This window comes from Megalops cyprinoides, chromosome 16 (assembly GCF_013368585.1).
Source record: "Megalops cyprinoides isolate fMegCyp1 chromosome 16, fMegCyp1.pri, whole genome shotgun sequence".
NCBI lineage: Eukaryota > Metazoa > Chordata > Actinopteri > Elopiformes > Megalopidae > Megalops > Megalops cyprinoides.
In genome coordinates this window covers 3239585-3300532 of record NC_050598.1, presented here as the reverse complement: position 1 = coordinate 3300532, position 60948 = coordinate 3239585, and the positions used below count along the sequence as shown (strand labels likewise).

Sequence of the window (60948 nt, the reverse complement as noted above, 5' to 3'; positions counted from 1 at the left end):
TCAAATTCATCGGGAGTGGAGCCATGGATCACGGGCTGTAGGAGGAGGGTTACTGGTCTCAGTGTCAGCAGAGACAAGTGGATCACTCCCCGACCACCTCACCTGCACAGGTATAGGACAACAGATCTACAGCAGGAACAACTGGCCTAATGTTTTTTTTTAATGAAATATAAAAATCTGTCTATCTATCTATTGATCTATCTATCTATCTATCTACCTATCTATCTATCTGTCTATGGACTGCTTCTTTATTACAGATCAATCCCTATCTCTTCATACAGTCACTGTCACTCCACATGTCTGTCACTCTGTCAGTCTTTCAGTCTCTCTGTCTCCTTCTGAGTGTTTATATTTACATGCTATGTGTGCCTTAAAAGCATGTCTTTGCTGTATCCTCTCTCTGGATTTGTGCAGTTGCAGCCGCAGGTATGTGGTGCTCAGTGGCTGCGGTGGCGGAGGTGAAACAAGGTAATCATCTCACAAACGTAAGGTAAATGTTGTGATGATGAAAATACTGAAACAGCTCAGGACTGAGAATCTGTGTGGTTGTGAAACTGGAGCCCAACCAAGAGAGGCATCTGTAAAGAAATGACTTCACCACTGTGCATCTAGCATCAAGGCCTGATTGGAAGGCAGATAACCAGTGGGCATGTCAGGCAGAAACTCCTCACAAACTTTTCAGAAATCATACTGGTCTGTTCTGTGAGCATGAGCTCATGGTGTGTTTTGTGTGTGTGTTGTGGGCTGTGTGTGTGTTTTGTGTGTGTGTGTGGTTCTTGTGTGTGTGTCTTGGGTGGTGTGTTAGAAGTGACAAAGAGGCTGCCCTCGTCTGTCCGCCTCAGCTCACCAGCTGACCCTGAGGAGCTCAGCGTGTTCACCAAGACCTGTGGGTCCCTACACTTCCACCTCTCCCTCCAGGTGCATCTCGACCCCCTATCGTGCCCGGGGTGGTGGGTGAACTCCGAGTTCAGCCTCTGGCACCCCACACAAACACAGCTTTCTCAGCTGCATCTGTTATCCATTGTTAAAAACAGCACCAGGGGTTGTTCTCTTAAAAATGATCAGTACCTTCACTTTCTTGATTTCACACACACGTCTAGGTTGAGCTTGGAGTGTCAATTTTGTGTTCTCTAACAAAAGTCACATTTGCTTAAAGGTTAAAGCCGTAACTACTTCTCTCCAGGTAGACTCACTCACTCATTCGCTCATTCACTCACTCTCCCTGTGCTCTAAGTTTGCTGGCTGGGTGTGACTGCGCTCTCTGTTGGCTGTGTGTGACTGTGTTAGCTGTGCTTTTATAGCTGTGTGCCTCTCCCTGCCAGCTGCGCATGGAGAGACAGCCCACGAAAGCAAGCTTCTTAAGGACAGAGCAATTCTTACACAGACTCAGCTTGGTCCATGCACAGGTAGGAGCTCACCTGTGCAGCTGAGAAACAGCAAATGTGACCAGCTTTACATTTCCCACATCACATCTAAAGTGACTAATCCAATTAGAAGTTAAAATACAAAGAGCCCAATCAATTGCCTGTTGGCTGGTTAAAAGCGAGGAATGGGAGATTTAGCGCCAGATAATCGTTGGCCTACTGGTAAACTCTACTCTTCAGAAGCTGTACTGCCACAGAGGTTCCCAGCAGATCACTTTGTCCCAAGTTCTGATTAAAAAGGCAAAAATGAGGTCATATAATGTTCATCTGTCATGCTGTCTACAAAAGCTGCCAAATTAAGGTCAGGGGCATAAAATATTCACAACTTTTTCGGCTCAAACGTCTGGGGCAGGTGGGAGTGTTAAGTGGCTGTGCTGGTTAATACCTGAATGCGCTCAAAGGGCTTTCTGCTCTGAGAATGTCCATCTGTTAAATGTACGAAGAATTACCCACATGTATGGTAATGAACTCACTAATTAAGTCAGACACAGTGAGCTGCCCTAGACTGCGTTCATTCAGTAACACAGATACAGCCAACTGCCCTATATTGTATTCACTCGGTAATGCAGATCGAGCTGACTGCCCTAGACCATATTTACTCAGTAAAACAGATGGAGCTGACTTCTTCATTGGCTGAAGTGCAGTGCAGTGTGTTTAATCTTGTGCATCAGTGTCACTTTGTGTTTCGGCAGGTGGAGATTCATTTCATATTAAAGGTTAATGAAACAACGTCCCGGCAGGTCTTCAGGTACTTATTACTGATTCAACCTACATTTTGATTCTTAAGGCCATAATGCTTTCAGATGGAATTAAGTCCTGTGCTTGTATTTAAGTTCCATAACTTTTAACTTTTAAATGCTGTTCCTTTTAAATACAATTCCTCAAGGTCAGGTTTTAGTAGATGGTGGTTTTTAACTTATCTTACAGCAGAATTATATTCTATATATTTTACAGTCTTATAATCAGAATTATAATCTGTTTTGTTTTGATTTATTGGGAATAAAAACTTGCTTATGAAAAATTAGTTTTATTGAATAGAACACATATATAAACATGACACATTCATAAGTAGAATGGCTGCAAAAACAGGCTGCATTCCACAGACAGAACATACACACAAACAGAGCTGGGTGAAGATGCAGACATCTGCTGCTGAATTTCTGCTCTCGTTCCACGTCTCCTCCTCCAGCTGCAGGCCGGACCGCAGGTTCCCCCTGGAAGGTGCTTGTGTGCTGGTGGACAGCACCCCCTGCCTGCGGTGAGTGTATCGCGTCACTGGGCAAGGTGTGACTCCTGCGTGCTGTTCATTGCTGCTCTCGGGGCCTCGGGGGCCCATACTCTGAGGCACAAACGAGCTGGAGCCGGGTGGAGCCAGAATGGGAACTCCACAGTGCCAAGGATCCTCTGGTGTTGTAGCTAATTACTGAAGGGAATCTACTGCTTCTGTAGCCATCTTTAGCCAAGTTCAGGCTCATTTAACCTTCCACGGATTCATCACATTTTTATGAATCATTTCTGTGTGAGTTAGTTCATTTTAAATACAGCTAGATAAAGAATATGGATAGATGGGTTTTTTAACAATAGTTATTGATAGCGCAGTCTGATTTGATACCTGGCTATCAGTTGTATAATATGATAATATTACATGTGTTTATTTCAGTTGGTGCCCTGAGAGTCAGGTGCATAGTCTGAGTTGTATAGTCTGATTGGCTGCCTATCAGGTGTGTATTCTGAGGCGAGGAGTGTGATTGGATGCTTGCTGAGTGTATATTCTTGAGGTGGGCAGTGGTTGATTGCTGGGTGTATTTTCTGAGGTGTGCACTGTGATTGATTGCCTTGCTGTGTATATATTCTGAGTATGATTGGTTGCCTGCCAGGTGTACATTCTGGGCTGTGCAGGGTGATTGGATGGCTGTGTGATTGTGATACTATTGCTGTTCCACAGGTGTCCGATCTCTGTGGGACCACGCCCACAGTGTGGCAGATTACACCCTGTTCTGAGCAGGACAGTGTCCCTCTTGCTGCCCCCTGAGGTGGCGGAGACTGGCCTGTGCGGAGAGACCAGCCTGGTCCCCCTGGCTACCCTCAGCCCCTGTGTGGCCCAGTACCCCAACCAGGCCACCCACCTCACCCGAATCTGCATATCCTTCACCTAGAGTCTGCACCATCATCATTCATCACTGTATCTGATTCTTCTACACCATCATCACTCATCACTATATCTGAGTTCTCATTAATCTGTCTGATCCTCATCAGCACTCAGCCACAATCATACAAATACAAGACAAAATAAAAACATCTTGTTATTTCTGGATTTAAATACAGAACACAACTGACCTGATGATACAGACACTCATTTTGATAATGTGATCTTTTTTCCAGATTGATGTTTGTTCTCCTTAACGCCTCTCAGGTTTTGCTGTATGGTTCCTCCTGCATTCCCCTACTCTGTGACAGCGGAGAAGCTCCCCTAGGTTTCCTGTATGATCTGGCTGCTTCACTGTCCTGGGAACAGTTCGGTCTCTCTGGGGTGCGATGTGCAGAGTCACACACCTTAGAGGGTACAGAAGCTTTTCACTTTGAGGCAAAAAATTTGATTATGTGATTGGATTAAGGAGTGTGTGTGAATGTGTGTGTGTGTGTCACACAGGTTCCCCATATTCTGAGATGGTTCACACTGTATGTGTATGTGCCTGTGTGTGCATATGTGTGAGAGAGGTTCTCCATGCTCTAAGATGGTTCCCACTGTATGTGTGTGTATGTGTGTGTGTGAGACAGGCTGTCTTTGCTCTGAGATGGTGTACATTGTGGATGGGGATCTCCAGCAGAGTCCAGAGACTGTACAGAGAGCAGTCACAGAGCAGACACTTGTCCTGTTCGTCTTCATCCAGCACAGAGACCCCTTCCACTCCCAGCTCTCTGACTTTATAGGTAAGGACCAGTGAATCAATCAAATTACTCATACACTCAGCTGAGATTACCTGGGTTGCTGCTTCTGTTGTAGAGGCTACTCTCATCTTAGTAGCCTCTACAACAGAAGCAGCTACCCAGGTAATCTCAGCTGAGTGTGTGAGTAATTTGATTGAAATGAAAACCAAATAAGACAACCATTCAGGTATCCTCCACAACAGATGGCCACATTGAGTGGAACACAGTGGAAGTGGAGGCACTATGAAAATATACTCATCGAGCTGCTATACCTGTAGCAGCTCGATCATCCTGAATGTAGAGAATGTATTACCAAAGGGATGCACTGATATATCGGCCGTACATCGATATCGGCCGATATTCATCTTAGAACATAAGAACATAAGAACATATTATGATGAGAACAGGCCATTCGGCCCAACTAAGCTCGACATTTCAATTAAAGAGTATCCAAAACTGCATCAAGTCTGGACTTGAACACAGCAAGGGTCTCTGCCTCAACTACATGACCTGGCAACCTATTCCATGAATTGATAACTCTTTGTGTAAAATAATATTTCCTTATATCAGTGCGAGATGTATTCCTAACTAGTTTCCATTTATGTCCTCTTGTTCTACAGACTGAACTCACCCTAAAAATGTATTGTAGTACCTTATTGAGTCCTTTTATGAATTTAAAAACCTCAATTACATCACCCCTAAGCCTCCTCTCGCTAAGTCCAAATAGGTTAAGTAACTTGAGTCTTTCCTCGTAGATTTTATATTTCATGCCAGGAACTAATTTAGTTGCCCTTCTTTGAACTTGTTCAAGAACCTCAATACATTTCTTATAGTGCGGTGCCCAGAACTGCACACAGTAGTCCAAGTGAGGTCTGACTAAAGCATTGTATAATTTCAATATAACCTCCTTAGATTTATACTCAGTACTTTTGGCTATATATCCCAGCATCCTGTTGGCCTTTTTTACTGCTAAAGCACACTGTCTAGATCCTGTTAAGATTGGGTCAACTATTACTCCCAAGCCTTTTTCAAATTGAGCACATTCTAGTTTTTCCCCCCATGAAGTAGTCTTGTCTAAGGTTGTTATTTCCCACATGCAAGACTTTACATTAATCTAAATTGAATGTCATCTGCCAGGTATCTGCCCACTTTTGGATGCTGTTTAGGTCTTCCTGTATTACCTTAGTTGATTCTGTACTGTTGGCTAGACCCCCTAATTTTGTATCATCTGCAAATTTTACTATTTTACTACTAACCTCTGCATCAAGATCATTTATGTATATAAGAAATAGCAAAGGCCCCAACACCGATCCCTGCGGTACTCCACTTCGTACAGGATTCTGCTCTGATACAATTCCTCCCACACTTACAGTCTGCTTTCTACTAGACAACAACTTCGAACCCACCCAGTGATAGCTCCTGTAATTCCTTCAGATTTCATTTTCAGTATGAGCCTCTCATGCGGTACTTTGTCAAATGCCTTTTGAAAGTCCAAATAGATAATATCATAAGCTTGGTTTGAGTCCATGCTGTAGCTTCCTCAAAAAAGTCCAGGAGGTTTGTTAAGCATGACCTCCCTCTGCGAAATCCATGTTGGCTATCATTTAAGATACCATTTTTTTCCAGGAATAATTCCAAATTGTCCCTAATGATGGATTCCAGTAATTTACATGTGATACAAATTAAGCTGACAGGCCTATAATTTCCTGGATCAGTCCGGTCTCCTTTCTTCTAGGTACTACACTGCCATGTTTCCAGTCATCTGGTATTTCTCCAGTTTTAAGGGATTGCTTAAAAATAATTGTCAGAGGCTTGTAAACCATTTCTGCTAGTTCCCTGTGAACTCTTGGATATATTCCATCAGGGCCTGCTGCCTTATTTGTTTTAAGTTTTTGAAGTTTATCTAGTACTTCTGCATCATTTAAATCAATTTCCTCCATAAGTCTCTGAGAACTGACTGCACCTGAAGGCATATGCGAAAACACTTCACTAGTGAAACTCTTCACAAAGTAACTGTTTAGTGTATCAGCAATAACTTTGTTATCATATATCATAACTCCATCCTTATTTTTATACCTCTGATGTCAATCTTAACTATCCTTTTTCGACTGTAATATTGAAAAAGTGTTTGGAGTTGCTCTTTGCGTCTAGTGCAATCTGTCTTTCAAAACACCTTTTAGCTTCCCGTATTTTTTTCTTAACTTGAGCTCACATATTACTGTATTCAATTTTATTACTCTCTGAGTTGTCCAACTTCTATTTTCTAAATAATTTCCTTTTTTGTTTCAAACTGTCCCGAATGGACTTATTCATCCACTGTGGATGCTTCTTTTTCAGCTTCCCTTTTCTCACTCACAGAATGAATTTACGCTGTACATCCATAATAATCGTTTTAAATATGCACATTTCTTTCACAGTTTTACCATCTAGAAGAGGTACCCAGTTTATATTCCTTGTATAATCACGGAGGCTAGAGATACCTCGAAACTAGCCAAGACGGTCGGTGACTGTTAAACTGCTGGCTGACACATGCATTCAGTCAGCTGTCTTTAATGTTGTGTTAAAATGAATCTCTTAAGTTACTCATGTGATCATGTTGGTGGGAATATACTTTGTAGTATGACTGCTACAATGCAAAAAAATTATACCGACATTATAGAAACATGGTAAAGTTATTTAGTAACAATTAGTAACAATTTAGTCGACTACGTTGATTATTCATTGCACCCATAATAAGTAGCATCAGAAAGTGCTGTTGTGTCTTGTAAGCTCCTCAGCAGTCATATTCATAACTCTTGTCTGTCTTGTTTGGGCTGTCAGACAAGTGACTGTTAGTAAAGCAAAAAGTGTGCTGTAAACTACGTATTTGTGTTGCAAAAAATTTTAAGACATGTTAAAATGCACATATTGATATTGAGATTGTCTCAATGACACAGGCCTGTGTTGTGACGTTGCAGCTTGAAGTCCTACATGGAGGTTGAGAAAATACATTTCCCACACATGTAGTGTGCACCACACTTGTTAGGCAGTAACAAATAGCGAGTGCAGTCATCTGATACATTTGCCTGCCATAGTCACTATTTTCCACACTACAAGTCCCACAAAGAAAAACTAATTAAGAACTGTAGGGGGTGTCTGCAGGGAACAAACAGGAGTTCACAGCTCAGCAACAGCATGCTGTACTTATTAAAACTGCATTTATTTTTTGCTTTTTTATTAAAGAATTTGAGCCAGACCTGGCCAGAGGTATATCACACTTCTGCAAGAAAATAGCAGCTGTAAATCTGTCAGTGGAACCTTTCTGACAAACCAGCAAGTGGAAAAGTTGCTTCCCAGTCCATCACAAAAGTGTAATGTGCTGGTCTGCTGTCAGCAGTTCTGCAGTGGCTGAAGGGAGAGCGTCCTACTCTGGCTGAATATTTACCGCTCATGGCTGAGCAGTGGAGCCTGTTAATCAGCCAGGCAGTGCTGAGGTTTCATAGCTGAATTTAAGCTGGCCTCCTGGAATATATCCTAACACCTGCAGCTGAATAACTCAGGCAGCTTTCCATCTTTTTCTGGAGAGGTGTGAAGGAGAGCCTTCAGAACCTCTCCCTTAGAATCCAATTGTTAATTGTCTCACTAATTGTCAAATGTGTAACACTTATTTGTTAATTGGGTGCACATGTTGGCAATTTGTAAGGGAACCAGCTGATTGGATAATGAGCCACACCTTACTGATTGAGGCCTGACTAAATACAGGTGTGGCTGCAGGGCAGGGGGAAAAGGCTCACTTTGTCCCTGTTGTGGGCTTGCATAAGCTGGTTTCTTAGTCTGTTTTGTTTTAAATAGATTATTGGTTTTTAACCTGTTGTTCTTTTCTACTCATTTATGAGAGCAGTATCAGCCAGCTTCTCTACAAGAGGCTATCAACTATCTTGCAGTATCCTGACCATCATCGCGACCACCAACTGTCTCGCAATGTATTGACAATCATCACAATCAATAACTGTCTTTCATTATCTCGACCATCATCATGACCACCAAGTCTCTTCTCTTGCTTTACTGTCTCCTTGTGCAGTGATCAGTAAACTCAAATCAGTAAACTCAACCAAAAAAACGATGTGCCGGGACTGCACTAAACATTCTGAACGCTTGTGAACTGCTTTGGAAGGAGTGTTTGTGTGTCCCAGCACACTGGACGACTAACTCCTGTCTGCAGCTTCAGGATACTCGGCTGCATCTGTTCGCACATGCTCAGTAGTGTCCTGTACTGTCCGTCTTTCAGGCCACTTTATTATGTCCATCTACACCATCACTTTATTAGATGCACTTACTACTCACTCTTTGCTCTAGATAAGTGTGTGTGCCGAAAGACAAATGTAAATATAAATAGGGAGGATGTGAGATGAGCTATGTATGTGTGTATGTTTCAGAGCCTTCCTCTGTCCCAGCAGACCTAAGTATGCTAACATGAAGAGGAGTTCATTATTTTTGAGAACTTAACGCACCTGTTAAGCTGCAGGGCTTCACAATTTGAAGAGAGGGAGCACCTCTTCTGTCAGTGTGGTCTGTATCCTGTAGCCCATCCAGTGATGTCAGTTTTATGGTCACTGTGGTCATATGACATGCATGCCCGAGCCTTGATCCCCTTTTGTAAGTCAGAGCCCCTGAGTAGGCATGCAGAATGCAGTGTCTCTGGTTAATGGCTAATGTGTCCTGCAGCCGGTGAGGAGGTCCTGCAGAGACACCTGGACCAGATCCTGCTGCACAACACAGAGAGAGTGAAGTCTGCTCTGTACTCTGTGCTGGAGTCCACACTCATGGGCCTCCAGAGGAGACAGCAGGCAAGGAGCACAACGTAACACCACACACACACTCAACGCTCTCTGTACACTACAACACCTACACGCACTCAACACGTTCTATACACTACAACACCCACACATACAACGTCTCTATACAACACCCACACACACTCAACACGTTCTATACACTACAACACCCACACATACAACGTCTCTATACAACACCCACACACACTCAACACGTTCTATACACTACAACACCCACACACATTCAACACTTTCTATGCACTACAACCCACACACATATACTCAACAATCTCTATACACTACAACACCCACACACACTCAACGCTCTCAATACAACACCCACACACACAAAAGTCTCTATACAACACTGACACACACTCAACATGTTCTATACACTACAACACCCACACACAGTCAACACTTTCTATGCACTACAACACCTACACACACACACACAGAAACACACAACACACATACACTACAACACACACACACACACACTCAACACTCTCCATACACTACAACACCCCCACACACACAACACTCTCTATACACTACAACACACACATACCACACACACATGTTCTCACACATTCACTCACATGCACATAAACAGACACACCCAACACACTGTCTACACTGTACAACACGCACAAAACACTCTCTATACACTACAACACACATACACACTCAACACTCTCTATGACCTACAAAACACATATAAAGCGGTCTCTATACACTCTACACACCAACACAGGGAGACACGTGTGTATGTATGTCAGCTTCTGTGTACATGTGTGTGCTGCAGGCTCAGAGGAAGCTGTGTTCTGCTCTGCCGGTCATCTTGAGCTCAGTGTGCAGTGTGGTAACCAGCAGCAGCAGCCTGGGCTTCAGAACCACTTGTCTGGACCGCATGATGGTACGTCAAGCCTGCACGGGATAGACAGAAGACTTCTGAGAAATTGAGTCTGACTGCTTAATCTGACCCCAGAATAAGCTGTTCACTAAACACCGGGAGCCTCAGAAATCTTAATGTCAGGGCAGAAAGCTGCTACTCTGTACGGCAGCGGTGGCCAAACCTCTCCTGGAGAGCCACTTGTCCTGCATGTTTTAGATCTCTCCCTGCTCCAACACAGCTGATTCAAATGATCAGTTTGTTATTCAGCAGCTTCGAGGTGATCATTTGAATCAGCTGTGTTGGAGCAGGGAGAGATCTAAAACATGCAGGACAAGTGGCTCTCCAGTAGAGGTTTGGCCACCCCTGCTCTACGGAATGTCGGTGGAACGTTTTCAATCCAGACTTGCATGGCACTGAAGGCTGACTGCGCGTGTGTTGTATGTGTGTGTGTGTGTGTGTGTGTGTGTGTGTGTGTGTTGTCGGGCTGCAGGCACGGGACACACGTGACCTGGCTGCCCGTCTTGACCACTCCCTCCGGAAAGTCACAGAGGGCCGCTTCCTTCCCAGCCGCAAGTGTGACGACAGCACGGTAATGCCTTCACCAATCACAACTCCACAGAAGCTTCACTGTATGAAAACTCCACTACAGGCCAACCGATTCATCTCCCCTGGATGGAGAGCAAACACAGAGGCTCCCCCTAGTGGATGAAATAAGACTGCAGCCCTTTGGCTCTGAGAGAGGCTTGCTACTGCTTGTGTGTTTATTTGCAGTCTGCTCACTCGGAGGCTGAGGACGTCTCTGACCCAGGAGAGGCAAAGACAAAGGCAGATGGGGATTTTGAGAGGATGAGTGCAGAGCTCTCTCATCCCAGACTGGGTGAGTTCCAGACCAAAGTGTGCTCTTTCCTACACCCCCATAACGCCCTGCTTTCAGCTGTGTCCATACAGGGCCATAGGCAGATACTGTATGCTTACAGTTTCACATACCACACACCGCGCTTTCAGATTTTCAGCAAGACTGTCATGGGCCCTGCTTGTTATGGGAGCAGCATCATAACCGAAAGGTTGCTGGTTCAGTTCCCTACTGGGTTGTTGGGATTCCCCCCAGCTGTTGAACCCTTGGGCAAGGTACTTAACCCTCTATTGCCTCAGTAAATGTATAGCTGCATAAATAGATAAAACTGTAACCTATGTGTAAGTTGCTCTGGATAAGAGTGTTAAATTACGATAATGTAGTGGAAGCTGTGCTGATTGGCTGATGAGGGTTGTGGTGGGGAGGTATTTGGCAGCTGTCAGTGGTGCTAAAGACTCCCTCCTGGCGTGTAAGCTGTGTGCAGATGGGACAGAGGCCACTCCCCTTGAACAGCATGACCATGTACACCACCTTCCAGTTTACCTTCAGTTTTCTCAGAAGTATTCATATTTACCAGGTAACAGGTAACAGGATTTTCCTGCCCATTTCATATCTGACACACTGGTGTTGCAGTGCTGAGTACCGCCAGTGGTTTAAAGCGAAATTACATTCAGCCCAGCTGATGCTGTTATCCACAACTTGATATTTACACATTCAGTTCAGGTTAAGTACCTTGCCCAGGGCTACAACAGCAGTAGCCCACTTGGAAATTGAACCTGCAGCCATTTGGTTATGAGCCCTGCTCCTTCCCTGCTCTGGATCTGCACATCGGTGCAGTGTATATTAACAGTGGTAACAAGAATGACACTGTTTAACTGCATGTGCGTCTGTGTCGTGGCCCGGTTCTGGCTCTACTCTGGCCCATGGCTCTGAGTAGAGCATCCAGCCAGGGTGTGCCGTATAGGGAAGAGATTGTGGGTGGAGAAGCAGGACTCAAACCCCACCCCCTCCAAGCAGCAGCACACAAGGAGTCTCAGAAGAGCCATTTGCCCCCTGCGGCCCTCACAGAGGCCTCACAGCTCCTCTGTTCACACTGCACCTCACCCCTGCAGGGAGAACCAGCAGGTACATCAGGGGTTTAATAAACTGCTCTCTATTAAACACACACTCACAGACAGCATTCCCATGCTTGCGAGGCTGTGCTCATTTCTGTCTCGGTTTTGTCTCATTCTGCTCAGGAGGACATGTTCTGGCTGCAGGAGATCTCGAACATGTGCGAGTGGGAATTATGGGGGCCCTAGCTCACGCGTACACTGGGACGTAAACGTTATGTGTTAGCTGAGGGCACGCCTAACTCTAATGGGACATATTTACTCTGACACACTGATCAGAGATCAGGCAGTCAGCAGTGCCCTGCCAGTATTGCATGGATCTATATGGTTCTGTTCATATAAGTATTTACATATCACCAGTTCTTAACTATACACATTCAATGGAATATTTAAATTATATGAAGAAAGTTTTTTTCTCTCTTTTTCTTTCATTGTTACTCGTTGGAATCAATACTTGTAAAATGAATTCTCTAAAGCCAAACAATAAATGTGTTCCCACCCCTGCTCCTGTTGTGTTTTGGAAAAAACCAAGTCTGGTAAATGAGTAAAATGCAGTAAAATTGATGGAGTTACAGAAGAGATTGCAGCACACGTGGAACCGAATTAACAGGCAGCGGGAACATTTGCTGCACTGTCGAGTCTGGAAGGAACCCTGCCTTATTTTCAGCAATCTGAGACACAGAAACATGCAGGTGTCATAATGGAAGCATGATGATTTAAATAAAAACTTTATTACTCTATGACAAGTACTTTGTTTCAAGATAAAAAAAAAAAAAACTGTCGAGATTGTTATGTGCACAGCCGGATCACGTAGTTATCCACTGTGTCGGTTTCGATAATGAAATGATTTCTTTGTTATGTTTGTTTCCTTCTCTTTCTCCCCCCACTCCCCCTGCAGTAAAATGGGTTGGTGTGGGCAAGTCCTGAGAGAAGATGATCAAGCTGTTTTGATTGGACAAGGCAGTCAGGTTCCAGGTCCTGTGGCCCCCCAGCATGGGTTTTTGGGACATGGTATCTGGGGCAGGCCCAGGATGAGAGGCCTGTCCCTGGGTTTTCTGAGTGTATCTGTCTCAGTCAGAAAATTAGCAGAGTAGCTTAACACCGGTTTAACACACAATATTTGGGTAGGAGGGACCCAGTCTGTGGCATCCCAGCCATTTCCTCTATTCAGAATTATAATCAAGAGCCGTTTTCACATATGAACTTAGGACAATGTCCGGAGAATCAGGTCTGCACAATGTCCGGAGTTGCCCTTTCACACATGTAGCACACAACAGGAGCTTGTCCGTGTCAGACGCATTCTCACCTACTGTAAATACTCCGGTTTGGTTTAGGCAAGGTGGGCACCTCTGTAGAGCGTGCAGGAGGCAGGACATGACGCAAAATGTACGCTGCAGAAATCACACTGTCTGTATTTGAAACCGCATACTGTGTACTGCATACTACACAAGTATATACTGTATACTGCATGCTATTTTTCAGTGTAGTACCCAGTATGCGACCATTAATGATTACATTTGTAGTATGTTACATTGTCACGTGAAATCATTGCGAGTTTAGAAACGTCCAGATTTCCTTGCGGTATTTTCCAGTTAGATGCCACTTGCATTCTCACGAGTGAAAAGTATTGACGAGTTCATGAAAAAGTATTCCCGAGTTGAAGTATTTTCAGGTTTTTTCTTTTCAATGTCTTACCTTTCGGTGGTACGGGCACATAATGTGGCACGGAGGGAGGAGAAGGCGAACACAGCTATTGTATTTTTGGGCAGCCTATAGAAAAAATCACACATAGCCATCCAAATGGTGCTACCGGTACACATAAGTCATTATTAATTATACATTTATTATAACAGGAAGGTAAGTTTTTGTTGTTTGCTATGTAATGTTAGGTCACCAGTTCACCTATCTCATTATACCTATCACTGTTACTTAGCTACAGCTTAGCTAGCTACTAACCAGATAATAAACTACTAACCAACGTTATTGATCATTATAAGAGACAAGTTTTGGCAGTATAACTATAGCTAACTATCTCTTTAAAACAGCATGTATTTGGACGTATCCGCAATGTCAACGAAAGAGTGGAAAGCAATATACAGGCAAGCAGAAAAGAGTACGAAGCAGATGTTTGTATTCTTCCGATTTCACGGCAGTCGCATGACAGAAATGTCCACTCACGGTGAATTCTCCGGAACGTTGTCTGCTCTGTTCACACATGGGCTCACTCCGACATTAGACGGACTTTTTACTAGGGAGCTGGCAGAACAAAGTCCGTCACATGTCCAGTCCGACTGATTTGGACACTTGCGTTCTCACATACAGCTTCTCCGGCTAAGGGCCCGATACCCCCCGGCGTCCAGTGCATGTGTGAAAGGGGCTTCAGTGTTTGGCCAAATTAAGACCTTTTTTAATTACATTTGTTTTCCAGTTAGTCAGAGTTTCCGTTTACCCCTAGGACTGATTAACTCTCCAAGTAAATGTAAAATGGTATATGTATAATCCTTTACATTTACACAGAAGTTACAGTTGAATTTGCAGCACACTGGAGTGTCGGCTTACCTTTGGAAGCGCGTTTGTGAGGACCGCGAGAATGGACGAGGCTGTGTGGTTTGCAAAAAAGGGATTGGATTGATTGTATTTTTCTTAAGAGATCAGCCGTAAAAGCATGCAGCTGCAGCTGGCGTGTGCTCTGTACTGCAGGGCCACAGGTCACTGAAGCATTCCTCTTGGCAACCGGGATGGAGCGACCGACCGAATCGACACACTTTCTTTGCACCCTCCCTGGCTGCTAATAAACGTACATTTCCTAAAGCAACCTTGCTGTGTGGTGTACCTTGATCCTCCAGGCCGTGTGCTGCTCAGAGCTGGGTATTTCCAAATGCTGTCTCATCACTCAGGAGAGCCTGAACCGCAGTGTTAGAGCTCTGACAGAACTTGCTGCACCTGCTGTTGAGGAATGTTCATTGCTTTTTATACCCAGTCATTAAACATCCATTTTATAAATATTTGAAAATGCATTCTGAGACATCTTTACTTACTACACAGAATACACAAGTATATCAATTGATAAAATAAATTTTGTTATAGTGCATTTTTACTATTATAATTGTCACAATGTACTCTACATATAGCATACTGCATTTTTGAAAACCCAGGCCAATTGGGGAAAAAATGGAAAATTATTCCCTGACTCTGGGAAAAGGTGTTTGAGAGACTCCTGGAAAACAATAGCTAAAAAGATAACATTGGCATAACACATAAGGCATCAGTTCATCAGAACAGTTCTTTTTCTTAGCCAGTGAGGTGGTGGGATCAAAACGTTGGCCTCAGGCAGGTTATGAGTGGGAACCCTCCTGAGAGTGGATGGTGCAGCAATGATCCGGGTATCATGTTCTTTGTGGCCCGGATAACATGATTCATGAGCAATATGTCAAGAAATTTGTTGATAAATTTGTTTAAATTTGTGGATAGTCATTAATTCCATTCCTATCTGTTTTTGGTTTTGTGCGGGTCCTCCACCATCCAGTTAACACTACTTTTCCACCAGGCATTAAAATGACAAGGCCATCAGTCTACAGCACTACAGTCACAGTCAGCTCTTCAGAAGGAGCCATGTGCAATTTCAGTTATCTTGCACAGTGAAATGAGCTATGTGTGGAAGGTGTGTGCCTTCCTAGAATTCTTTGGGTTGACCCTGTTTGCACACACTAAATCTGCAGCAGGAAGCAGTTGAGCCATCTTTGACACCAGTATTGCCCACTATCGTGCCTGTGGCCTCTTCCCTGTTCATTTCCAGTGGTTTTGGTATTTCAGTTTGTGCACATGGAATAGACATCTCTGTTTTATAACAATGTTCAGTAACTTCACTATAAATAGGCATTTCTCCCCAACATTTGGGCCTTTTGTAGCTCCTCTGACAGATCTCAGAGATTTAATGTGAAGAGTAGGCGATTCACCCACCATCAGTCATCTGGAATTATGACATACAATCTGAAGGATGATTAATTCTGTATATTACTTGTAAAATGAAAGAAAATCTGGAGCCAATCTGGAGTTTTTACACAGATTTACACAGACATTTATAAGATGAGGGCAACATGTTACTGACGCAGATAAGCTCAGTACATATGATCCAAAGAAATAACGGTATAGACCACTGCTGTGCCACACTACTCAGATTCCCTACTTGCATTAATAAGGGATGCTTACAGATGGAATATGACTGCAGGTGGCTATTGACACCAGCTCCTAATCCTGTGGAATTGGGCTGTAGCTTCCCATTGATGCCTACTGCCACCCCTACAGTATACAGCTTCAGCAAACCAATACCTGCCACTGATAACCCTTTACACCACTGTTTTGACAAACAGTGAATGGTCCATACCCTTAAGTTTGGTAATATATAGTTTCCATTTAGTTTTGACTAAATACTGTTGTGCCTTCAAATGCATTTCATTAATGAAATCTCACTGTTCATCGTATGCTAGTAGTACACTATAGTATACTCCTACCCATGGTTGAAAAAATCATGTTTTGGTATAAAAGAATCCATCCACCAATCCTGTATATCAGAACTAATTACCTATATCTGAAGGTTCAAGAAACAGTCAATATTAGGTAAGCAAAGAATCACAAACACAGGTGTAATATCTCATCAAAAATGGCACTCATAAAAAATAATTTTAATAAAGTCAATATTTTTTCCTTGTAAACAGAAATATCTATTGATGTAAACATCTTTACAAAACAATGGACTGAATATACAGTATTTTGTGCTTGTAAAATGTATTTTATGACCCTGCCTTAGTGTAGACTGGATAAAGTTCCTGAGTCCACTTTTTGAGTCCGCTTACCATGCTGCTCTCCCTATAACCTTTGAGCACCACTTGCTGGTACATGTTTTTGAATGTAAAATCTGAACCACTGAATTACTGAAACATACACATACAACATTCACACTTAAAATTATGGCAGACTTGTGCTTAGATGGATTTCGCATTTGTCACTGAACACATTCCCTCCTCATCTTTGTCAGGCAGAACAAGGCGGTACAGCATCACTGCTCCCTTGGCAGAGGGGCACAACTCTGTCCACAAGGAGGCGCTCTCATCCAGTTGCATCACCTCCTTCAATGCAAACACATGCATGCACTGATCATATTGCAAAAATGGGTTATTTGACTTGAAGACACTAATATGGTTTGGGTACTAACTTGTCATCCTAATACATGATTTTAGCCTTAGCAGTACTGCCCAAGTGACCTGTCATTTTTGACAGACTCTCACACAGAAACTAATAACACATGAGCTGAAAGTCCATATATAGCTACAGCAGTAACAAACTACGGCATGGCAAATTCCACACATCCACTGAACAATACCATCAGCAAATAAGGCACATCCTCTGCTCACAAACACTTTAAGAACTGCAACTACCTTGACATGTACAACAGTAAAAAAAAAACTGCAACTACAAAGTGATATGTGATTTGCAATGTCCTCTCCTTACCTCTTGGCTCAGAAAGACGATGTCTGTGGATTCATGGGCCTCCGGTCCCCCCTGCCAGTAGAAGTCCTTCACTTCTTTGGAGGACAGAGAGCAACTGGACAGAAGAAGAACTGAAGAGTCACCACAGTGAAGACTTGCTGGAGACTAGCAGCATCACAGATGAAGAGATTTTTATACGTAAGGTTTGAGGGGACTGCACAATTCTGGTACCTTATGTAGAACTCGGCGCTAGGTCTGCCTGCACTGGTGTGGTTGAGGGCGATTCCCAACAATACTGGTTCGCTCAGAGAACTGAGGGGAATGTTCACCTGTGAGAGGAGGCAGGGGGAGACAGTCAGGTGTGGTGCTAGATGGTGGTGCATGACATGTCGGGTGCAGAGGGGGGATCACCCTACCTCGTCTCTGATCTCGGCACTGACGGAAGAGAAGAGCTCTCTGACCACGGCCCTCTCTGCCAGCTGCTCCACCCGGATGCAGTCCTCACTGACACCCTGACACACAGCCTGCAGGAAGGAAGGAGGGAGGTACAGCTCAGACACCTGCCTCACTCTGACCTCCTGCAGGAGGGGGGGCGCAGCTCAGACACTTGCCTTACTCTGACCTCCTGCAGGAGGAGGGGAGGTACAACTCAGACACTCGCCTCACTCTGACCTCCTGCAGGAGGAGGGGAGGTGCAGCTCAGACACTTGCCTTACTCTGACTTTCTGCAGGAGGGAGGAGGGGACATGCAGCTCAGACACTCGCCTCACTCTGACCTCCTGCAGGAGGAGCAGAGGTGCAGCTCAGACACCTGCCTCACTCTGACCTCCTGCAGGAGGAGCAGAGGTGCAGCTCAGACACCTGCCTCACTCTGACCTCCTGCAGGAGGAGGGGAGGAACAGCTCAGACATCTGCCTCACTTTGACCTTCTGCAGGAGGAGGGGAGGTGCAGCTCAGACACCTGCCTCACTCTGACCTCCTGCAGGAGGGAGGAGGGGAGGTACAGCTCAGACACCTGCCTCACTCTGACCTCCTGCTGGAGGAGGGGAGGTGCAGCTCAGACACTCGCCTCACTCTGACCTCCTGCAGGAGGAGGGGAGGTACAGCTCAGACACTCGCCTCACTCTGACCATGCTCACTGGTTCATACTGCTCAAGGTCTTAATTAAAGTCTGAGCTGGATGGACCAAGAGCATTGAACTGATAGGACAGAGATGGATTCCCCAACATGAATTACCCATACAACAGCAGTGACTTACGCTCTGCAAATGTGGAGGGACTGGAGTAATTGACATACCTCAGAATAAACATCCTTGATGTCACTTTAACCGTTTCTTTAACGCAAGAACTCTTAACAGACTTATCCCAATTACAACTAGCCAATGACTGGAATCATTTGCCAGCTTGGAACAGGCAGGGGGTCCAATTTTATCCAGTGTCATGAATACTGTAAATATACTAGATACAACAAAATCTACATTTACCTCATGTTAAAAAAGGCACCAGTGTGCTTTAGTGGAAGCAAATAGGGCTAGTAATCCAAAAGTTGCCAGTTTGATTTCCAGTCTGCCAAGCAACTTTTAGGTACTATAAATGGGTTTATTTTTAATAATTAATCACATGGAAGACATGAGACTGCTGCTTATGTCATAACCAGCTCATGCTCATTCTGACTGTATAGTGATGCAAGGTGCATGGTGCGGCAGTACAGTCCTGTCACATGTTCCTGCTTGGCCTCTGGGTCACCATTGAGGATTACCATTTTATATATATTTAAAGTTACATTTATCACATTTTTACTTTTACACAACATATATACTGATTACCAGTATTTAATGAACATTAAATGTCATTGATTTTTTTCCTTTTCCTCCCTTCCTCCCACTTCTTTGCATGTGATATCAGGATGTGCTTTGTATTCCAGAATTGATTTGTTACACAGTAACAGAGATCCCTCGAGATCCCTGCCCTCAAACCATGGTACTGCACCTTTCTTACTATTTTCAATTTGTTTTTAACTTTCATCGTGCCAATTTGCTTCACAGACTGTAAACCCAGTGGGTTTTTTGAAGAAGAATATTTAAATTAAGATACTGAACTATGATTAAACGCTTGTCAGACTGAATGTGATACAAAGATCACGGCACACACAAATGATAGCTACCTTTGATTTACTTTTAAGTTCTATAAGGTGTTTTAGTCAAGTGTTCCAGTCACTTGTGAGTTCACTGATGATGTGATAAATTATTCTAAGAAACTGTTATCAGCTAAGTAATGCAATAGTTTCTGCCAGCACATAATGAGCTAAAATAGACTACTGATGTTAGCCCACTAGCCTATATTTTCCAGTTTGTATAGTATGATTAGTTTGGTGTGGTGGTGCTTCTGTTTATGTCTAAACATTTACATCCAAAAATAAATGTGTCAGTCATAACTAGACATTCTGTTCCAGTGTTCCAATCACACTGGTGTCATCGTATTCTCCAGGGACCAGCCTGGAGCGATCACACCCATGTGACTGTACTCCTCAAAGGATAAAGAAACCTGCTTTGCAGGTTTTCTCCTCCTGTCCCTCACCTTAGGTTCAGGGTGGCCCCCTGGTATGTCCAGGAGTCCCGGGGCCTCTGCCACCTTCTGGCTCCTCCTGAGCAGCACTATGAGTCCATCTGAGGTGCGCAGTACCCCGCCAACCCCTAGGGGCTGGGCTAGAAGGGCCTGTGTGTCCCCGAACTCCGCCTCGCCACGTGCCATCAGGGCCCCCACACGCCTGGACCAGTTGGTGCCCAGGAAGTCTTTGTAGCATGTGAGGCCCAGCTGTAAGGTGAGGAGGGTGGCCCCCACACCCCTCTGCCTGCATGAGCAGTTCACCGAGGCGTATCCCCCTCCTTCATACAGCGGGGGCACTGCGGAGGCTCTTCCCTCTGTGTGGGTGGGGAACCGTGCATCCCTCGGGGGACACTGCATCTTTTGGCCCACGACCTCCCACCGCATGGGCACCTCCTCACCCCCCTCCACCTCCCCACTGCCCCTGCAACCCTCCTCTCTCCATCCTCCTATTTTGCACCCCTCCATGGGGGCAGCATCTCCCCCACCTCGCCTCACATTACACCCCCAATGGGATGTGTTGCCTGCACCCCCCAGAGTGCTGCAGGAGGGGCTGGGCACGAGGCTGGCAGAGAACAGCCGGAACTTGGCTCCGTTGAAAAGCCAGGGCTTCTGGGTAATGCGTTCTGCCCACACCTCTTCAATGTGCTGTTCCACCTCTGCCACTGTCCTACGGTTATACCTGGGGGATGGGGGGAGGAAGGAGAAAAGAGAGGGATGGAGAGACAGACAGGGGGAGTCAGAGAGAGAGAAAGAGACTTGTTTACAAGAAACACCCATCACAACATTTTGAAGGTAGGAAGACAGAAGGGCGGCAACAAGCAACCCATAATCCTAAAAATTTGTGCTTTATACGCATTTTGCAAGATTTCAGCAAGTGCATTTCCAGGCAAGGTAAACACTCCTGTTCATTCCTTTCCTACTTAGGTATTGTTAAGGAGATCAGTGATGACAAGGTTAGCTTATTATCTTTAATGGCTGAGACTACAGAAATTCTACCTGTTGGAGAGCTCCACTTGCACCTGTTCCTCTCTCAGGCCCTTCCAAGGTCCACAGTGCAGCAGTACAGAGGCTTCCGGATCCACCGGGCAGGCTGACCCAACCTCTTTCATGCCTTTCTCTCTCTCTCTAACACACACAGCAGATTTGAGAGAATAGTCACCTGGTCATAAATACTAAAATTCTAAATTACAAAAAAATTCTATTTACAATTTTTTTTGTAAATTTGTAAATCAACACCAAAATTAGCAATACTGTTTATGGTGCAAACAGATCATGGATTAAAGTTAAAATTTTAAATTCCAGAAAATTCAATTTCAGCGTTGCACCTCTAAAAATTTAAACAAGTTAAACATGATTAGGCCAGTTTAAAAAGGATTAGACCCATGAGGACAAAGACATTATTGGCGACTACACATAAAGGTTATGCAGAAGACAAAATGTTCTTAAGCGCTTCTTAAGTTACCTTTAAAAATTAAATAAACACTTTCACTTTCGTTCATTTTACATGCGATTATCATTAAACGAATATTATCATACGACTTTCTTTACTTAAACATGATGTAGGACCTGGCAGCATGAGAACGAACATTCAAATCTGCATGAGGATTGGCTGAAATTTGTTAATCCCATAATTTTATAATTTAATATTAAGGTGTTTCCCCCTTTCGCCATGACGTTAGTGGGTGCGTGTACAGTATTGTCTTGAGTATTTGTAGTCTGACGCATTAAGGTGTGACTGGCTGACTACAAACCAACTAAAGAGTATCGATGCCCCTGTGCTATACAAAAACTTGATTATATATCCTGCACTTACTTTGTCAGTAAACAATTTTATCGTAACTTACTGACAGTCAGAAATGGATTAGAAGCGATTACTAGCTAAATTTTCTAACGATACATTAGTTCTGCTTTTGAAAAACACTTTACTGTTATCTGAGCTTCGGGATAAAAGAGCACAGGTAGACATGTAACGCATTCTTCAGGTAACGTGTCGCACTTTGTGTGGCTGTCTAAGCAGTTAAGTTTTAGTGAAATTTCCGGGCCATCAATAAGAAAACGACCGATAAGAAAACCCACTAAAATATCAAACTTTCATTCCGATGGTATAGGTACTAATATATGAAGGACAGCCCGTAATATACCTAATTTGCAATCAACAGCAGACAGCATCTTTACGCCGTTAACGTTATCAAGCTATCTGAACAGGACAGCGATAAAAAAAAAAATCATAAGGTTACCGTCAGACAAACTTCTTCACAACTTTGTTGCTGTTGTAGTGCTCGCATTGACAGGAGTAGCTGGCACTGCTCATGTCCTGTATTACGCAAGCGGTAGAGTACAGAAACGCATATTCCCATTGGAGGGCCGACTCATATATGCAGATATGTTTGCGAGAATTCCCGTGATTCCTAGCGGATTTCCGAAGGTATCCGAAAACCGGATCCAGCCGAAGATAGCTTGAGGTGATGTTGTTAGTTAACAACCCTGGCAACGTTTTTGGCATCGTTTACATGACTGGTCGAAACGAAGTTCTTCATAAGGAAATACGGTCTATCGTTTCGAGGTCCTGTTAGCCAGTGGTCACCAGTCTAGAAGAATAAATTGTTTTTAAAAATCCACTACTTCGCTGTCCAATTAAGAGGTCAAAAACTTCCTAGTTACCAGCAGGCCTCCCTTGAGCGCTGACTCAGGATCCTTTCTACATTTTTGTAAAAAATGTTTGCGTCATAATAAAGGTTTGACGCGCTGAGCCTAGATAGCGCATTTACGGCAGAGAGTAGCCGAATGGCGCTTTGGGGGCGTTACAAGATGGACGCAAACTGTCATTTGATTGGTTATTAGCATACTGCCGTAAAGCATTACTGACTACGGCGGGAGATTCTCTTTTCGCGGCAAATGGGAAGGTAGTGTCAAATTTTCTTAAAAGTTTGGGATAGGGTTGCCATAAGTATGCATGTTTTTTGTCGTACTATACATAGGCATTGCAGTAGAGAGCAAATTCCTTAGGTAATATGTGCTAGTTCAACGTATGGTTTTTTTGAAAGCATAAACTGTAAACACCTGGGTAGAAAGCAACCTGGCTTCCTCTTCATTCCGTGGAACTGTACCAAATTGACAGGATTGTTGCAACATAATTTTTTTGGACGTTGCAGGTATCTGGTTAGCTGCCTTGTGCGCACCGTATCACCTCCTTAGCACCAACTGTTCATTAAGATCAATTAACACAGCTAGTGCTACAAACAAAGGCAATGGCATCTTTAGACGTGGACAGCATCAAGACGGAGCTCAGTGTGTTCGACATCGACTGTGAGGACGAGACGGTGTTGGAAAAAAGTAAGTGACTTAAATTTCTTACTAATGATTTCGGCGGTGTAATATCTGTCGGTGTCTTTAAAAGGGTACGTATCGACGGATGCTGTACCAGCAGGCTAGGTACCAGCTACTTTTAAGGTATCATTGACGCTAACTTACTGCCATATTTTACAGGTAGGTGAAGCAAGCTACCTGTGCGACTCTTGGAAATTCTGACTGAAGAGTAAACAAGCCAGCTATATAGCAAACAAATAGCGTGTTAACGTGACGCAAACTCCCCACTTTCCACGTCTTCTGATCCCTTTCTTTGTCAGTGCTGGAGCAGTGCATGTGTCACCGGCTACAGAGCGACGGGATCGTCCTGGAGTGGGTGGCGTTCAGCACTACCAAGGGTGGACTGAAGCTGACCCTGGACGCCCTAGAGAAGTTCGAGCACGAGGTGATTCGGATGGATGGAAGGGTTGGAGAAGAAACGAAATCTATAGCTCCCTGACCTCCGGTCATTCTCACAAATGCCTTTTCTGCAGGTGCTAAGCAAGAAACAGAAATCCAGGCCGAGCTTCTCCAAGAAGGAGGAGCCGCTGAACCGAACCAGAGACGTGAACTCTCTTCATGACTTGTATCCTCGCTGTTATTCCGTCTTTAACGTGGTCCACTTTTAATGTGCTCTGTCAGGGTTGGACAACCTCTATCTCTGAATTATTTTTCCAGTAAGATTACTTAGTTTAAACCAGTTTGTTGAACACTTAACTTAACTTAACACTTAACTCTTACCAGAGACTTGTGAGGTGTGCTTTCCGATACTTTATGTAAGCTTTACCCAAAAAGGTTAGAAATTAACAAGGATTTCAGATGGAAATATTTTCCATGGCTAACAACAAAGATGCAGACAGTAAAAACAACTAAACCAGAGTCCTTTGTTGATAGACTTGATATATAGCAGTAGGCAGTGAATGTTCATATGGGTCCAGCAAGTTTTCTAAATCAAAAGGCACTGGGGCACTACTCTTTGTACCCTTAGGTAATTTACTTAACCTGACCTGCCTCAGTAAATATGCAGCTGCATAAATGACTAATGTAAAAACAATAAGCTATGGAAGTTGTTCTGGAGCATCTGCTAAGTGACTGTAATCCAGTGTAATGCTGTATCACACAGATCAGGTGAAGTGTAAGTGTTGGCTCTTTAACTGGCCGTGTTCAGGATCAAAGCTGAAGAGGAGGAGGAGGATCTGCTTGACTCGTATTCCACTCCAGCCAAGGTAAGATAGTTAACTGCTGATCTGAAACTAGAGTGAAGCCTAAGCAAAGCCAGGGAGACACTACCATACATCAGTTACTAGATCACATACCCATACCTATAACACATCATAATACCACAGGTAAAATAAGCAGCAAGTAATAAGCAGGTGTAGGGGGGGGATTGAGGTGGAACCGAGATGCAGTCTGAAGAGGTGGGTTTTCAGTCTTCCTTGGAAGATGGCCAGTGATTCTGCTGTCCTGACCACTGTGGGAAGTTCATTCCACCACTGGAAGACCAGTACAGAAAGGCATTGTGGTTGAAAGGAGCAGCGTGTCAGGAGGAGACGGTCAGTTATGGTGGGGGTGTCCCATTCACTGTCCTGTTTGCCAGCACCAAGATTTTGAACTTGATACAAGTGATAACAGGAAGCCAGTGAAGTGAGGTGGGGATGGGTGTGCCTTGACTACGTTTAGGGAGGTTGTAGACAAGTCATGGAGCTGCATTCTGGACTAGCTACAGGGCTTTGATGGCACAGACAGGAAAACGGGCAAAGAGGGAGTTACAGTAGTCCAGATGTGAGAGGACCAGGGCCTGAACTGGGAGCTTAGTGGAAAACTCATTGAGGTAGGGGTGGATCGTTTGAATGTTGTACAAAAAGAAAATGCATGATTGAGACCGTCTGACAGAAGAAAGACAGTTGGCTGTCAAGCACATATTTGTATCATACTGTCTTTTGGTGGTACTTTGATAGCTACCCTTTGATGAAACTGTGGAAAGAATTTTCAACCCTGTCTGTCATTGTGAAGGATGAAAATTTATACTAGTGGAAACTTTGCAACTTGGCCTCTCACTAACCGTACCCGCATACACACTCACCGACAGTTACACTAACCCCAACCACACCCTACCCTGCACTAACTTGCTCTAACCCTGTCCCTTATCATTTTGTCTTTTTGGTGTGTCTGCTGTTCACTGGCAGAAGAACAGGTTCCCTCACCAGGAGCACTTTAATTTGGCTCTCTCTCAGCTGAGACACATCCTGACACCCTCTCCCTAGAGGGCAATTTAATACCCGTGTGCATCCGAGGCAGGTGAAGCGAGGTACCCCCGGTCCCTCAGACTCAGGGTGTGCATGTATGGACTAAAGCAAATCCTTCATCCTGTTACGATCACAGCACATTTGAAATGCAGTCAAACAGAGGGGATGGTATTTCTACTTGAGCGAAAATATTTGTCAGCAGTGTAGGAATAAGATTTTTGAAAGTTCATATTTAAAGTGTATGTGGAAGCAAAGCTGCAAGTGTAAGCAGATCCACGATTGGCTACTCGTGGCCTCAGGGTGGCTTATGTCCGTCACATATTGATTGCTTTATGATTGGTCAGTAAGGCAGACCACTTTGGCACGCCTGTAACAGTCTTATCATGTAAAATATATGGCACTAGAACTGGAATTTGACAGGGCAGCTATTTTCCTCTAACACTCTCCACATTCTGACCCATATTGCAGCTGCTTGGGGAAAGGGGAAACTGGTGGATCTCTGGGTCAGGACTGGCAGTCACAGCACTGTTCTCAACCAGTAGATGGTGCTAATGCTCCATGCTGGTATGGTTTTCATGGCCCACAGTTTGTTTCCTAAGAAACATACTACCTCACTGCTTTTTAGGGATCTTATAATTCTGAATTCAGATTATTACATGCTATCCAGAGCTACCTAACTGCATTTTACATAGATATATACATAAATACAGATGAACACAGACATAAGTGTCAAGAAATGATAAGCAGTGATAATCCATTGTCAAGACAGCTCCTACAGTTGTATTATGGAGTATGAACAAAAGAAATAAGATTATGGGGGTCATTCATAAAGACAGGTAACGGCTCCTCCACCTTTTGAAACGGCACAGTGGTATCAGCAGCCCTTTCGAACACACAAATCCAGGCTGCTGCTGCAATGTGGACACTTTAGTCTGTGTCAGTACTACATGGTTAAGTAGGCCTAGAGACTAACTGAAGTTCCATCTCCTGAAAAAGCTCTAAATTTGCTGGTCAGATTGAGTTGGAAACATTGTCTTCTGTTCTCATCAGTGATGTCTTATGCTACATTCAGATTGCAGACTTTAACGCTCAATTCCATATTGTTGCTCAGATCTGATTTTTTTTGTCTGTTTGGTCGTACTCATTTAAAAAGTGGCCCATATCCGAAATTAGTGTGAACTGACCTCAGTTTTGAGTTCTGCATGCACATATAAACAACATAAAAAGACGTCTGTCTAGTCACATGGAATTTTAATGACAAAGGTAACCTATTGCATGCAGAGTGACTTAAAAATCACCTACGTCACAGTAAACATGCGCAATTTGAACGTCCACACTCAGGTCACATCCAAGGTGCAAGGTTAGATGTCATGTTACATTTTTTTTTTTTTTGCTGTTTGTGTTGTCCTTAAAACATCTGAACTGTGTCACATGGGGGGGAGGAAGGAATCCAGTTTTAGCTGCACTCTGAACACAGCTTTAGCTGTCCTTTCTTGGTTAAAATGACAGCACAATCTATGAGAGTCAGAAGTTCCTCCAGTTCCTCTCCTGCCTCCTCTATGCTTGATATACTAATGAACACATCCAAGTTGGATTTAAGTTGTGCTGAGGCAGGCAGGCTGATTTATGAAGAGAGTCCAGCTTGAGCCAGACAGCAGAACTGCTCCACATTATGCAGTTACATAACCAGCATGTTGGGGTGTGCTGAGCTCAGTTCTTGGCAGTAAGCATTTTGCACATATCAGTCGGAGCACCATCCTGTGCTAATTTTCACTTTATTGGCAGCCTGGCAGAGTTTAGCTAGAACAGACTGAGCTGTGTGTGTGTGTGTGTGTGTGTGTGTGTGTGTGTGTGTGTGTGTGTGTGTGTGTGTGTGTGTGTGTGTGTGTGTGTGTGTTCATGCTGTGCTGTTTTTTTTTTTCCTGCAGGGATCCCAGAAGCGGGCTCTGACTACTCCCGAGCACCCTCGTTCCAAGAGGGGCGTGTCTTTAGCACCCAGCCCTCGACAGCTCCTCTCCCCCGCCTGTTTCTCCCCCAGGTAAACCCCCTCACTCCAACCTCGCCTCTCCTCACTTCCAAACCAGTCCTAAGCATCCCTGCCGCACCTCTTTGGCAGCTTTCCCACTAACCCAACTCCCCCCCCCCCCGCCCCATTTTCATCTCTGCAGTGTCACTCCCTCCCAGAAGTACAGTGCACGTTCAGCGCGGGGCGAGGTGGTGTCCACGTTCGGCGCTGTCCAGGGAGCCAATTGGACAGGACAGAGGGCAAGTGGACCAATCGGGGTGGAGCTTCTGGAGGGCACAGAGGACTCCCTGGTCAGCAGCTACAAGTTCATGTTCCAGAGGCTGCGGGATGTCCGTAATGGTGGGTCTCCGCAGAGGCTTCTGGTCTGCATGTGTCTTTTTAATATAGGTTATGCTCAATATTATACACATACCAGTGTGCTTAATGTATTTGCGGATTACACATATTAAAATTGTTTACATTCTAATATACTTGGTTTATTAATGGATTTGATACACTTGCCGAACTTTCTGCTTCTTATTAGTTTGAGTGGTTTGCATGTTGCTTCATGAAAGTTTTGTAGCAGAAATGCATACATTCTACTCAACTTCAATGTCACTCAGAAAGGTGGAATATAAATGAACAAAGAAGTTCGCATTAGCATATCAGAATTACAGTATCAAGTGTTCAGGCCTTGCATATTACATCTGTTGCTTGTTAAACTTGACCTTTTAATATTGTGTTATCCTCAATTTACCTTGTTCACAAGGTGTTCATAGGGTATTTGCAAGGGAAAACCAGTCCCCCTGAAATATTGGCATTATTCCCCTGCTGCACTTCTCAGAGCTGCAGGTAGGGGGCACTGGAGAGTCAGGTGGCCCTGCTCTGGGCTGTGAGGCACAGGCACAGTGTTGGGATGTGACTCAGTGTGAGGTGTTTGTTTGGTCCCTACAGTTCTGACAGAGAGGATAGAAGAGCTGGGAGAGGAGCTGAGGTCTCACTTCAACATTGAGGAGTTCTCACCTCTCGGACTGCCAGCTCAGGTACTCAAGCACCTGTCTGTCTGTTGCCATGTGTACCAGGGCTGATCGGGCATCTGTCCATATGTCTGTCTGTCTGTGTCTATCTGTCTCTCTGTTTGTTTATGTCTCTCTGTCTGTCTGTCTTTGTACTAGAGCTGATTCCTCTCTGTGTCTCTCTTTCTGCATCCTTATGTATTTCTCTGTGCCTGTGTCTGCGTCTGTGTGTACCAGGGCTGATGGCATCTGTCTGTCTGTCTGTCTGGCTCTCACTTTGGATCGGGGCTGAGGGTAGCTCTTCCAGTAACAGGCCCAGACAGGTTGGCAAGTTAATGCCATCAGTGATCAGCTAATTCCTTCAATCATGTCACTGATACGCGGCCTCACTCACCCCCTCTCCCTCCGCAGGACAGGGTGACTGTGCTAGGACAGGTGTGCTGCGACAGCAACGGGAAGCTGAATGCCCAGTCCGTGCTGCTGGAGGCAGGGCAGGACCAGGGTGGCCGACAGGTTCCTCTGGACCTATCAGAGCTCAAGGAGTATTCCCTCTTCCCAGGGCAGGTGAGAGTCTACCAATCACATTCTGCGCCCTGGAGACATGAACAGAGAAGTGAGAAATGGCAGTAGCCACAGCCAGTCAGGATAATGGAGTATGTGAGCAGGAGCCATGTGACACAAGGCCAGATGCCTTTCAGATTGAATTCACATTAAATTACTAAAAACCTGATCACACCTGATAGGGTGACCAACAATCCTGATAGGTGCAAACTGTCTGTATAGACAACTTGCCAACCCTTGTCTAACTAAAAAATAAAAAAAAACTGTAAAATAATGTTAAAATGTCAGTTTTCTCATTACAATATGTAGGAGATGCTAAAGTAGGAAGCATTCCCCCCAGAAGAGCCACGAACTTCTAATATAAAATAACTTTGATTCTTACTCTGCCGTTAAGTCTTATGTACACCCTCGCACCCAGAAGCATAAATATTAAATGCAGGGCCCAAATAAGCCTGTCACAGTACAAAAAGCAACCAGGAAATGTGAGGTTGACGTCATATAATTGTGTCTTCACATAACGAACTCATAGATGTGGTTGCTTTGGTGTGGAGAAGCTGGTGCTTTATTTCTCAGTGCATGCCTCCTCTGCTAAACAACAGCTGAATCACTGCCCTCCATATTAAATGCGGTTCAGTTTGCCCTAAGAAGCAGGGACTGAGATTTGACTTCTGAGAGTCATTCTTCTTAGCAATGCTGCGTGGTGATATTGGCTGAGCGTAGCTGTCTGAACCTTGTGCCAGGTATATTGCTCGGCCCATGGGTCTTGGAAGCAAATAAGTTCTGTGCGTGGCCTGGCCTTTCTCGTCCGACTCCCGCTGATATTGCAGCTCCCTGGTCGTAGCGCTGCACGAGCCTTAGTTGTGAGACTGCGCTGTCTTCCTCAGGTGGTCGTCATGGAGGGGATGAACACCACAGGAAGGAAGCTGGTGGCCTCCAAACTGTGTGAGGTAAGCGTGCCCTTGTGACCCTCTCCCCTTCGCTGCCGCTGCTCGGAGGCCAGGCTGAGGACTGCCATTCTGTAGTTTGTGTGGAAAATTGCAGGCATGTCACACTGTTCTTGGGGAGGCTTCAGGCTCTGAATAGTCTAACTCCCCCTATCAATTACTCCATTCGACATTTTTATTGTTTACATGATAAATCACAGCTGTGGACAGCTTATGGCTCTGTTTTACAGCTGTGTGTTTTGGGAAGCGCGCAGATGTAAATGTTTATTGCTTTGTTATGGCTGCGGATTTGAACACACTGATCTTTCCCATTACTGAAAAAGCACTGTTTGGAGACTCCAGCTCCCATTAATCTTCCAGTTTTTGCTGTATAATACTTGTTGTAGTGTTTATAATTAAAACAGTGGGCCTGCTGTACATTTAAGCAAAGAACAGTCAATTGTTGATCAGGATTCATTACAAAAAATACTAACAATTAGTATACAAGCTTTTTTTTTTCCACATCTTGGGATGTGCCATTTGACAAGCACATAATTGTTGTGGTCATTCAGATTAGTTTGAGCCTTGAAATTCAGCCACTGATTTGTTGACCTGTTCACTTCTAATCAAAATGCACTTTCAAAATGCAGCCTTCTTGATCAGTGCATTCATTGATTAGCAGTGGGTGCAATTTGATTACTCTGGATCAGTGTGGTTGTATAGATCAAAAACAGGTGTGATTTGATTCCCCTGGATCAGTGCTCTTGTATGGCTCAGTAACAGGTGTTTTTCTCAGGGGGTACCTCTGCCATTCCACTCTGCAGGCATGGAGACAGGCAACATGGCTGAAGGTGAGAGGAGCGCTCTGAATTGCATCACTCTGCTTTCTGTTATCTTCCAGTTTGACCTGGAGGTTGTTCTGCTCCAAATCTAATTAGTTTTCATCTCTAGCTACACCTGATACCTGTCATTTACATCCTTCACTCCTTAGCTCAGTAATGTGTGACCTATGGCAAGCTTTTGGCAACACCTGTAGGGTGTTGTAATAGATCCAATTTGATTAATTAATGAGACTCCCTTTGCCATGCGGTGTCAGTTATAGTTGCATCAGCCAATCAGCTCTCACCTTAACTTCTCACTGTGTTGTTCGGAGTATTCAACCTGAAATTTCCCTCCATATTTAAAATTTCAAAATGGGAATGTTACAGTTGAGACAATTCAAAATGGACTGGATAAGTGGTTATGTGGTTCCTCTGTGTGAATGTGCTTTATGAATGTTGACTTTGTCCCTCTCTCCCTCCTCCTCTCTCGCCACACACACTTCTAGAAGGTGAGCCCCAGATGGTCATGGTTGCCTGTGGACCATATACCCCGTCCGACAGCCTCAGCTATGACCCCCTCTTCGACCTCATCAATGTCATTGTCCGGGACCGCCCTGACATCTGCATACTGGTAAAATCACTCAATTCCTACTTTTTGCTCTATCCTCCCACACCTACTCCCCAGTGATATGGTATCTCCCCCCCCCGCTCTGTAGTGAGATCATATCTCCTCCATCCTTTCCTTACCCTGAAATGCAGTGAGATGGCATCTCTCCCAACCATATCTACCCCTACGATCGATATGGTTCTCCCCCACCCTGCAGTGCAATCATTCCTCCCAGTGAGATGATGGTTGTGAAGACAAGTCAGTGTATTCCATGTTCATCCCAAGCAGTTTGATAATCCTGTTCATGAGGCCGTTACAGCGTGTCTCTGATCTCTCCTCTGCTTTTCTCTCCCACAGCTTGGCCCTTTCCTGGACTCCAAACATGAGCAGATAGAGGTGAGGACCAGTGAGACAATCTCAGTTAAAACATAATTATCATTTAGCGCAATCACTTTGAAGTTTCATGTGTATGTTTAAAAACTGTTGGACTAGTTTCAATCAATGTCCATGGTTTTAGTTTGAGAAGCAAAATTTAAGAGAGGTGAAATCTTAAAATCACATTACCAACAAAAAGTAAATAGAAGTGTGGCTAAATAGGCTAAAGAGCTAAATGGACTTGTCTCACTTGCACTATTGGGGCTGTACCCTCTTGGTTCGTACTTGGCCACTAAACCAATAAGATTCTTGTAAATGTTGGAATATTATGTACGGTGTATGCATTACGTTGCTGGAGTAAATAAAAGGTAGCAGGTAGCAAAGTCGCTAATTCTCGTGTGAGAGATCTTGCTAAATCCTCAAATGAAGCATCTCATCAATGTGGTGGAACTGTGTTTTTTACAGCATGGTAAAGTGTAATAACAAAATGAAAAGCATGTCACAGCAAACAATGTGATTGTGCTTGGCAGGCCAGGCCTCCAGTTTGGGAGGGTGAGATCTCTCTCATCGATGTACCCAAAAACCTGTTTGTTACGAAACCCTTTATGAGAAATAATGATAAAATCAAAACCAGTATGACTAGTCCTGAAAGGTTTCATCGAGCTGAAATGCATGCAAAGCCTAACTGGAACAATCTGAACAGGATACAAATTAAGTATTTGTTTATTTATTTATTTGAATTTTTTTATGTGATTTACAGCTGAATGTTACCTTGACATTAGGGCTGGGTGGTATGGCCTAAAATTTATATCACCGTATAATCTGAAGCATGGATGGTAACGGTATATATCACAGTAAATTTGTTTTTCTTAAAATTTCAATGTAAATGCTTCTGAAGGGGTAAAGCACTGGTATGGCAACTGCATGGCAGCTATTACTGTACTCTTAACTGTATTACTAGGACATATTTCACATAGTACAGAGGTATTTTAAGAACATTTACTGTGCAAAACTGCAATAATAAATATAAAAAGAAATACAAAACCTTTTCTTAATTAACTTCCATCTCTGAAAAACACTTTGTGCAGCTTGATTTTATTGTATTTCATGAAAAAGTGAAAATAAAAACTGACTCAGGGATTAAAGTTCTCTGTCGCTACGACGGATTTCCGTCAATTGGATTCCAGAGAGGATGTGTATGAGATCAGTGTATATCCGAAGGGGGAAAAAAGTGAGGAGAGGGGGGGTGTTACGGTACCAGGTGATAGGTAGCTGATTTGTATAGCCGTACAATCTACTTGGATGTCGGTAATAGGCTATATACATACATACATACATACATACATACATATATATATATAAAATTCGGAGACAGTAATATAGCCTCACGGTGTATGCCTAATCAATTAGGCTAATTAGACGTTAGATTAACAGCAAAATATACATTTATAAGCATGACAAAATACCCCAAAACCCTCAAATTATGAGAGTCTTAATGTCCAGCAAGCAATAGAAATAGCTCAAATACAAATAAAGTTAATCAAGATTGCAATCAAAGTTATAGTTTGTGACGAAGAAGCAGCGAGAAGCCACGGTTCAAAAAGGAACAACCTTTAATCTCACCACTCCGACAAACGAGAAAAAGCAATCCTTTTGCAACCACCCACGTCTTCTGATCGAGAATAATCCACAAGGACAGTTTATTCCAGCAACTAAGAACTGTGAGCCCAAACGCCGTGTTCACCTGAATGCGCACACTAATTTCCCCTCATCCCTAGCACTTGGCCTGTGAGGGCGTCTTATCTGTCTTCATTATACAATATAATCAACTGATAGCACACACGATGCATAGCATAATTCAAGAGTAATGGAAAGAGAATAACACATTATTATTAAAAGAAAATAACATGCAAATAGACTTATGGGTGGCCATTATAGTGGGACATAGGGGTTTCGAAGGGTGCGCAAACTCAGTATCCCGTAGGCTATACAGCTGCCGGGCTCACGGTGTCCCGGATAACAATATTTTAATGCTTCAGAAAAGATTAATCTCTGTCAGGTCAGCAAAGATTTGTGTATGTAGATAAAACTTAGTATCCTGTCTTTACAATGAAGTTGCACCTAGATCTGTGAGGGTTCTACCGGTTAGTACGGTATAGTCAAAATCCATACCGTAGGGCAAGTTCATACTGGTGTACTTTCTATACCATTTATACCGCCCACCCCTACTTGACATGCCTTTCATTAATGCTAATATTCAGGCTTTCCTCTTGGTTGAAAGGAAAGGTTTTCTCTTGGTCCTCTTGGCTTACTCTTTTTTAAATGACCACATTCACTAGACTCTCCCTTAGTTTCCTCATCACCTCAAGACAAAATGGGTAGCAAATGATAATTATCGAGAAAATGTAGCGGCTTAGTTCACGTCAGGCATTGTGGCCTATTGCACAAACAGATGTTCCATATGTGTTAAGTGTGTCCACCTGTCCTGAACCCACTTCTATGCAGGACAGATCCAGAATGTGAAAATTGAGGCAGGAGTGCAGCTAGCTACTGTAGACAGACTTAAATTTTATTAATAATCAGTTACAATCCACAACATTTTATCTGTAAACTTCTAATAGTTTGTAATCTGTTTCTGTGTAAATGATGGATGGCTGTATTTTTCAGTACTTCAGTAAATGACAAGTAGTTGTCAGTTAACAAAAGCCCTGTTTTTGTCTAACAGAAATGCCAGCTAACTGAGACCTTTGAAGCTGTGTTCTTAAGATGTGTGGAGAGCATCGTGGAAGGAACGAGAGGGTGCGTTCAGAAACGTTCAGTTACAGTCAGAACAAAACGGTCACTGGTTTGATTCCCTACGAGGGCACTGCTGTTGTACCCTTGGGCAACAGCTGTATAAATGGATAAAATTGTAAGTTGCTGCAGATAAGAGCAACTGCTAAATGACAATGTAATGTAATGGTATATAGAGCGAAGCACTGAGTACTAATCCACCACCAAGTGCTAATCCACTTATGTCATGCTGTTTGTCATCGATTGGCTTTGATCTGATTCCAAAATTCATGGTGGCTTTATATAGTTAGATGAGTGAGTGGTCCTGTGTCAGTGGTTGAACAAGCATGTTGGTGATATTTGATTTGAAGTGTAGGCTCCTCTAATAGTGTCCACTGTACTCATTTAATGGTACCATTGCTGCCCCCCCCAGGGTAGGCTGTCAGCTGGTGTTTGTGCCCTCTCTGAGAGACGTCCACCATCACTTCATCTACCCACAACCCCCCTTCACTCTGCCTGACCTCAGCAAGGAGGACACCGAGGTGAGTCCCGCAGCTGTCAGCGTGCAGCTGATAACAGGGAGGCTGCTCTTAATGCTGGGCACATGTGTATGTGTGTGAGAGACGGAGAAAGAGGAACATGTGACCTCTTATCTGAGTGTTGATGCTCTGTCCCTGTGTCCTGACATGTGAGTGATGTCACTGGTTATTTGGTAGCTGTGGTCAGAGTGAGAGATGGTTTAGCAGAGGCTGGATTGTTGTAGTGATTAACGTGGTGAGGGAATGGTTCTAGGCATCTTGGATGTGTGGTGATTTTGCATGGGGGTGGGGGGAGGGGGATCCCAGTGTTGCTGAGTGTATATGTTAATGAAGAGGAGGCACAGAACACAGACATGGTCACCTGTCTAACCCCAGAGTGTCTGCCTACCTATGTGCCTACAGCGTGTGACCCTGGTGTCTGACCCCTGCACCCTTCTCATTGGTGGTGTGACCTTTGGCCTGACCTCCACAGACATCCTCTTCCACATGGGGGCGGAGGAGATCAGCAGGTGAGTGCAGAGATGGATACCCTGAAAGCCTAATCTGGACTCAGGGTCGTGAGTGTATGCGTTTGTTTGCGTTCATTTGCATCAGTTATGTGGGTGTGTGTGGGTGTGTGTGGGTGCGGCTTCGGTGCCCTGACTCTGTGTAAGCCCTATCTCTGCTGTTTTGCAGTGCGTCCGGCTCTGACAGATTCACACGCATCCTGAAGCACATGCTGACCCAGAGGAGGTGAGGGGCAGGGCAGAGGACAGACTTGGGGGGCCTGAGTAAGAGGGGCAGAAGGGGAAGAGGTAGGCAGAGACTCAGGGGTGAGCTGGAAGATATTAGGGCCAGAGGGACATGAGAGGTGAGGGGGCAGTTGCTGCACTCTGCCTGTAATTTCTTGGACTGGGTTGTATGATCATTCACTTATTGGTGGCAGTGAGGGATTTGTAGTACTTGCATGGTAGTGTTCTGGATGAGAAGGGAGCTGAATTTTGCTTGACAGAAGGACAGCATTTAGAAATAGTAGTCTGTAAAGTCTGGGTTTATCATTGGCAGTTTTATAATGACTCATGCATTTACCAGAGATCCTCCCTTTTTAACATTTCACCTTGTGTCTAACTGATCTCCTTCCGCACCTCACTTCCTCCTGTATTCCTGCTGGTGGCCAGCTATTACCCACTGTACCCTCCAGCGGAGGAGATCAACATGGACTACGAGAGATTCCTGAGCTACGGCCAGATGCCCCTCACGCCTGACGTGCTCATAGTACCCTCTGAACTGCGTTACTTCATTAAGGTAAGAAGTGACCTCAGACCAGTAGAAGTGCAAAATTGTTGTGGTTGTCTGAAGTGCCTGCTTGCTGTGCACTGATCTGGGAGGGATTGGCATTGCTGACTGGACTGAGGGAGCTCATTCTGAGAGACTTTCAGCAGTTCCATCTCTTGAACTTGAGCATTCTGAGTTATGTGATGTTTTTGCATAATTAAGGCACACATCCTCCAATGTAGCCCAGAGAAACAACTTATAAGAATTGTAACAAAGTCATTGTCGTCTCTTCTCTTTAGGATGTGATTGGCTGCATGTGCATGAATCCTGGCCGATTAACCAAAGGACAGGTGGGCGGGACTTATGGAAGGCTGCTCATACAGCGACGAGCCCCATTGGCTGAAGGGAGGAGGCAGAGTCCTATTGTTGCATGTCAGGTGGTGAAGATCTGATTGTGACCTCATTCATTCAGTACTGTTTCCTGTTCTAACCCCACACCCTCCGTTCCCCAACACACTGGACTCCCCTAATGGGCTTCTACATGGTGCAGGATTTCATAAAGCTGTCGATTTTTTTTATGTATAGAAAAAAATGTAAACTTGAGTAAAGGTTTTTGAAGTACCCACCAGGCTGCTGAATTCATTCCCAGACTCAAACACTCTGGCACTTTTGACCTCTGACCCCTAAGGAGTACACAGGTTTCATTTGAAAGAGACAATACTGAGACTATGGGGTGCAAGTTGCAGTGTGGCCCAAGACTTCCATCTCATTTCCATGTCTTGTTAAAGCATGTTGAAGATGAAAAGACCCCATAATGTGTCTATTGTGTTTTTTGAAACCGGACTGCCATCATAAATACTGTCATTAATGGGACACCATGTTGCAGACCTTAGGACAATTATTATTTCAGTACTTTCTTCAATAAATTATGCATCGAGTTTTGATATTGTCTCCTGTAATTATCCTGAATGGTGAATCAACTTTTGTGCTCTTTCGTGTGTGTGTGTGAGAGAGAGAGAGAGAGAGAATGTGAGACTGTGTGTGTGTGTGTGTGTGTGTGTGTGTGTGTGTGTGCGCGTGCGCGCGTGCGCGCATATGCATATCTTAGGTTGTGAATGTAACACAGTGAGGACATACTGATGAGAGCCCACTGAATGAGAAAAGGTGCGAGGTGGGCTGAGCGCTGATCTGAGGTCAGTGTCACGGAAAGACTAGGAAGTGGATCTGTGGCGCACAAGACCAGTGAGAGTGGTAATAGCTGCACCGATCTCAAAAGAAGCAGCTGCTAATTTTCGAATGGGGTCAGAGGCCGCAGGGAAACTGAAAAACCTCCCGAGTGTGGCTCGCATGGGCTCAGGGGAGGCGCTTCCTGGATGGGAAGAGAGGACAGGCACCGGCAGGAGGATATCCTCCTATGGAAGCTCAAATTGCGGCGGGTTAACGCACCATCTGGCCGACTGCGACACTATCACACGTCTCCGGCAGCAGCCTAAGTGTTCTAGATCCACGTTGTTGGTCCGTTAAATTGCGACGGTCTTTCAAGAGGGCCATCAAATATTGGATTAACTCTACAAAATGTCATGCAGTGATTACAAATTATAGTGAACTTCGAATGATGCGATTTTGACATGGTTTAAAACCATTAACCGTTTAACAAACTCAAATTCAAGCAGAGTGCCATTGGACCCGCTGCAGTATCAAATTAAGGAATTATGGAGCAAAGTTTTATTTAAATGCTCCTAATTTATTTGTAATATATCTTATACATGATGGATATTGTATTCCCCTTTCATTACTCAAAATAGCACGAGTTTAAGGACGTTAAGGACTCTTGCTGTTATATCTAAGCTGTCCTAAATTAGCGGGCTACATTCACCGCGAGCACCGTTCCCATTGATAAAGCCCCGCTGTCGGTAATAACAGGAGCCGTGTTGTGACAGTTTAAACAAAGGTCATTGATCCTCCTACCCGGAGCCCACACTGACTCTCCCACTTTCATAATCTCAACAATAGGCTGTTACCAAGCGACCGTTTGCGGAGGGGAGCGGGGGGAGCGCTGGACGCTACTCGAACCGTCGTCGGATTTATCTAGGCTCTCCGAGGCAGTGATTATGGATGTAGCGGGAATGCAAAGCACAGTGTCGGATGTCCTACGGCTCAGACAGAAGAAATAGGTGAGTCTATGAAACTTAGAGCATTTTGGGAAGGGGGCAGGGAAGTAAGTCTAACTTCACATCAGGTATGAATATAACAGTCTGCGTTAATAGATGTAGGCTAAATGCAAGATGAACAATTAGCCAAAGCAGGAGATAGGCTCGAGGCGACGGAAAACTATACGCATGTTATGAAGTTAGTTATAAAGCTGTTTCTTTCTGGAAAACAATGGTATGTAAGGTTGACAGCGGTCTAAAGATAACATTCTACAAGTTAAAGAGAGAAGCAGGGGCAAGTTCGTTGATGAATTGTGATGAGAGAAAAGTTTAATTCTGTAGTTATTTCAAAAATAACGAGTATGTTTTTTTTTTTAATCCGCTGAATCTCACTGTTGACGTTATGTTGTATTGTTCTATATCCTTGTTGATGAACTTAAATTACAACTGAAGAATGTGTGCTGCGCAACAGGGTTCACCGATCCCCGATGAGCGCGTTCTCTGCTTTCTTTCCACTGCTCTGTGTCGAGGAATGACGCATGACAAGTGTTCTGGGGGCACTGGGAAGGGGAGAATGACCCCCTTTCAAATTGTAGCTGCAGTTTGTCAAAGTTTAATAACGTAGGGTGCTGAATGTGTTGTCAGGGGAAACCGCCTTCCGTCAGCATAGCGCCATTGTGCGTGTCGCATTGTTGCCTGTGTTTTTTTAATCATACCACCACTGCTAAAAGTGAAATTCAACAGCGGGCTACTTTTTAAACTGATGACCTGGTTTGTTTATTTAATCAAACACTATCGAGCAAAAAACACCAAGAGCAAAAGTTGTTCATCGGCTTTAGCTGATAATTGTTAATACTTGAAGGTTTGCCAAGCTAGACAGTTAAGTAATTAAATGTAATTTGTGAAGGCACATCCATACCAAACGCAAACCAGCATTTATCAACCACGTCCTGCTGCAGGTGAGAGCGAGTTTGCCCTTTCTGACTCTGAACTCGTCGACTAAATCCTTGTAGTTTTTATGTTACTATGCATGTTGTGGAGATAGGTGGCTAGATAAACTGTGCACGTCTAAGAGTCGTAGTACTGTTGTTTCAGACCTGGTTTACCACCTTTTGAAGCTCCAAGATAATGTGTGAAACACTAGAGACGCGTTTGAATGTTCCAGCGACTGTCACCCCTCAGCCACCTTATTTTATGAATGTCTACATTAGTGGTGTTCAAAAAGATTCTTTTTAGTGATTCGGTTCCTTTCGTTCAGTACAATAAAATGATTCGAATCTTTGACTTACTGATTCATTCATTTCCATATCCGTTGCGGCGGCATACATGAATCTGTAAATAGTTTTATTGCATTTTAAAAATTACTTTACATTGTTCCAAACATCATGTCCATTATGAGCCTGCTCAGCGGCAAAACAGCACGTGTGAAATTAAATGTTAATGAAAGTAATAATAATTAAATGGTAATACTCATTACGTGAAACTGCACCATGGTATTCAAACAATCATGCAGCCGCAAAGTAGGCCTATACTTCGTCTTTAGGAAGGTAATAGAACCCCGCATCCCACATTTTAACAAGTAGACCGAGTACAGTTGGAACACTTTTTTGCATTACCACACAAAAACTAGTAACTGAAAACATGATTTTTCATATATTTCCTTTGCTTGTCTACTAAAAAAGTAATGATTAATAGTATCTATAAGTAGTTCATATTTTCCACAATTAGCTCAAAAACACAAGGAGCATTTTTGTTACCACTGTACCCCTGTCAGGTACAGTTGGAACAGTACCATGGTACAGTTGAAAAACCCATCTGTAATGCTGTAAAGGTGCCTAACCAATTCATTGCAAATGTAAAATACCTTTTAAAAATGACCATTCTACAAAAATATGTAATTTCACTTCATCATTTTATTTATTGAGCAACAGTTAAAAGTAGTTAATTTGTAAAACATGGAACAGCAATTGCAAACAGCAATAAAATATCTAATTTCAGTTCATCATTTTATTTATTGAGCAACAGTTAAAATAGTTAATTTGTAAAACATTGAACAGCAATAATAACACAGATGGAGGCTACAACTACACAACTAATTCAAACAATAACAGTAGCCTAATAAAACATAAAAACAATACAAATAGCAGTCATTCAGTCACTTACTCTCTCACTCAGTCACCTCAGTCACTCACAGTGGTGGCAAATGTAGTTGTGGCCTCCATCAGTGCATTCTACATGCGACCACATGCCACAGATGGAGCTAGAAATCCATTGCTCCCCTGGCCAGGACCTTGTATACCATTCATCACAGACAATACACTGAGTGTCCTCTGTACTTTTCTTTTTTTGCTTTTTTCCTCCCTCCCTTTGTTCTGGTAAGATTTTCCATTTCACCTTTTGGGAACACTTTTTTCCCCAGAGCATAAAGCTGCTGCCTTTCTGACATAAGACTGCAGCTTGAGCTCTGCTCAGCAGTAAAAACTGCATTGCAGCCCTTGTACCCTGAGGGTAGCATACTTGAGTCCTGCTCGGTAAGGTCCCTTTTCTTTTTGATGTATCGGGCCAGGGTAGCAAGGGGAATGCTCAACTCCTGTGCCATGCTCCTAATTGATTTTCCTTCCTCAACTGCTTTTGAGGCCCTCTCTAAGAGATCTGCTGGCACTCCCCTATTTGTGCTCCTAACTCTGAAACGGGGCATCCTGCAACAGGCATAGCACACACACATAAACAAAAAAGCCTACAGGCTATGCTACATTTGTATTTTGCTTGTTAGTTTGCCTGTCCAAACAACAAAATCTGTTATTTTATTTCCTTTAAATGAACTCTGTAACTGCATACCTTATGAACATAACCACCTAGAAATGGTGTACCAACTGTACCCATTTACCACTTTGCATATTTCACAACACGCCATAATATCCTTATATCCTTCATGTTAGAAAATGTCAATTATTAATAGACGGTTCAAGTATCACAGACATCAAATTTTGTTTTGTCTTCCCACGTTGTCTAAATATGACTCTTAACTTGTAATCTTAAACCGTGCAACTAAACAGCATGTGACGCAATAGGATTCTATCGGGGGTACAGTTGATAAAAAGTTTCAGCTGTACCCCGCTGACCACCTCTCACATTTCTCTGGATTCTACGATAATCTTGAGTGACACCAAGTCATGAAATTTGTCAGTTTTTAAGAGCACAGATTAAAGATTACAATAATCTAAGTTCAGTTTAACTGTCATATAAGCAAAAGAAACTATTCAATGTGAAAGGGAGATGGTGAAGTGAAAAATTTACCTGTGAAAAAAAACTTTTGCCGATATCTTCTGACCGGAGAAGCGCACGTACTTCAAATTTCCCATGATCAAAGAGGACGCTAATACGCGTGTGCTGAGTAAAAATCAGAGATCAGGCTTGTCGCGCACGCACGTTATTTGACGTGTTTCAACTGTCCTTCTGTTCCAACTGTACTCGGTCTACCCTACATGTCATTTGCTAAAAGTTAAAAAAAAGCGCTGAGGAAAAAAGAGCCACGCTTATATCCGAAGCGAAAAACTTCGTTTAACAAGTTTTGAACTAACCGAGCCCAAACATTTTTTGTCTTAATCTTGTTAATTTTACCGTTTCTGTATGTTAGCACTGAAATTGTATAAGAAAACAAAAAAAGAGAGAAAATGACCCACTGTTCAATAAGCCATATCTGACCTTTTATATGAAAACAATGGACTTCCATGGCTGCATGCAATTTATCCAATTAAACTTCATTATCAAATTCTCTTCCCTGGGACATAGCAAGCCTTTATATCTACCGCTGCAGTCAGGTGAGGGGTGAATGTCCACCTGGCTTCAAGTGAGATCATTGCTGAAAATGTGACGTGCTTCTCTCAAGGTCCTGTTTGAAAGTTCGTCAGCTGGTGAAGGAAAGTTCACTTAAAACGTACAGCAAAATCAGCTGTGTCTTCAGTAACATCATTAGAAATGCTCATTTTGAATACCATCCAAATCTGATGTAATGTAAAGTGATCAATGGTTGTAGCCATGCATGAATGCCATTAATGTTTCCAAGAACATCTGAGTGCACAAAATGAAGATCTCTTGATTTATCAGAGCAGAAACATCCAGCATTCCTCTGTGAGAGAACATATTTTGTATTAAATGACAATGCCAATTTTTTTTTTTAATAAAAACCTAGATTTTCTTTAAGATGTCCTCTCCAAGTCAAGCAAAGTTTGACCGATGGTAAGATTTGGACATGCTTTGATATGGAGTGTTGAGAGTGGAGGTGTTGATGTGATGAGACTGAGGCAAAGCTGCAGCACAATACTGCAACCTTTTGCATAGAATGTGCAACACCACAGGCTTCAAAAGTGAATACACATTTTGATTTAATGCTATTTCAAGCTAGCCCTCCGGTCTTGTGGAATTTCAGCAGGGACTCTGCAGTTTAGGCACAGCCTCTGATGTTTAAATGCCACCACAGTCAGGGACAGATGTGAGTGTGATAATTTGATCCGGTCTTTTGTTTGCTTTTTGTGTGGCAGCGCTTGTGATGGCCTTTGTTTCGGTGTGTCACGTTTCTCACCCGTTTAATGCTGTTAGTTTTTGGCCTGTTAGCTCATGGCATCTGGAGCTTATTTAGAGTGGGACGGAAGGCCCAACTCAGGAAAAACAGTTGGCCTTCGTCCGGGGCACCCCCCAACCAACCACACACCACACACACCCCCAAAACAGCCTCAAACTAGCCATTTCCTAAATCCTGTCTCTACGGGATATTTATTTCCACACATTTCTCTGGAATGGTAAGTTTATTTATGCAGATTATGAAGGATTCCTGCAAAAAAATGTGCTTGCGTAAGAGTTTGGTCTAAAACTGCCAAGCTAAATTTAGTGTGTGTGGGGCTATAATATTATTAAAGGACTGGATTGAAAAATGCTGTTGTTTAAGCTTGGTCATCTATTTGTGTATTCACTGCATGTTATCTAGGAAGAGCAACAAACTGTATCTGACACATCCCAACCCTGAAAGGTTCACTGTGAGTCCACATCGTCCTGCTGTCCAGGAGGCCATTTCAGTCTCTGTTGGGGAAAAGTGTCTCTCATTATGTTGGTGAATCAGGAAACAGGCCTTTTTTTCCAGTCAGCGAGAGGTCAGTTCTCAGCTGGTACAAATGGCCACACTTTGCTTTAATTTTTTAATGCTCTTTTATGCAACCCTGTTTTGAAGTCAGCAATTACACACAAGGCTCCCTGTGACAACCTTGGCAGTTGCTCAGGAACGCTGAAGTGAGGCAAATGCAATTCTTCGATACACTCACACACAGGCAGCGGCTGTGTTTCATAGTGCAAGTTACACACTGAACTACAGAGACGTGGCCACCAATTGGAGGATAAGCATTACTCCACTGATGTCATCCAAGCAAGTTGCAGGTTTCTCAAATAGCAGGGTGCATAGGAGCGGCAAGACAAGGAAACAGGCAGATGTACCCACCCTTTTCCCTGGCAGAACAAAGGCAATTTTTGAGCTCCGGGTCATTATCAGCAGAATGTCCACACATGCTGGTTCAGTACTGAGGGCCGTGAGGCTCAGCCCGCAGTCAAGCCCATCACCTTGAAGATGGAGCTGCTCTAGACACCCCCAAGGCTGTGGGAATGTAGATGGTTTATTATAGATGAATCATTATGACTAATATTGCAGTCTCTTTCGCCACTAAGGTGGAGTGCAGTCCCTACACAGTACAATATAAATTGTCGCTGTGCTAAGCACTGCTGGAAACACAAGAAAATGTGTAAATCACAAAAAAGTGACTTGTGAAAGGCAAAATGACGATTCTGTTTGGTCACTGGGATGATGTTCTCATCATGTAGATGATCCTTCAAGAAGCACTGATGGTTTCTGGGTGGTTACACCCATATTGACAGGAATGGGTCGATAACACCAGGGGGTGCAGACTACTTGCATCTTCTCACCAGATGAACAGATTATCCATTAAACACAATCCAGCATCACGTCATGCATTCTCTTTCACAGCATGCAACAAGCTGCCATCTGGCAAGTGTTTGTAAAAAAGCAGTTATTTTAGATTACCAGATGGGCTGATTTAGGTTAAGCTCCTGTCAAAAAACCCCGCTGAATCCTTGTTGTTGGTGTGACAAAGTCACAGATAACAGAGGTACTAGGACTCACAATCATCAGTCAGTTTCTTCCTGCAGCTCCCCATAAGGCTCCCTTGCTGATTGGCTGGTGAAGATCACATGCTCCACCCATGTCCCTGTCTAAAAAGAGGCCTATTTTACATCAGTGCCTGAGTGAAAGGCGCTCTCCCTCTACAATGCTGATGCTTGCCATGTTGGTGTTTTTGACTGGGTGGACCCCGCAGTCATGATAAATGACGAGCTGTTACAGAGGAAACATGAATGAGTGATGTGTGATTAAAAACATGGATTCATCCACCCAAGATCTGCCTGCCCGCCTGATAGATTTGTTTGTGTGCCTTTGCAAGTTAGCCTCAGGAGCTCTGACCTGAGGTTGGGGGGTCACCAGAGAGGGTGTCCATACAGGCTAGGTGCTGAGCTCACTTCCCAAAAATGAGGGCACAATTCTGCCACACAGTGCACTTTCTGCATTGTTAATCAGAAAAGGAGTCAACCAGTTCCAACCGTTTCCTTCCTGTAGAAATATTCTGGCAGATAGAGGTTTGCAGTTTGTGTGTGTGTGTGTTCGCGAGCACGCATTCTCAGAAGCATGTTTGGGCAATGCTGTGGGATGTGGAATTCCACAAATTTCTGTGGACTATTCAGCAGTTGAAGATTTTATTCATTCTGTAATGTTTTAATAAAATCTTCAAAATGGCTGTCGTGTTCTGTGAATATGGGGTCTATACACACTTTCAGCTGAAATAAGAGCTCAAATCACTGACAGTGAGAAAGTAATCTATGAAGGTAGAATCAACACAGCTGATGGAGTTTGCAGCCAGTACTGTCAATATTTGTGACTTGTGAATTAACATGCTAGTCTGGCTAGTACTGCTAGTCAATCACCCTTGCTTTCTGTATATGGTTTTTTTAGAAAAACTCTTAGGTAGATGTCTTGTAATATTTATAAAATTTATGGGTTTTGGATCTTTTTAGACCTGTAAATGAGAAGCTTGGATTAATGGATTAAAATCCATTATTTTGTCTTTGTGACCCTGTTGTGTGAAAGCCAGTTGTGTGTTACTATCGTATATAACTGTATATCCTCAAGATTCTTACCTTCCAACTCATAGTGTAATTGCTTAATTGGAATCATTGACTGGATGGGATCACCAGCTGTCCCAGGTGTCCATCTGCTGCTGATATAAAGACTGGTAACCCCTTCAGGATTGTGGCTCTCCATGAGTGGTCACCTCTGGTGTATAAGACTGAGCTATGATATGAACTTGTGGGAGGGGCCAAGGAGTAGTTGATCTAATATCAGACCAGGTTTTCAAGAGTTCTTAAGGACGTGGAGTCACTTCTTTCACATGCCTAAGACAGCACTATGAGAACCAGAAATCACCAACCCTGAAAAGATTCCTCCAGATGCATTTCTCGGAATAGAGGATGTTGTGCCTGTCCTTTTAGATCAAATAAAAACTTGATTGCCTCTTACATTATTTGGACACCTGTGAGTTTGCCCCTAGGCAAGAGATGTGCAAGAGATGTAATACTGCCTGAATGGGTGCTTGAATTTCGTCTATGTGCTGGCACGGACTTGCCGAGGGCCTCTGACGTCAGGGTTCGTTCACGGAGTGCAAGAAATAAGACCGCGCACTGCGGGGGTCTGGTGCATGCGTGCTCCTCTCGTAAAGTGCGGCTTTGTGTCAGTGATAGCGCCTCGGCGCTGAATGGCCGTGCTGGAACTTCCAGCAATGAGGAAGGACTTCTGGATTTTGTAGGAGCCGCTGAAACTCTGGTGCGGAGATCCGGGGAATTGGAATAGCAGCTGGAGATATTACCGCATTTTCTGTTTTTACATGTGCGTGAAATAATACATTGAAGCCATCTACTCAGATAATTGTGTATTCGTATCTACTATACATCCCATTGCGCTCAGATTCGTAACAGCTTCTTTGGCCAGCAGATCTTGACGGTAACCTCTGTAACAGGGAACACAAGTATATTGTAAATTGATTTGGAATTCAGAATGGAAGTGAAACAAACTTATCTGTGGCACATTGGAAGTGCCTTATCTGTGGCACATTGGAGGTGTAGGCTACCTGATTATCGGCAGTGACGTTGCTGATCATATCTCCTGTGCATCTTATCAAAAAACGTTTAAAGACTAGTATAATAAATAGACTTTGAGCTTATTTATGCTTGTTTATTATGTTTCTGGGTATGGCAGTACCCACACATTTACTGTAGTAATCGCTTCCTAGACACTCTACATTCGTAACAAGTCCTGGCTCGTCGTGTTGTGGTAAAACGAGTTAACGCAAGTCCTGTTTACAGCATTCCCTTGCTGGTAAAGGTCTTTATATTCCCTGGCATTCTGAACCAGTTATTCCAGAAGATAACATGCGTGTGGTGTATTTGCATGCTTTGTACGGATTCCCGTGCCGTGGTTTCATATGTGCCGTGTATTGAACGCGGAGAACAAGCCGCTGGCGAAAGAGAGTGGAGACAGAGAGAGGGAGAGAGGAGGGAGAGAGGAGGGGTAGCCTATTAGTGAACCAGGTCTCAGATTCAACCGTATCAGCATTTGGCCACTGCATGTACGGGTATCAAGTGAAGGAGGGGTTATTTTTATAGCAGACGCGGCAGACTCATCAGCATCTCTGAACACAGAGTCCGTGATATTGAACTGTATCAGGAGTCGCATTGGCAAAGGACAGCTCAAGGGTTCTGTAGGCTACTGTTACAAGAGGTCTTCCTTGTAAAAGAGTAAGAGTGGCCATCGAAACGGACACGTCTGAATTTGGAGGTAAAGTCCCCCGCAGGTGGCCAGTGTTTACTAAACGATTGTGCATGTGTGATAATGTAGCGTGATGCGAATGCGTGCCAAGACCGTGCAGTTTAAAACCCTGTTTTTAAGGTGACCTGACTCACCTGTGTAAAATTGGGTTATGGGGAGGGGCAGTGCGGGGATGGGATGACAGGTTTGTTACAAATGAAAAACTGCATTTGTAACAGTGCCGTAAAAATAAGATGCTCTGCCATATGTATTTGGTCTAAAACGGCAATATTTTTGATCAATCAAAGTGTAGTATTAATCCATAAACACCCCGTTGAACACCAGCGTTTAAGGATGTAGTAATCGGAAACGATTCCTCAAAGGACTGTCCTCCAAATATTATTTAAAAAGGTAGTCCTCTAAGTTCGGAAGTCTGGTAGTTGCAGAGCTTGTCCCCTGATACTTAGCTCTATAAACAACAGGATGCAGGAAATCAATTGTCTTTGGATGAAGAACACGACGTTCTGTTTTCTCAAAGTTGTCGGAATCTTAAATAACGACACTTTTTTGTGTGGACCCTCATGTCACATTGACTTTGGTATTGCAGGCGTATCGGAGGTCAGGAGTCCCGGTTCAAGATGAAAGTTTTCACATATGGATTAACCTGCAATTTTCGACAGCAGTGCGGCCCTTATCTGGTTTTCCACCGCGGTTGGTTCCAAGGTTTCTAACGTTTTCTCAGAAACTACGGATACAATTTCCCCATATGTTTACAATGCCTGCATCTGTCCACAGCCTCTTGATGTTGAAATCTTAGATGGCTTAAGCGGACTTTTCCAAATATAAACATGGGTGTTTCTTCTTTTGTTGCTTACATTAGCGAAATTATAGACAGAAATACAATAATAGGTAAGCGTGGACGTGCAAGATAGGCTACATTTTAGTGTTTTCTATTTTAAAAGTGAAAACGAAGATTAAACCAAAAGTGCTCATAAATAACGCCAAACATTCAAACTCATATTTTGGAACCCTTGATTGTATTCAAGGCTACAGACTTCCCGCTGTCCGTTTTTTCTTTATATCCCTGGAGGGGATTATTATGAATAAATTCCGTAAAATATTCGGATCACGTGATTGCCATGGGGCATAAACGGTCGCGTAACTCTTCAACCGCTTTGACTACGGACTTTGAATGGTGACAGTGAGAGCTTTGTTCCAAACGTACTGTTGCAGTCCGCGTTGCGCAGACAATGGCATTTTCAAATACGAGACAGCGTTCTCTGTGTGCACGCTCTATGGCAGCGAAGCAAAAATTCTGCCACCGTATGTCCCGTCGATTAGCTCATAAGTTAATAAGCTTCTCAGATTGGGTCACTGTGCCCCAATGGCTTAAATGAGGCAAGTTAAGTACCCCAGCCCCACAAAACGTAATGTTGTGATCATAACCTATACACCCCAATGACTGAATGCATTTATATTGCATTTGTGCGAATTTTAAGTTTTCATTCAAATTTACCTGAAGGTGATACTGTGAAAGACTGCCACCTAGTGTCGTGGCATGTGTACACAGAATATAAGTACAGTACTTCGTTTTGGAAATTTCATTAGAAGTGAAAAATTTCCATTGTTTGCCCTGTAGATTTTTTTTTAATGAAGACATACAGACATCTTCAAAATAAGTGAATCATGTTCAAGTTCTGCGCTTGGCTGATCTTCACAGCAGATTGGGCGGAAAGAGGGCAGAGCCAATCTCTTTTTACTGTTTCAGTTGAACACTTTAATTTATTAAACAATTTACCATTAATCACAGCAGTGTCCCACTTGGAATTAGACCCCACAACCACCTGCTCACAGTCCCAGTAGTTCAGTCAGCACCTGTGACATCTTGCCCACTGCATGGTATTACCTATGCTGGTATCCAAACTCACTGCTTCTGTGATGCAGTCCTTTTCATGGCATTGGTAAGAGCAGCATGCACTCTTCTCTGTGGCTGAAATTGTTTTTGGAAGATTGGGGTAGTCTTGGTGTCTTAGTGGCTTGAGCAGTGCCCCACAGAGTCAACCAACAGCCAGCCCAGCACCTTTGATTTCCTTAGCTGTGCATTTCTGTTGTTGGTACAGTGCGTTAAGCGGGTTCATGGTTCGATATCTTCCTGACACCAGTATGCTGCAAGTTTGCATTCTGCCTCTCCACTGTGGCGCTTCACATTACCAAAATGGGCTGGTCTTATGATCACCCTGGGGTTGGCTACATTTGGGACGGACCATGACTCAGTTAGTTCACCCTGGCTGAACCAAAACCCCTGAGGTTTTTACTCAACACATTTTCAGTATGTCATTCACTGCCATCACACGTGAAGGAAGGAAGATAGTGTCCTTGAAGAGTGCTGATGAAATGCACACACACACACACACACACACACACACACACACAGACACACATGCATTCAAACATAAACCTAAGCCTAACATTCTCACAATATGACTGTGACATTGTTGCAATGCGCTAGCACACACTGCCAAGCACCAGGAACGATGCTATGACATTGTGAGTTAACTTGGTTGCTTTTGCTATGATCATGCACTGGAACACTCATATCTCTAGAGAAAGAACAGCCAGTTACAGACTCTCTGTATCTTTGAATCTTTCTTTGCACCCAGGCAATCCTATATCATTATTTCTGTTTTTCCTGTTTCCCTGCCTTCACCACATGATCTCTTTTATTACCTGTGCATGCAGTAACAAGGCCCCTGGTTCAGATGACTAATACCATGTGAACTCCCTGTGAGAACTACTGCCCCAAAGAAGCACAAACATCTTAACCACTTTGGCTGGGAAACCTGTCCTGGAGGCTCGGAAAGGGTTGGGGCAGAACACTTGTCCATATCACTTGTTACAGCTCGTATCGCTCTGATCAGACAACCTTACTGGTCTCCGCTTTTAAAATGAATGCTACTTCTGGCAGTTATCCAGAATAAATCACCATCCCACATCAGAAATGCCCTGCCTGTTGTTTTTTTGGCAGGCTGTGGTGATATACAGCTTTTATGAGCTGAACCAAAACAGCTGGGTAAATCAAGAAGCATCATGCAGGTGATGAAGTGGAGTAAGGGCTTTGGGCTGTTAAATGGGCTGCTTAATTGTTAGCTGTTATGTGGATTTGTGGCAGTTGGGTTATCACTCTATTGATGATGACGTTTGTATTAGAGGGGAGGCGCTTGCACAGTTCTCAGCACGAAGATACTCAGACACACAGAGGGATTCTGGGTAGGACAGAGTCGGGAGATCTGGCCACCATCTTTTAAGATTTTGACTCTTTGTTTTCATCTGGTGTTATGCATTCTGCAATAATGTATTGATTCTTTATGAATGGTGTAGTGTTACTTGATTCTTGTGTTTGTTTCCCTGCGTGGGTGGGTGTAATTTGTAATTCTGGGCACCTGTAAAACAGCTTGTGGATGAGAGAGGGGCTGCCAGTGGAGAAGAATAGGAAAAATCATTTAGATGAGTGAACAAGTTCTCTGGTGTTAACTAATGACATCCTGAATCTTGTATAACAACTTTGTGTGTGTGTGTGTGTGTGTGTGTGTGTGTGTTTGCATTAAGTCTCTGTATTTCAGTATGTCTGTGAGTGTGGGTGTGTGTGTCCGTGAGAGAAAGAGCGAGAGAGAGAGAGACAGAGAGACAATGCACAATGTCTGTGTGTGTGTCTTGTATTCGAGCGTGCGCTTGTGAGTGTGTTTCTCGACAGCATGTTTTGGTGTATTAGGTCATCGGTATGTGATCATCACTGGTCCTGCAGTCCTGTGTACTCTAGGTTGAGTTTACCAGACTGTATAGATGAGCTGCAGTGCGTTACTGATTGCCTCAGGGTATTTAATGGAGGGTTGGTGGGACACAGGGTCACATCGCACTGACACATGAGGGCTTTATGGAAGACCTCAGCACCAGTAATGACAGCTCACTCTAATCAATGGCAGTCATCACTGCCTCGGTTTGGAAGTTTGGCCGACGCTGCGCTTTGCAGACAGAGTGCTCTTCACTGTGACAGCAATGTGTCATGTGCTGGCATGCGAAGTGTCCATCAACACCGTTCCTGTTGGCTGAAGTCCTAACAGAGGGACAAAATGAGTGCCTGCAGTGTCCTTTATATTGCATTAAATTACACTACATTATTGTTATTTAGCAAATGCTCTTATCCAGAGTGACTTACTTAGATCACAATTTCACCCATTTACATAACTGTATATTTACTGAGGCAATTGAAGGCCAAGTACCTTGTCCAAGGATACTATAGCAGTGTCCCAGCAGGGAATTTAACCAGCGACCTTTGTGTTATGAAAAGTCCTAACAGAGGTTTACAAAATGACTGCCTACAATGTGCTTTCCCAGCACTCCCCTGTTCCCTGCTGATATGGAAAAAAAAACAAATACACTCACACTCCACTTTCTCTTCCTCTGGGAGGAATTGTCCAAAACAAACTCTTGGAGTCCATTATGTACATTTTTGGTACTTTATGAATGAATGTGACAATCTGTTTTGGCCCCTGATTTCCTCACTTTTCCATGCTTGGCATGTTTGTGTTGACAGGAGAGACCTGCCTGTATTTTTTTGTGAAATAAGAACTATTGTTGTCGAGGTTTCTGTGGCTATGGCAATCAGCAACAGAGTCTCTGCTTGGTAATGTTGTTTCCTGTTCTCGGTGTTGCTGTTTGCGGAGCCTGTTGGTTAGTTGGGTGTAACTGAAGTGGTAAGGTGGAACCTGTGGGGGGTGGGAGGGGTTGGAGAACATTCTGTGAGCCACCCGCTTTGGCCGTCCCCTCTGCCTTATTTCTCTTGGTTGTAACCTGAGGAGCATGATGTCATGTCTGATGTGTGTGCCAAACCTGCGACCCCGCACCTGAGGGGAGGTAGATCAAAGGCAGTCTGAGCCCCGAGGACCACGCCCCACCAGGCACAGTGAGCTAGCTGACCCGCGGATCCATCCAATCGCCACAGCTGCTGTGGGAGGTTAATGCGCCAGAGTTTCATCTGACGCATTGAACTCTTGCCATTGCTGCCTCTGTGATGCGGCACTTTCAATGCTAACATGCTGCAGAAATCCAAACCTGACCTCAAGCAGAAGCGCATTCGACCGAAACCACTTATTACGTTCATCCTAGTCATTCAGCATCACGTGTATCAGCCGTGTTCCCTTCTCTTGTGTACTGTGCATTTTGTATGTCCATCAGACCATTAAATCCACTTTGTGCTCTTGCTTTATGAGTCACGCTGGATAAAGGCTTAATGTAAAACTTTAAAACTGTTAATTTTTATGGTGTTTGCATAACCTTGGCAATGAGAGCCAAGAGAACCGGGCAGAGGCAGGGTGCTCCTCAGGCACAGCTCTGCGATGGCAGCATGTGATGTGAATGTGGGTGGGACCTTCAGCACGCGGGGGGGGGGGGGTCTTGTACCCGGAGAGGCAGGAAGAGTCAGGTGTAGGCTGTTTGTCTCTGTTTGACTGTTTGACCACAGAGTAGCAGTTGACTCTTCTCCCCTGGAGGGCTGTGTGGGGCAGGAGCTGTTAATGTGTGAGGTGCAGGCAAAGGGGAGGAGGGGTACAGATGCAAAACCAGACTGTTCCTCCTCCTGTTCCTCTGTCCGATGGCTGGGAGCCCACTCTGAGTCATCAGGGAATGATGGCATATAAATAAGGATAACAGGTTTTGTTTCTAATGGCAATTTGTTTTGTGCATCCAGCTCCAAAAGAGGAATACATTTCTGTAGGTTAAGCAAAGCTGTCATTAATGGTGTAAGGACTGTTGTAGTTTATCTCATACCTGTTTGTTTCAGTGGACCTTTTCCAAATGTACAGTTAGACAGAGCTCAACACTGGCAGTTAAGGTAATGTGATTAAAGTGTCGATTTTAATTAGACATTTTTTCTTTGGTTTCAGAAAGCCTGGAGACACTGCCCCTGGACTCCCCTGGAAGAGCCTGACGGAAGAGCCGATTGACTGAGCCACCACACTTCCCATCCACACAGGCCTTAGGGTCCTGCAGACTCTCAAACTAGCCACAGTAGAGTTACATAAACACTGCTTCTGATTGGCTGTCTTAATAGAAACTCCCTGCCCCCTCCCTATTTGACCCCTCCATTGTAGAGAACTGATTCGCGCCTGGTAGGGAAGACGGGTGGGGTGCTTCCGAAAAAGCGCGAGGCGGCCCATCTACCCGGCTCAGGGCACACCGGCACCCCCTGGTGCTTTCTCGACAGACCGGCACGGGAGGCCAGCCATCGCTGCTCGGTGAAGGGGCCCAGGATGTCTGCCAAGGCCCCCATTTATTTGAAGAGGGGCAGCCGCAAGGGCAAGAAGGAGAAGCTGCGGGACATCCTGTCATCGGACATGATCAGCCCCCCACTGGGGGACTTCCGGCACACCATCCATATCGGGAGCGGGGGTGGGGAGAACGACCTCTTTGGAGACCTGTCCTTCCTGCAGGGGCGGTTCCACCTGCTGCCAGGGCGGCAGCGCTCCAGCCAGTGCGGAGAGCCGTTCCAGTTCACCCGCACGGCCAGCGTGTGTGGCCACCCGCCCACCTCCGAGAGCTCGCCCCTGCTGAAGAACGCCATCTCCCTGCCTGTCATTGGCGGTGTGCAGGCCATCACGCTGCCTGGCTCCACCCCCACCACTGCTACAGGCCCCGCCCCTGACCAAGCAGCTACCCTGCCCTTGACACAAGCCCCTCCCCCCAAGCCTCCCAGGCTGCACCTGGATGACAAGGCCGTGCCCCTCCCCCGGGAAGCCCTCGCCCCCTCGGCCCTCACCCCGCCCTCCTCGGGGGCATCGCCAGAGACTGAGCACCGCCCCCAGGACCCAGAGGAGCGGCCCTACCTGTCCCATGCTGGCTCCCTGCTCTCTCTGCACTTGGACCTGGGGCCTTCCATCCTGGATGATGTGCTCCAGATCATGGACAAGCACCGTGTAGGCAGTATGGGCGGGGCCTGTGTGCACGGTGGCCGGCAGGAGATCTTTACCTGAGGACCTGCCCACCACCTGAGTCACATGACCACTCCCTCCTCCACTCTTCCTGTTTTGCTGCCATTGGCTTCTTGGGAATCTCCTTGCTTCTAACACTGAGCCTGGCAGGAACTGATGGATTGGTTGTAGAGCACTTGTTCTAGGCTGTTTTCTGAATGTTTTTCCTTTTCCCTTTTGTAATTTTTGTCAAAATTTCTTTTTCAGATAAGTCTTGAAATAGTTTGGTGCGGTTTTCACTGAGTAAGAGACACACAAGTGCTGAGTTTCTTTGCTTCCTGAGAAGTCAAGTATCTGTCCTGGGGATTATAGGTCATATCGTTCATCTCCTTAGGATCCTATATGCAGCCTAGCCAGAGAGAAGGACAACGGGCCTCACCTCCAAGGTGATATTGATGCACTCACTGGCTCACATTTGAAAGGGAATGTTGAGCCGCTCGGCTCCCTCTGTCCTGAGGCGCCTGCAGATGACATCATCGCTAAGGCTTGGAATCTGACCCCATCATTTAGGAGGCCTTTTTCGTACTGTAGCTTGTCTTATAGTCTTTTGAAATTCTTTCCAAAGAAAGCACTGGATTTTAAAAGGAGCCCCCCCCCCTTGGTTCTGCACTCTGATGAGGGTGAGGTCAGCGTTTCTGCCAAGCAGGGAGTGGGGGGGGAATCGATCTCCTGACACCACCCCGATGCCTCCCTGTGAGAGCACCTTCACTGGGCTCTCGCTGGGGGGCAGGGGGGCTTTACTTCATCCCTCTGAACTGTTCTCATGCGCTGCGTCAGACAAAAAGAACCAAAATCTTTTAACTCCCTTGTGAGTTTCTCTTCCCGAAATATGGGCAGCCCATCGATATCGTATCACAGCAGTAAGATGAGAGAAGCTCTGCTCGATAGAAAAACCCTCAGTTTCAAAGGACTGCCATGTCGGCAACGTGTTTGATCAGGGGTGCAGATACCAAGCAGCGGGGGATGCCTGGGGGATGGGGGGAGCAGTTTGGCTGAAGTGAGCCGCATTTGGGTCTTTGGCTTTGGCTTTTTGATCCCTGGGTTTTGTTGATGCTGCGCCTTATCTACAGTCCTGGAGAGCTTGGGGTGGGGCACAAGGCTTTAGTCCACCCTGATTACCATGGGAACAGAAGACATATGCCCATGTTGTCACATGACTGACTGCAGTGGCACTGCCCTGCTCAAGTAAGAGGCATAGATATAGAGAGTCTCTGTCGGACTATATCTGTAAATTTGTAGTTTTTTTTCTTCTTCTTGCAGCTTTTTAATTGACATGAATGCGGATGTTAGTTACTTTTAAGTGAATTTGTGCAAAGCAGCAATAAAGATAATTGTTTATTACAGCAGCACTGATAAAGGTTTGAATAGAAGTTGCAACTTTGTAGAGCCACTGAAGTCAATCAACTGTAAGGGTCCAACATAGGAGATTTGTGAGAATGTCCAGGACTCCTCGTTAAGCCCTGGCCTGTGTTTCCACATTAATAAAGAGTGTAGCCAATGCAGAGGAGGTGCTTGATATTTATGTGTTTGCAGTTACTGCATTCTTTTATATCTGGGATAAGCTGGTGTTCACCGCTCTTTCTGCATGTGATGGGTTAAAATGGCTTTGTATGTTCAGGCTGTGAAGTAATGTACTCATTCTGTTCTGCACTTGCTACAAGCCCAGACATACAGCTGTTTCCACAGTATATCATTAACATTCTTGGTGTCCAACCCACCCAATATAAAATCATGATTGTGATAGAAAGTTTTTATCTGAACAGAGTGACAACTTACCAATGCGTTCTGTTCTTACAAAGCTACTATGACTTCACTTCAACATGGGAGTACTACTTCAGTGCTATGGTAGCTTGGCTCAATAATACAAAAAAATCACAGCAAAATAATGCAAAAAGAATTTAATCAACAAGGACAAAAGACATGCCACGATGTGGTACATGTTGCTGCAAGAATGTACCTAGGCATTGGGTTCCTGGTTATCCCATTGTTCTTCCAGAATGCAACTTTCAGATTCAATTTATATGAATGTGAAAGCAGCCTTTGAAATCAGCAACTGTGCAAGCTGCTATAGATTTATCCTATTAAAAGGGGTTGTCACTCATGTCCCAGAAAGCTGGAGTTCCTATTTTCGCATTTTTCAGGTTTACCTACTTTTGACGGCGTTCAGCATGGTGCTACAACTTGTACAGTAGCAGTATGCCTCGAGGGGGACCCCCATCACAGAGCAGACAGGAAAGGCTGCCGTATTTAAGGCACAGGAAATTTGCACACCCCTGATATTATGTTCAAATGTTCAGTTAGGATGGAGCTCAGTGCTCCTGATTTTACAGTTAATCCTTAATGTACAGTGAATATGATGGAATACTATGAAATATATATATATATATTACTCTACTTCAAAGATACTTTTACCATAAGGTGAATCAAAATGTGGTGCACAGAAGATAAAAGAAGTGACTAAAGTTTGAAGAGACTGAATTCCATTGTCGCTCATAACAGTTCAGGTACATAATCATGCTAACGTATACCATTTAGCCCCACCCCTCCTGGCTGCCATTGGCTGCAGCACTGTTCCATCACATGATTGAACTCTTGTGAAATTCAAAGAACCGTAATGTGTTTGGATCAAACCACTGAAACTTTGTTCCTATGGGAGAATAAATACTTTTGAAGGCTGATGACATTTCATGTTTAGTTGTTTATCAGATATTCTTCAACAAGTCCAGCATATACAAATGTGCATTGATAGGGATGAATACTCTGAATAATAATGAGTTAATGGTCACAGCAAAGGTGTTCTGCCTGAGACTCCAGTCAGCAGTCTGCTTGTCACAAATCCCACCTAGCGCAGAGAAATGAAATATGGAGAAATATGAAAATCATCAAGAAATCCACACCACTGCCCCCTTTTTTGCAGAGGAATGCCTCTCGGGAAATTTGAGAGCCGATCCTTTGAGAGCCCGTCTTTGTTGCTGGATAAATGCGAAGGACAATTAGCGTCATTAATCACTGTCCGGTGGTGACCCGTTCCTCTTGCTCAGCGGTTCAGAGGCTGCTGTGGGGCTCTTGTGGGGGTGGTGTTTGGGGGTTGGGAGGGTTGGGTGGTTGGGGTTGAGCAGAGGAGGCCAGATTTGGCGCCAGAATATGCTGATGAGCAGGCTGGGGCGGGGGGGAAGAGTTCACTGGCTGCGGTGTTACATAAGCGCCTGTTCTTCCCTTCTGCATCAACCCCTATGTGCGCTCGTCTCTGCGCCATGACCGTTCCAAGCCCCTAAATATGGCGGGACAGGGGCCGCGAGAGGGCCATGTGAATCTCCAAACTCCCATCAGTGTGGTGGGAGTTTCATTGCAGTTTCTGTTAAACTACATTATCTTCTTCAGGCCACCCGACTTCTCTAAACTCTTCTCTGTATGCTAATCTGAGTGCAGGTTTCTATGAATTGTTTGTCTGTTCTGAGCATTGTAGTGCTTCTGTTATTTAGCTTTTAGCCATTTAATAATAGAGAGAAATCCACAGCTGTTCCCCATGATTGCTTTTCTCCTCTCTGTAGGATTGAAACCTGTTTTATTGCTTGTTAAGCAGTCTGCACCCCTTAACCATTGTTATTGGGCCTATATAGTTATCAGTCTAAAAGTATGCTGTGTCTGAAGCTGATATATGTGCCTATACTGGGTGAGATGTTTGGTAAGTCTTGGACTTGGCCCAGACATCCATGGTTTGAGTTTCCCGCTGTTGGACTCAAAGACCACGTCATGTGCCTGTGAGCTGGTGACAGCCTATATGTCCCTGTTTTGATTGGGCTGTGGTTTGGAAAGGTCACCCTATCACTGGTGAACAACGCCTGGAGGCAGAGCCACAACTAATTTATGTATTAGTAGGCCAAACTGAAATAGGGCCACCCTTTTCAGATGGAGGAGGAAGCTCCATCCATCTGTCTGTCTGCTGGAGAGGCTAGGTCACATGATCACACCGCACTCCATGTTCCAGCCACCACTCCACCTTCTGTTATCTATCTTTGCCAGTGGTGTGCCATACTGTTTTGATCCAGCAGGGGATGAGTTCTCAATATGCACACTGCTCTGTGGTGCTCATGTTAACCTTGCAGAAAGATTACCTCCATGTGTGGAGAGCTGTAGCTATGCTTAAAGTGGTATCATACTCAATCTAATACACTGCACACACCCCCCCCCCCCTTCACTCCACCTTTGGAATTGTCAGCTGAGCATTGAGCTGGCCACACCATGATGTGCCCTGTATTAGTACATGAAGTGCTATAGGGAAGCACATACCATCCTCCCAATACACTCCCCCATTGCCAAACTACACTTTACAAACTACGTGTTCTACAATGCACTGCAGGAGAGCCAGCAGGTTTAGAGGATTGCTGTGCCTCCCAGTTACATCAACTCAGAAACCTCTAGGCAGCAAATTAGTCACTAGGAGGCATTGATGATTAACCGTTGTAAACTGGATTTGTACATTGGTTTGTCTGGTTTTTACCGCTTTTTAAAAGGTGACTTTTGGTTTTTGATAATAGCTTGGAGGCTCTAAGCACGTCAACCTTCTTCATGGTCCAAAGGAGTCAAAGCCCATGTGCAGATATGCCAGTGACAGGTTCTGGTGTCCTATATTGATTTCTACTGGGGTAGGTTTTTCCCATAGTGTCCCCTCAATGCCTGAAAAGCACTGTGTTTATTGCAGTGTAACAGTGTTTATTGCAGTTCAACAGAGACATTACAGTTTCTTATTTAATTGAGTTACTCTCTCATAAATTAGGATCATTGATCATTTCTTACTCAGGCAAGTCAATGGTCTGACCCTTAGCTGGAAATGGTCATTAATAAATACTTCCTTTTTTCTAGATAAAGCTCATTCTCTTGATGGCATTCTTTTATCGAATCATTTTCATGTCACAGTGTGTGCAAACAGTGAGTCTGGTAGATACCAGGCAACACTAGTGCTTAGTTGTGGCCATAGACACAGGATTACTAGATTGCTCAAATATACAAGTATACAAAAAGTATTTTGTATACCCAGTCCAGCATGCTATTTGATCTGCTCAGTCATTAGCAATAGTGAGAATATGAGCTTATGTGAGAGAATGAAAATATCAGTGTGGGCACAAGGGTGGTTAACTCAGTGTGTCTGTGTGTGTGTAGTGTGTGTGTGTGTGTGTGTGTGTGTTCTACTCTTGTTTGCTGTGGCATATTCACTTTGTGAGCGGTCCTGGGAATGGCTCCAGCCGGCTTTGTTAACACAGAGGCTCCGGAAAAAGGCAGCCAATGACCCCAAGAGCAGGGAGGTCTGGGAACTGAGAGGGGGGAAGGGAGGGGGGACCACAGAGATAGAATCACTAGAATGGCTCTTTGTAAGAGCAAAGCTCACCTCAATGCAAGACTGGGACAGGCACACCAGACAAGTCTGTCTTAGTGTTATAAAAGTAAAGCTTTATCCAAGGAGAAAGCCAGCACAGATATTTTCTATTTGTACAGTCATTCAGGGCACCTTATCACCTAGGACAGTTTTATACAGATCAGCCATTACTTTTGGACTGGGCTTGTAAGTCTATTTCTATAGTGCACAGAGCAAGGATGGGAGAGAAAGAGATTAATGAGAAGATTTCACACTCTAATCACATCAGCAAGGCACACATTGGTCTCCAGACCTCAGCTACGTCAGTGATCTCAGCATATGAGGACACAGGATGAGAAACATTGTCACTGTTAGTAACCTTCAATATTAATTGTTAAGATCATATCTGTTAAATGGAGTCATTTGTTTTGAACATATTTGCTTAACAAATGCATTTAACCAAAGTTATCTTACATATATTCTGTAATTATTCTCCCTGACCCTTTCAGCTTGAATGATTTTGATAAAACACCCTGTTGACGGCTATTACAGCTGTGTTCCTCTTGGGATTTGAACCAATAACCTGTAGATCCAGTGGTAAACTACAGTCTATACTTGACAGACGTTTTCTGTTCTGTCTTCACTGACCACACATTAATAAGTCAGTGTTAAACATAGTGCTGAGATCACAAATGTACACTATATGGGCAATAGTATTTGGACGCCTGACCATTACACCAACAGGGACTGTAATGACATTGTATTCAAATACATATACTTTAATATGGCGTTGGTCCCACTTTTGCAGCTTTCCACAAGATTTTGGAGTGTTTCTGTGGGAATTTGTGCCCATTCATTCTGTAGAGCATTTATGAGGTCAGGCACTGATGTTGGATGAGAAGGCCTGGCTGGCAATCTCTGTT

The 60948-nt window shown here is 44.2% G+C and overlaps 4 protein-coding genes across 6 annotated transcripts; 3 read left to right on the top strand and 1 right to left on the bottom strand.

Moving 5' to 3' along the window:
• The first annotated feature begins 2560 nt into the window (after positions 1 to 2560).
• Positions 2561 to 12218, top strand: zgc:195212 (DUF4554 domain-containing protein). The gene is made up of 6 exons (XM_036548417.1): positions 2561 to 2682; positions 3430 to 3563; positions 4203 to 4355; positions 9057 to 9178; positions 9975 to 10085; positions 12156 to 12218. The coding sequence occupies exons 1-6, from the start codon at positions 2561 to 2563 to the stop codon at positions 12216 to 12218; spliced, it is 705 nt and encodes a 234-aa protein (XP_036404310.1).
• A 4596-nt stretch (positions 12219 to 16814) lies between these two features.
• LOC118791358 (uridine diphosphate glucose pyrophosphatase NUDT22-like) lies at positions 16815 to 22817 on the bottom strand. 2 transcript variants are annotated; one of them, XM_036548695.1, is made up of 7 exons: positions 22784 to 22817; positions 21119 to 21247; positions 20093 to 20801; positions 17933 to 18040; positions 17748 to 17845; positions 17538 to 17631; positions 16815 to 17155 (listed from the first exon to the last, which is right to left on the bottom strand). In XM_036548695.1, exons 2-7 carry the CDS (start codon positions 21229 to 21231, stop codon positions 17012 to 17014), a joined length of 1266 nt encoding a protein of 421 aa, XP_036404588.1. In that variant the 5' UTR covers positions 21232 to 21247; positions 22784 to 22817; the 3' UTR covers positions 16815 to 17011. The 2 variants fall into 2 exon arrangements, with proteins under 2 accessions (XP_036404588.1, XP_036404587.1); XM_036548694.1 differs by lacking the exon at positions 22784 to 22817 and adding an exon at positions 22360 to 22758.
• Positions 22818 to 23005: 188 nt separating this feature from the next.
• pola2 (polymerase (DNA directed), alpha 2) lies at positions 23006 to 37422 on the top strand. The gene is made up of 18 exons (XM_036548768.1): positions 23006 to 23455; positions 23749 to 23873; positions 23962 to 24053; positions 24636 to 24693; positions 27642 to 27751; positions 27882 to 28078; positions 28673 to 28761; positions 29146 to 29298; positions 30180 to 30242; positions 31015 to 31069; positions 31546 to 31670; positions 32004 to 32042; positions 34747 to 34820; positions 35227 to 35335; positions 35735 to 35841; positions 36008 to 36064; positions 36490 to 36616; positions 36886 to 37422. The coding sequence occupies exons 1-18, from the start codon at positions 23371 to 23373 to the stop codon at positions 37036 to 37038; spliced, it is 1818 nt and encodes a 605-aa protein (XP_036404661.1). The 5' UTR covers positions 23006 to 23370; the 3' UTR covers positions 37039 to 37422.
• A 1210-nt stretch (positions 37423 to 38632) lies between these two features.
• Positions 38633 to 56170, top strand: cdc42ep2 (CDC42 effector protein (Rho GTPase binding) 2). 2 transcript variants are annotated; one of them, XM_036547525.1, is made up of 2 exons: positions 38633 to 38760; positions 53590 to 56170. In XM_036547525.1, the coding sequence occupies exon 2, from the start codon at positions 53956 to 53958 to the stop codon at positions 54673 to 54675; it is 720 nt and encodes a 239-aa protein (XP_036403418.1). In that variant the 5' UTR covers positions 38633 to 38760; positions 53590 to 53955; the 3' UTR covers positions 54676 to 56170. The 2 variants fall into 2 exon arrangements, with proteins under 2 accessions (XP_036403418.1, XP_036403417.1); XM_036547524.1 differs by lacking the exon at positions 38633 to 38760 and adding an exon at positions 47346 to 47680.
• Positions 56171 to 60948: the final 4778 nt, after the last annotated feature.

Excerpts from the sequence above, each read along its gene's own strand:
- pola2 (XM_036548768.1), top strand. The coding sequence starts at position 23,371 with ATGGCATCTTTAGACGTGGACAGCATCAAGACGGAGCTCAGTGTGTTC. Across the intron at positions 24,054-24,635 it reads GTGAACTCTCTTCATGACTT|GATCAAAGCTGAAGAGGAGG; the intron begins GTATCCTCGCTG and ends GGCCGTGTTCAG. Across the intron at positions 31,070-31,545 it reads GACAGGCAACATGGCTGAAG|AAGGTGAGCCCCAGATGGTC; the intron begins GTGAGAGGAGCG and ends ACACACTTCTAG.
- zgc:195212 (XM_036548417.1), top strand. The coding sequence starts at position 2,561 with ATGCAGACATCTGCTGCTGAATTTCTGCTCTCGTTCCACGTCTCCTCC. Across the intron at positions 2,683-3,429 it reads GACAGCACCCCCTGCCTGCG|GACAGTGTCCCTCTTGCTGC; the intron begins GTGAGTGTATCG and ends TGTTCTGAGCAG. Across the intron at positions 3,564-4,202 it reads CACCCACCTCACCCGAATCT|GCTGTCTTTGCTCTGAGATG; the intron begins GCATATCCTTCA and ends TGTGTGAGACAG.
- LOC118791358 (XM_036548695.1), bottom strand. The coding sequence starts at position 21,231 with ATGAAAGAGGTTGGGTCAGCCTGCCCGGTGGATCCGGAAGCCTCTGTA. Across the intron at positions 20,802-21,118 it reads CAAGTGGAGCTCTCCAACAG|GTATAACCGTAGGACAGTGG; the intron begins GTAGAATTTCTG and ends CCCATCCCCCAG. Across the intron at positions 17,846-17,932 it reads GTGCCGAGATCAGAGACGAG|GTGAACATTCCCCTCAGTTC; the intron begins GTAGGGTGATCC and ends CTCCTCTCACAG.
- cdc42ep2 (XM_036547525.1), top strand. The coding sequence starts at position 53,956 with ATGTCTGCCAAGGCCCCCATTTATTTGAAGAGGGGCAGCCGCAAGGGC.